Raw genomic sequence first — 68493 nt, 5'->3', positions numbered from 1 at the left:
ACCCCGGCCTCCGGCCCAGCCATCAGGGGCACCCGGGGCCTCATTGGCTTCAGCCCCCTCCCTGCCCTCTGGAGCCGCCCCGCCCCCCGGGCCCATCTACCCCGGTGACCCGCCCCCTCCCTGCCCTCTGGAGCCGCCCCGCCCCCCGGGCCCATCTACCCCGGTGACCCGCCCCTCCCTGCCCTCCCTGGGCCCATCTACCCCGGTATCCCGCCCATCTAGCCCCACATCCTGCCCCCCCCCATCCCTTTGAGGATCGGGACGCTGAGTTTTCCCACATCTCAGCAGCTCAGTGTAAACCCTAGTGGGCCCCTGTGGGGTTACGGCCAATACACAGGACCCCCCCCCTCCGCCCCCAATGGCCACAGGAGAGATGGAAACTCTTTGCTAAGCCCTCCCCCCCTCCCCCCGCTTCAGCAAACGCTGGGTCGCCAAATCCCCCCCCCCCTCCCCCGGGCCCCTTTTCCTAGCGTCTCTTGGCCTTTGGCTGTGGGGGTCACCCCCTCTCCCCGGTTGGATCCTGCCCCCCCCGTGTTATTCTCTCCGCACAGTGATTTGCGGGGGGGGGCTCCTAAGGTGGCTGGGTCTGGAGCCGTTGGCTTGTGGGCTGCGTGGGGCCGTTGTGGGGTGTTTTGGCCCCCGGGGCGGGCGCTGGCTGGGTGAGGACGCGGGGGGTTCTGTTTGCTTTTCGTTTTACCCCCCGGTTTGTGTCTTCTATTAAAGTTCATCTCGGATTCCCCGCGCGTGGCTGCCTGGTGGGGCCGGACGGGCGGGCGAGACGCACACAGGAGATGCGAAGAGACGGGGGTGGTTTATTGACACCCCCAGCTTGGAGCGTGGGGGGGGGGGGGATTAAAAGCTGGGGCCTGCCCCTCACGGCGTTTCCAGGGGAGCTGAGTTTGGCCGGGACCCCGGCACCCGGCCTAGGCCCCATCGCAGTCACCGGAGGCAGAGACCAAAGCTACAATCTTAGTGCAGGGGAGGAGCCGGGGAGAGAACCCAGGAGTCCTGGCTCCTGGCCCCCGCTGCTCTAAGCACTAGACCCCGCTCCCCTCCCAGGGCCAGGGAGAGGACCTGGAGTCCTGGCTCCCGGCCTCTGCTGCTCTAACCACTAGAAACAACTCCCCTGGAGAGAACCCAGGAGTCCTGGCTCCCGGCCCCCGCTGCTCTAACCACTAGACCCCACTCCCCTCTCAGGGCCAGGGAGAGAACCTGGAGTCCTGGCTCCCGGCCCCTGCTGCTCTAACCACAAGACACAACTCCCCCGGAGAGAACCCAGGAGTCCTGGCTCCCGGCCCCCTTCCGTTCCCAGAGCCAGGGAAAGAACCCAGGAGTCCTAGCTCAACCCCCCGCCCGCCCCTGCTCTAACCACTAGATCCCACTCCCCTCCCAGGAGAGAACCCAGGAGTCCTGGCTCCCAGCCCCCCGCCCCCCATCCTGCTGGCCCCTGTCACTGTAGCCCTGCCCCCCTGCCAACCCTTGCTCCGGTGCCTGGCTTTTGCTCGCCAGCCGCTGCCCGTCGCCCGGCAGAGCAGGTGCTTTCTTCCCCGGGGATTAGCCTGGCAAGGCCGAGGGAGAAGCTGCTGGAGCCCCTCGTGCCCAGGGTGGGGCCGGCACAGCTGGGGGAGGGACCCGGGGGGGGGCTCTCTCTTTGCTGACCCCAAGGGCAGACACGGTACCGGCTTGTGCCACCTCCCTCGTGGGCAGCGCGTCACGAGCTGGGCACAGGGGGCATGCCCCCCCCACTGTGGTAGTGCCTGGGGGGCTCTAGTTACCTCCCCCCGGCGTAGAAACCCAGCCCCCCCCACATGTCCATTTCATATAGGGGTCCCCAAAGGTACCGCAGGAGGTACAACACCTCCCAGAGCCGGGGAGAGAACCCAGGAGTCCTGCCCCCCACCTTCCCTCCCAGCGCAGCCGGCTGCGGAGAACCCAGGAGTCCTGGCGCCTTGTTTCTCGCTGGGGCTGTTCCTTTTGCATCTGGTCCCGGCTGTGCAGGGTTGAGGGGTCGCTGGGGGCTGATGCATCGTCCTCACGGGGGGCTGGCGAGGGGGGGGGGCGTGTCCAGGGCCCGGCTGCAGGGGGCGCCGCTCCTAGGGGTGCAGAGAGAAGGGGGCTCAGGGCCAGCCGCATGTGTGAGGGTACTGGGGTGTGTCCCCCCCCATGCCGGCGGCTGCCCCCCCGCCCCGAGAGCCAGGGTCCAGCTCCAACAGTGCGGGGGAGACATATGGCTGGTAAGGGGGGCTGGTGCCCCCTAGAGGGGAAACCCCGGTGCCCTGTTCCCTGTCACCTGGACCAGCCCGTCCCCACGGGTCAGGGCTGGACAAGAGCTGGGGATTCCACAGCTGCGAGCTTCCCCCAGCAGTGCCCTGTGGCACCTCCCAGAAATGCTGCGATCTTCCCCCAGCAGGGCCCTGCAGCACCTCTCCCCAGCACTGCGATCTTCCCCCAGCAGTGCCCTGTGGCACCTCCCAGAAATGCTGCGATCTTCCCCCAGCAGGGCCCTGCAGCACCTCTCCCCAGCACTGCGATCTTCCCCCAGCAGTGACCTGTGGCACCTCTCCCCAGCGCTGCAAGCTTCCCCCAGCAGTGCCCCGCGGCACCTCTCCCCAGCGCTGCGATCTTCCCTCAGCAGTGCCCCACAGCACCTCTCCCCAGCACTGCAATCTTCCCCCAGCAGTGACCTGTGGCACCTCTCCCCAGCGCTGCGAGCTTCCCCCAGCAGTGCCCCACAGCACCTCTCCCCAGCACTGCGATCTTCCCCCAGCAGTGACCTGTGGCACCTCTCCCCAGCGCTGCAATCTTCCCCTACCAGTGCCCTGTGGCACCTCTCCCCAGCGCTGTGATCTTCTCCCAGCAGTGCCCCACGGCACCTCTCCCCAGCGCTGTGATCTTCCCCCAGCAGTGCCCTGTGGCACCTCCCAGAAATGCGATCTTTCCCCAGCAGTGCCCCACAGCACCTCTCCCCAGCACTGCGATCTTCCCCCAGCAGTGACCTGTGGCACCTCTCCCCAGCGCTGCGAGCTTCCCCCAGCAGTGCCCCGCGGCACCTCTCCCCAGCGCTGCGATCTTCCCTCAGCAGTGCCCCACAGCACCTCTCCCCAGCACTGCGATCTTCCCCCAGCAGTGACCTGTGGCACCTCTCCCCAGCGCTGCGAGCTTCCCCCAGCAGTGCCCCGCGGCACCTCTCCCCAGCACTGCGATCTTCCCTCAGCAGTGCCCCTGGCACCTCTCCCCAGCGCTGCGAGCTTCCCCCAGCAGTGCCCCGCGGCACCTCTCCCCAGCGCTGCGATCTTCCCTCAGCAGTGCCCCCGGCACCTCTCCCCAGCGCTGCGATCTTCCCCCCAGCAGTTCCCCGCGGCACCTCTCCAGTGCTGCGATCTTCCCTCAGCAGTGCCCCCGGCACCTCTCCCCAGTGCTGTGATCTTCCCCCCAGCAGTTCCCCGCGGCACCTCTCCAGCGCTGCGATCTTCCCCCCAGCTGTGCCCTGTGGCACCTCACAGAAACACTGTGATCTTCCCCCAGCAGGGCCCTGCGGCATCTCTCCCCAGCGCTGCAATCTTTCCCTAGCAGTGACCTGCGGCACCTATCCCCAGCGCTGCGATCTTCCCCCAGCAGTGCCCCACGGCACCTCTCCCCAGCACTGCGATCTTCCCTCAGCAGTGCCCCTGGCACCTCTCCCCAGCGCTGCGAGCTTCCCCCAGCAGTGCCCCGCGGCACCTCTCCCCAGCGCTGCGATCTTCCCTCAGCAGTGCCCCCGGCACCTCTCCCCAGCGCTGCGATCTTCCCCCCAGCAGTTCCCCGCGGCACCTCTCCAGTGCTGCGATCTTCCCTCAGCAGTGCCCCCGGCACCTCTCCCCAGTGCTGTGATCTTCCCCCCAGCAGTTCCCCGCGGCACCTCTCCAGCGCTGCGATCTTCCCCCCAGCTGTGCCCTGTGGCACCTCACAGAAACACTGTGATCTTCCCCCAGCAGGGCCCTGCGGCATCTCTCCCCAGCGCTGCAATCTTTCCCTAGCAGTGCCCTGCGGCACCTATCCCCAGCGCTGCGATCTTCCCCCAGCAGTGCCCCACGGCACCTCTCCCCAGCACTGCGATCTTCCCTCAGCAGTGCCCCTGGCACCTCTCCCCAGCGTTGCGATCTTCCCCCAGCAGTGCCCTGTGGCACCTCCCAGAAACGCTGCGATCTTCCCCCAGCAGTGCCCCACGGCACCTCACCCCAGCGCTGCGATCTTCCCCCAGCAGTGCCCCGCGGCACCTCTCCCCAGCACTGCGATCTTCCCTCAGTAGAGCCCCGCGGCTCCTCTCCCCAGCGCTGCGATCTTCCCCCCAGCAGTTCCCCGCGGCACCTCTCCAGCGCTGCGATCTTCCCTCAGCAGTTCCCCGCGGCACCTCTCCAGCGCTGCGATCTTCCCTCAGTAGTGCCCCGCGGCTCCTCTCCCCAGCGCTGCGCTATTCCCCCAGCAGTGCCCCTGTCCCACACTGCCCCACTCCCCCCTACCTGTGGAGGTCTGTTGGCTGCTCAGCGCCCCGCATCCCGTGCCCGCGGCACTGCCCTGCGCCCGGCCCGTCGCGCCCGGCGGTAGTTGCGGTAGCTGTGGGTCAGCAGCGTGTAGAGGAAGGGGTTGATGCAGCTGTTGCTGTAGGTCAGGCAGGTGACCAGGTGGTTGATGTAGATCTCGGTGGCCACGGGCAGGCGGGCGGCCGTGCCTGGGCTGTAGAGAGGTACCAGCTGCCAGACCCAGAAGGGCAGGAAGCAGGCCCAGAAGGCCATGACGATGAGGAAAACGAGGAGGAAGACCCGCTGCTTCGGCCCCCGCCGGGGGCCCAGCACCCCCCGGGTCTGCGAGAGCCAGTAGGCCCGGGCCAGCCGCCCGTAGAGGTACCCGAGCGCCAGCCCGGGCCCCACCATGCTGGTGCCGAAGAGCACGGTCAGGTAGGTTTTGTACTGGGCCTCGTGCCAGGTGGGCACGCACAGCCGCCGCACCCGGCCGTCGCCCGCCGCCCGCTCCTCCTGCCGCACCATCAGCATCATGGGCAGCGCCAGGACGAAGGCGGCGGCCCAGGCGGCCCCGGCCAGGGCCCGGCGGCGGGCGGGGGAGCAGCGGGCGGCCCGGAAGGGGCGCCGCACGGCCCGGCACCGCTCGGTGCTCAGCAGGGTGAGCAGGAAGATACTGGCGTGCATAGTGAGCAGGTCCAGGCTGAGCAGGGCCCGGCAGCCGGCCTCGCCGAAGTGCCAGTCCCGCGCCAGCCCATTGTGCACGACGAAGGGCACCCCGGCCAGGTACAGCAGGTCGGCCAGCGCCAGGTGGATGATGTGGACGTGGAGCGGGGAGGGGACGGCCCCGGCCCGTGCCACCGCCAGCGTGTACAGGTTCCCTGCCGCCCCGGCCGCCCCCAGCAGGCTCAGCCCCACCGCCTCCGGCAGCCCACCCACCAGCGAGCCGTTGGAGGGGGATGACAGGTTGGAGGGGGGGTCCATGGCTGGGGGGCTGGATCCAGGGGCTTCCACCGACGGCAGGAGTGGAGATGTTACTCGGCCGGCAGAGTCTGTGTGGCTAGCCGTCCGTCCCCCAGAGCCCCCTGTCTGTCTGTCTGTCCCCAGAGTCCCCCTGTCTGTCTGTCCCCAGAGCCCCCGTCTGTCCCCAGAGCCCCCTGTCTGTCTCTGTCCCCAGAGTCCCCCTGTTTGTCCCCAGAGCCCCCGTCTGTCCCCAGAGCTCCCTGTTTGTCTATCTATCCCCATCCACCACATCTATCTATCTATCTATCTATCTATCTATCTATCTATCTATCTATCTATCTATCTATCTATCTATCTGTCCCGTCTCTCTCTCAGTCCATGGCTTTGTCCGGTGCGCTCTCGTCCGACACTCCAAGTCCCAAGCTGTGCCGGAAGGGCCGGGGGGGGTCTGATTGCCCCGTCGCTGGCCTTGTGCCCCCTGCTGCCCGGGGTCCGGCGGGGTCGGCGTCTGGCGGCGCCCTGGCTGGCGCGGGTGCGTGCGCGGCTGGCGGGCGGGTGTGTGTGTGTCTGGCCTGCGCTGTCTGCTCTGTCCGCATTCCACGCACCCTGCTAGGTCGGTATGTGGGGCTGAGCCGGGCCGGCCCCTGGCAGGGGGCGCATGCTCCTGGTTTCTGTCTGAGCTGCAGAGAGCAACCTGGTTCTTCCAGCCACGGGGCGGGCGGGATGGGCGGCTTGACAGAGGGGCTGGGAAAGAAAGAAAGAAAGAAAGAAAGAAAGAAAGAAAGAAGGGGCTGCCCTGAAACATGAGAGAGGGAGGAAGAAGGAATGAATGAACTAGGAAAAAAGACCCCAAGAAGAAAGGCAAGAAAGCAAGGCAGTGTAAGGCGGCCCTGCTGGGGCGGGCGTACCCCTGCTGGGTTCAGCGGGCCCATCGCCAGCCACGGGCGCGAGAAATAAACAGTGCCAGAGACGCAGACGAAGGAAGGAAAACGAGGGACCAGCTGAAAAATGGCCATTGCTGGGCCAGGGAAAATGTCTCTTTGCACCCAGGGAACGTTGGCACCAGGAAATCTCCGCTTGGCTCGGAAAATTGCCACCGGGGGTTGGCACTGACTGCTGGGGGAGAGCGCCCCCTGCTGGCCCCCCCCGCAGCACAGTGCCCCCTATTGGACCCCTGCCCCGCTCCCTGCAGCACAGCGCCCCCTGCTGAGACCCCAGCCCCGCTCGCTGCAGCATGGTACCCCTTAGTGCCGCCCCGGGGCAGCCGTCTGGCCGCGGGGACCTGGCCAGGCCCGGATCCAGGGCGTTTGCCTTTGAAAAACTTCCTGCCGAAATGTCCGTGACTCGCCCGCAGAGACAAACCAAACCGCAGGGAGAGGAAGAAGCCAGAGCCCCCCCCCCGCCCCCGGGCTGGTCTCAGGGAAAATGCCCCTGGCCCTGCTGCCCTCCCCCGGGCCCATCGCCCCTCCCCACAGTGCTTCGTTTGTGCTGGGGCTCACGCTGGGCGAGCAGCGGCTGCTGGCCGGTCGCCCAGCTCCAAGGGCCGCCTGTGGGTATGTGAGTAAATCCCTCCCTTCAGCAAAGGCGATGGGCTTTCCCCAGGAAACAGCCCCCCCCCCCCCCCGCCCCGCAGAGTGAGTCGCCTGCATAAAGCAACCGCTCCGGTTTAACGGCGCGTCTACACTGCAAAATGAAGTGGAGCCTACTCACAGCGGTGCGCGGCGGAGCCGGCTGTGCACGTCAGGAGCGGTGGCCGGGCGCTAAAAGTGGGGGGGGGGGCCCTGTGCCCTGCCACCCCCCCGAGACTCCCTCCACTCACTCCTCTCCACCCTCTCCCCCCGTCACTTGCCCTTGTGGCAGTAAAAAGTGGGGGGCCCCCGGTGCGCGCCCACACTGCCCTCCCCGTGGGGAGTGACCTGGCCGGGCGACTCGCCGCTGGTGGGTGCAGGGCATTTTGGGAAGCGCTTGTGGTGCTCCGGGGGGGACAGGGACTCCCGCGGGGGGTAACTGGGGACCGGGCACGAACGTCCCCTGAGGCAGTTTGCCCCATGCTGTCATTTTGGCTTTAGCAGGCAGCGGGCCTGTTCCTCCTGGGTTTGTCTAGCCCCTGACCTGCCCCCTGCCCCAGCAGGTAGATTTAAAGCAAGGTGGGGGGGGGGGGGGGAATGGAGCAATAGACAGGAGGGGAGGAGAATGAACAACAGAAATATCAGCCCAACCCGGACTCCTGGGTTCTCTCCCCAGCTCTGGGAGGGGAGGGGGTCTAGTGGTTAGAGCGGGGGGGCTGGGAGCCAGGACTCCTGGGTTCTCTCCCCAGCTCTGGGAGGGGAGGGGGTCTAGTGGTTAGAGCGGGGGGGCTGGGAGCCAGGACTCCTGGGTTCTCTCCCCAGCTCTGGGAGGGGAGGGGGTCTAGTGGTTAGAGCGGGGGGGGGCTGGGAGCCAGGACTCCTGGGTTCTCTCCCCAGCTCTGGGAGGGGAGGGGGTCTAGTGGTTAGAGCGGGGGGGCTGGGAGCCAGGACTCCTGGGTTCTCTCCCCAGCTCTGGGAGGGGAGGGGGTCTAGTGGTTAGAGCGGGGGGGGGCTGGGAGCCAGGACTCCTGGGTTCTCTCCCCAGCTCTGGGAGGGGAGGGGGTCTAGTGGTTAGAGCAGGGGGGCTGGGAGCCAGGACTCCTGGGTTCTCTCCCCATCTCTGGGAGGGGAGGGGGGTTCAGTGGGTGGAGCCGGTTGGCTCGGAGACCCTGGCACGGCTCAGCCAGCAGGTTCTGAGCCTGGCTGGGGATTCTGCCTCCGGCTCCTCCCGACCATGGGGCTGGCTGGGCCTCACCTGGGCACAGTCGCCTGCTCCAGCCAGCCGCCTGCCCTGCCCCATGGCACCCCCCCCTTTCCTCTCCCTCCCCCTTTCTCTGGGTCTCTTTTGACTTCAGCTCTTTCTTGTTCCCCGCATCTGGCCGCCCATCGCTCGGCTGTTCCTGTCGCCCCCCCCCAGTTCATTCCCCCCACCCACCCTTAGGGCTGCGGCTCCCTCCCCTTCTCCGCCCGCCCTGCCAGCCCTGGCGCGCCGTTTGCCCTGCTGCCGAGGCGTGACGGCCACGGGCCGCGCAATTCCTGGGCACAGCTCATGTCCGCCTTGGCTGCGGTCTGGGCCAGGGGGACAGCGGGGTTCCCTCCCGGTGCCAGCCCCAGCCCCAGCGCTCCCCCCGTCAGCGGCGGCTTGGCTCCGGCCTGGTGGAAAAATAAACCACCAAAGACCAGCGAGGGGCCAGACAGACAGAGACACCCTCCCCCTCCTCGCAGCCCCTCCCCCCGCTCTAACCACTAGATTCCACTCTCCTCCCAGGGCCAGGAGAGAACCCAGACGTCCTGGCTCCCAGCCCCCCTGCTCTAACCACTAGCCCCCACTCCCCTCCCAGAGCCAGGAGAGAACCCAGGCGTCCTGGCCTCCTCGCTCAGAGGATTTTCGCTGGGCCCTGGTTGCTGCCCCCCTGACCTCCCTCCCGTGCACACACCCCGCAAGGCCCTGCTAACATGAGAGGCGACATTGTTCCCAGCCTGAGTTTATTTTGCTGCCTGCTTGCGAAGGGCAGGGGAGCCAGGGAGGGGGGCGGGTGAGCTTTGATCTCCCCCAGCCAGGAAGGGGGGGCAGTGTTTGCCAAGGTGTGTGTGTGTGGGGGGGTTGGCTTAGCCAACTGCGGGGAAGCAGATGTGTGTCTGTGTCTGTGTGTAGGGGGGAGGGTGTCTGCCACCCTCTGCTGGAGGCAAGAGGGGCCTACGGGTCCGATCACTGGGGTAGATGGGCCGTGGGTCCGATCCGGGGGGCAGGGAAGGGGCTGGATGCCGGGATAGATGGGCCGTGGGTCCGATCTGGGGGGGCAGGGAAGGGGCTGGGCCCAGGCGCTGATGGGGGGGCAGGGAAGGGGCTGGACACCAGAGTAGATGGGCCCGTGGGTCCGATCTGGGGGGGCAGGGAAGGGGCTGGGCCCAGGAGCTGATGCGAGGGGCAGGACGCCGGGGTAGATGGGTCCAGACGCTGATGCGGGCAGGGGTGCGGGGGGGTTGGACACACTTTGACCTCACACTTAAGTCTCCAATTCCCAGCAATTGCTCTAACCGCTCCGCGTGGCCGGGCAGGGGAGCCGGGGGGGCCCCTTTGTGCAGCCGGATTCCTGCCCCCGCGAGCCCCATTGAGCCCGTCTCCACGGAGCTGCCGGCACGTGGCTCCCCCGGCCCCCGGACGCCCCTAATTGCTGCTAAGTGCCAGGGCCGCATCCCAGGGGAAAGAATGTCCTAATTGGGCAGCTGGCGTGGGGGGGGGGGCAGCGGGGGGGGGCGAAGGGGGGGCAGGAGATGATGGGGAGGGTGGGGGAGGCGGGGAGGGTTCGGCAGGGGTCGATGGGGGTCCAGGGAGGGGAAGAGATGGATAAGGGGGGGCCCCATCAAGCCCCCCCTGTTATTAGAGTCAAAGGGGGTCCCCCTCAGCCCCTCAACTATCACAGCGAGGGATTTTGGCTGGAGGGGGAAGGCCCCGTGACATACCCCCCCCCCCAAGCCAGCTGCCCCCCCGCCCTGGGGCAGCTCGCAGACAGTGCCCCCTGGGGGCTAAGGCCCCATGCCCCATTCCCGCAGGAGTTGGAGGGCAGAGGGGGGGGTGAGCAGGAGGGAGGGGCTCAGAGGGTTGGGGGGAGCAGGAGGGGGCTCAGCCAGTGACTCTCTGAGCATCTTCTTGCTTCTCTCAGTGGCGCTCGGCCCCACCAGAGACCGGAGCCGGCGCCGGGGCTGGCTGGGAGAGTCGGGGCTGGGGGGGCAGAAGGCGAGAAGGGGGCAGCCCCCAGGGAGAACCGAACGGCCCCCTCCGCCCCCGCAGCACTGGGGGTGCGACCGCGGCCGATTCTTCACACACCTGGACCCCGAACCAAGTAAGTGTCCTGGGGGGCCCAGCCGGAGGCGCTGTCCACTCGCGGCCAGGGCTGACCACTATCCGGAGACAGAGACCCCCCCAGCCCAACCCTGGGGTCCCCCCACAGCTCTGCCGGTGCCCCTCACTCCCAACCCACAGCCCCCTGCTAGCCCAGTCCTGGGCTCCCCCCACAGCTCTGCCGGTGCCCCTCACTCCTGATCCGCAGCCCCCTGCTAGCCCAACCCTGGGGTCCCCCCACAGCTCTGCCGGTGCCCCTCACTCCCAACCCACAGCCCCCTGCTAGCCCAGTCCTGGGCTCCCCCCACAGCTCTGCCGGTGCCCCTCACTCCTGATCCGCAGCCCCCTGCTAGCCCAGCCCTGGGCTCCCCCCACCCCTGCCGGTGCCCCTCACTCCCAACCCGCAGCCCCTGCCTTCGGGGGTCTGTGGGGTCTCAGGCTTGCTGGCCTGAGAACTCCTGTCATTTATTCCTGCAGGGCTCTGTTGGGGGCCGGCCTCGCCCAGCCTGGGGGCTCTGCCTGGCAGCCCCCCCCCCCCAGGAGCTGGGATGCAGCGGGGCGGGCGCCTATCCCTGAGCTTCCTGCCCCCCCAGCAGGTGGCACTCTACGGGCGCGGCCGGGATCTCTTCACCTTCGTCACCATGGCCTCGTCCCACATGATGCGGACGCTGCAGAGACCCCGCAAAAGCCGCCCTGGCAAGCGGCGGGTGAACCACCGCCGGTTCCTGCACAACCAGATCAGCAGGTGGGAGCCCTCGGGAGCTTGCAGCCCCTTGGGCACTGCTGGGGGAAAGCTCACAGCCCCTTGGGCACTGCTGGGGAGAAGCTCGCACCCCCTCAGGGCACTGCTGGGGGGGAGCTCACAGCCCCTTGGGCATGGCTGGGGGAAGCTCACAGCCCCTCAGGTCACTGCTGGGGGGGGGAGCTCACAGCCCCTTGGGGTACTGCTACAGGGAAGCTCGCAGCCCCTTGGGGCACTGCTACAGGGAAGCTTGCAGCTCCTTGGGGCACTTCTGGGGGAAGCTCACAGCTCCTTGGGGTACTGCTGTGGGGAAGCTCGCAGCCCCTCAGGGCCCTGCTGGGGGAAGCTCACAGCCCTTCTCTTCTCTCCCCAGGCAATTTGCTGACATCGAAGCCTCCACGCACCGCCTGGCCTCCTCCATCCTGGCCCAGGAGTCCCCAAAGGACCCTGCGCCCCCCGCAGAACCCCGGCGTCCTGGCCCAGAGCCTCCCGCCCCAGCTGCCAGCTCCTTCCTGGGCGTGGCCGAGGCCTTCGTGGCCCCAGAACCGGGGCCTGGCTGGGGCCTGAGCGTGGCCTCCCTGACCCCTGACCCCGGCGACTTCTTTGACCCCATCACCGGCCCGGAAGATCCGGGGCTGCCCCCCAGCTGGGCCCCAATTACCCACAACCTCCTGGAGCCTAGCCAGTGTCCCCTCTCCTGGGACCCCCTGCCCACCCTGGGCACGGACGGTGCCCCCCTCTGGGCCCCAGATCCCCCGGGCTACCTGCCCCCCATCTCCCCGGGGTACCCTGTTGGAGTGGCGCCAGGGGGGTGGTAACCATGGCAACCCTGTTCCTCCAGCCGCAAGCTCCTCCCTCATCCCCACCCCTCCCCCTCTGCGGGAAGTGGGGGACCCCACCTGGTGGGCACCCCACAAGTGGATGCAGTGACGAGCCCCGGATGGGGCACGCCGGGCGCTGAGCTGACAGATGGTGGGGGGTATTTGGAGACTGCCAGGATACCCTGATCTGGGGAGGTCCCCTTGAATTTGGGACTACGCCTAAAATTCAGGGGTGCCACGTTGATCTGGGGGAAATCCTCTTGAATTTCAGTGTGTTGCCTTAAATTTGGGGGTGTCACCCTGATCTGGGGTATCCCCTTGGATTTTGAGGGTGTCTCCTTACATGTTGAGGTGTCTCCCGGATTTGGGATTCCCACCATGCACTTGGGGGGGGTTTCTGAGGTGGGCACATCTCAGGGTGCAGTCTGGTTTTGGGGTGTCACGCCCTGTGGGGGGGGGCATTGTAGCGCTCTGCAGGTTTGGGGGGATCTCTGACGTGGCAGAGTGGAGGGGGGCCCCCATGTCACCCCCATAGTTGCAAGGTGAGGGAGGGGCCCCTCTTTTTGACCCGCCCCCACCCCCCCGAAGCTGAGCCCCCCTGGTTAGCAGCAGGCGGGAGGGGGAGCCCCCCCCAGTCCCGTCTGTGTCTAATAAACACGAAGCCGATCCCTGCCAATCGGGGCTTGTTGTGCTTGAATTTCCGTCCCGCTCCCGCCCTAGGGGGCGGCGTGGGGGAGGGAGGGGGCTGGCAGAGAACCCCCCCCCGGTGAGTGAGTGCCCCCCCCCGGGCCCCAGGTCTGACTGCGCAGGCGCCTCCCCCTACCTCTGAGCGCGAGGCCCCCGCGCACCCAGCCCCCGCCCCGGGGCGGACGCGGGGGGGCACCTCAGGCGGGGGGGGGGCTGATGGGCGGTGTCCAGAGTTACAGCGGGGGCGGGGCTTCGGGAACGCTTTACGGGAAGGGGCGGGGCCCTACGCAGTTGCCCTCAGCGCCTGGGCCGGGTGGGAGGGGGGTGAGCGCGGGCCGCCCCGGGGCCGGCAGGATGCGGCGGACCCTCGCTTCTCGGGCGGTAGGTGGAGCCGCCCGCGCTCGCTGTGCGCCACGGGCGGGCGAAGGTGGGCGGGGCCACCCTAGGAGCGTCGGGGAACGGGGGGCGGGGCTTCGGGGAACGGGGCGGGGCCTCTGGGAACGGGGGGGGGAAGGGGCGGGGCTTCGGGGAACGGGGGGCGGGGTCTGGCTGCAAGGCCGCGGGGCGGGGGGCGGAGTGAGAGGCGCAATAAACGCGTGTGACGTCACAGAGCCTAGTTCTGGCGCCGGCACGAGGCAGCGGACAGCGCGGGCCTCTGTGCTGCTGGTCTTATGTCTGTGCGCGGGCTTGTGGGGGGGCTAAAGACACCCATGTAAATGTTGGGGCTCAGGCAGGAGCTCGGGCTCTGAGACCCTCCCCGTTGGCGGGAGCACAAATCTACTCGGCACGGGCCTGCGTCTGGTTGCCGTGTAGACCCACCCTGCGCTTCGGTTGCGGCAGGGCTCATTTGGCTGTGTAGACGGCAGTAAGGCTGCAGCGAGCGGAGGGTGACTTGCACGAGCGATGCCTGCGGTGCAAGGCTTGCTTGAGCATTTGCGAGGTCCGTGCCTTATATTTGAAGCGCCCCCCATAACGTATCCCCTACCCCTCCGCCGGTTCTGGGTCTGACTTCTTCCAGGCTTCACCAAAGCCGATCTGAAATGTTGGTTTCTTCTCCCAGGCCCCACCCAGGGTCAACAAGAAATCACTATGTCCGTGCCTGAGGGTAGTGACACGCACCACCCCCTTAACCTCTCGGAGCGCTTTGCCAAGCTGTCCTGGTCCCCCACTTTGGGTGGGACATGGGTGCAGATAGCCATCATCAAGAAAGGGAAATCAAACCTGGTCGACAGCTCCTTTGCTGGGCACATCTCTGTGTCCAACAGATGGTTCATCGTGACGAACGCCAGCAAAGCCATTGCAGGGAATTTGAAGATTGTGAATGAGATGAATGATAGCAAGTGTCTGGCTTCCATCCATCTGAATGTAACAGGTAAGTGCCATGGGTCGCAATTTCAGGGGTAACCGCACCTTGGATTTCCCCTGGGCCTCCTGGAGGGCACGGATGTCAAGTTTCCAGCTTCCCAGCCGTCCCCTCTCACAGGTGGAGGCCTGCGTCTGTCTGCCTCCAGCCTGGGGGGTTGGGTTTGCAAGGCCTCTGAACGTCGCTGTGAGTTCCCAGCACATCGGATCGGGGTCCAGCCCCCGTGGTTTGCTTTTCTCACGGTGCTGTGACAATGTACACCAGGTACCATCCCGCTGCAAAGCAAAGCACATTTAGTCCTAGTGTTATGCTTATAAGCAGCACACAGGATCTTTTTCAGGGGACAAGGCAATATGCCATGTTTATTGAAAATACAACAGTTCAATCACACACACACACACACGTCCTGCAGATGGCCTTATATTTACTGTTAGAGAAGGAAAGAAGGAGCAGGAGGATTGAGGCGGATTGAGTAAATGGATACCTTTACTGCAAAAACAATGAGGAGTCCTTGTGGCACCTTAGAAACTAACACATTTATTTGGGCATAAGCTTTCGTGGGTTAAAACCCACTTCATCAGATGCATGGAGTGGAAAATACAGTAGGAAGATGTATATAACAGTACATGAAAAGGGAGTTGCCTTACCCAGTGGGGGGGTCAGTTCTAACGAGACAATTCAATTAAAGTGGAACTGAGCTATTATCAACAGGACGAAAAATCACTTTTCTAGTGGTAATTGGGATGGCTCATTTCAAATAGTTGACAAGAAGGTGTGAGTTACAGTAGTAGGAAATTAGCATAGGGAAATTAGTTTTTAGTTTTTGTAGTGCCCCATCCACTCTTGTCTTTATTCAGGCCTAATTTGATGGTGTCCAGATTGCAAATTAATTCCAGTTCTGCAGTTTCTCATTGGAGTCTGTTTTTGAAGTTTTTTGTTGTTGAAGAATGGCCACTTTAAAGTCTGTTATTGAGTATCCAGGGAGATTGAAGTGTTCTCCGACTGGTTTTTGAATGTTATAATTCTTGACATCTGATTTGTGTTCATTTATCCTTTTACATAGAGTGTGTCTGTTTTGGCCAATGTACATGGCAAAGGGGCATTGCTGGCACATGATGGCATCTATCACATTGGTAGATGTGCAGGTGAATGAGCCCCGGATGGCGTGGCTGATGTGCTTAGGTCCTATGATGGTGTCCCTTGTATAGATATGTGGACAGAGTTGGCATTGGGGTTTGTTGCAGGGTTTGGTTCCTGGGTTAGTGTTTTTGTTGTGTGGTGTGTAGTTGCTGGTGAGTATTTGCTTCAGGTTGGGGGGCTGTCTGTAAGCGAGGACTGGCCTGCCTCCCAAGGTCTGTGAGAGTGAGGGATCGTCCTTCAGGAGAGGTGGTAGATCCTTGATGATGCGCTGGAGAGGTTTTAGTGGGGGGCTGAAGGTGACGGCTAGTGGCGTTCTGTAGTTGCAGTACTTGTTCCCCTCGACCCAACCCATCAAGTAAGCACCGGGTTAATCACATTACACTCTTTTTATCCAAGTTAATATGCAAATACATATTATAGATCTACTATAACACCCCAACACCCTTATTTAGTAGTATGAACACCCATATAATGAATATTAATAACTATATAGAGAATAGTTATACCCGCTCCTGTTTACTGTTAATAACATCTATATCGCGCTGGCGCTGTTACAATCCTTATAGTTACAGATTTCCTTAATCAGCAGCTTATGGGGGCCACGACCCTGAACACATTTGATGTAGCTGGGAGAAAGAAGGGAGAGGCGAGAGAACACCAATTCCCACAGAGGGGATTCTTTAGACAGCCACATTTCTTATGTGGCTACAATGCTTATCTATCTGTAACAAGCAAAAAGGAAGGGGCAGGATGGCCACTTTATCTATCAAGCAAAAGAAATCGTGCTCACCTGTGCCCTACGCCCCATTACCATGGTAGCCGTCACCCAGGTCTTTACTTAACCCTTACATACCGCAACAGTTACCAGTTTGTCGTAGCTCCAGTCAATCTAATTGCGAATCCGATACTCCGAGGCTTTGCAGGACTGAACCCAGAGTCCCATAGCAAAGCACCCCAGCTCTATACTTGTACGTTCCCATTCGAGTCTATGGATTTTGCAATAGTCCTTAGCATTTGATGATTATTGTTGGCTTTTTCCCATCGTGATCTTTTATTTGTTGTCTGTCCTTCGGGGATGTTTGTCTCATCTCTAGGGTTGTCAAATCTGCTAACTCGGTTAGCATCGGATACAATGGATGTTTTCTGATGTTTCCAAGTCTCTCACTTCTTGACCAGCTGGCCATTTGTGATGGTTTTGACACTCATCCTTAACCATGCACACAGCCTTCACTCACACCAAACAATTTTACAGAGAATTTCAGACAGGATTACATTTTAGAAAGGATTATACGGTTACTAAAGTATCAGAGGGGTAGCCGTGTTAGTCTGAATCTGTAAAAAGCAACAGAGGGTCCTGTGGCACCTTTAAGACTAACAGAAGTCTTCACTTGCATCTGAAGAAGTGAGGTTCTTACCCACGAAAGCTTATGCTCCCAATACTTCTGTTAGTCTTAAAGGTGCCACAGGACCCTCTGTTGCTTTTTACGGTTACTAAAGAGGTTACAAAAGAACCTTACACAACTTAGTTTGCAATGCAGACAAGAAGCACAACTTCGCTTGCAGTGCATACAAGAAGCAAGGCCTTATAGCAGACACTGTAATAAAATCCTTGTCCTAAGGTAAAAGAAATGATCAGAATAAGTTATGGTCTGTTCCTGCCTTACCATCGGAGTATGACCGTCTCAGCTTACCCAATGCGTATTTCCCAGTGGTGCCAGGCCGTTCCTTTCTGCTAGCCAGAGAGGGTGGCTGGCAGGGTACAGCAAAGAAAAGAGAAGAAGTAACAATATCCACATCATCAATATAACCCAGATACATTCTACTCAATACTCTAATCACGTAATCCACCTTAACCTTTCTATTTATCACTAATATTATATTTTATGTAAAACAAGTCTAATAGGCTACATTAGCAGCACAGAGAAAACCTATAGAAAATAACAAACGGCCCAACACGCCCGCTGAAAGCTTAACAGAGATCAGCCCCAGCTCCGACCTCAGGCTCTGGTGGAGGTTGGACTTTCAAACCACTCAAGTACCTGGCAGGTCCTGGGGACAGATGAGCCATTTCTTTAAGTGATCCCCACACTGCTGGGCGCTGCCCAGACACAGAGTCACCGAGATCGGGGCCCTGTCAGGCCGGGCTCTGCCCAGACACAGAGTCACTGAGATTGGGTATGAATAATCGGAATGGGGTGAGGGGTAATAGGAACCTATATAAGAAAAAGACCCAAAAATCGGGACTGTCCCTATAAAATCGGGACATCTGGTCACCCTAACACGGTCGCTGAGATTGGGGCCCCGTCGGGCCAAGCGCTGCCCAGACACAGAGTTGCTGAGATCGGGGCCCCGTCGGGCCGAGCGCTGCCCAGACACAGAGTCGCCGAGATCGGGGCCCTGTCAGGCCAGACACAGAGTCGCCGAGATCGGGGCCCTGTTGGGCCGGGCACTGCACAGATGTGGGCTTCCAAGGGAGGTTGGGGAATCCCTGTCATGGGAGGTTTTTAATAACAGGTTGGACAAACCCCCTGCCAGGGCTGGGGTCTAGGGTAACTGGTCCGGGCTCAGCGCAGGGGGCTGGCCCAGACGCTCTATCGCAGTCCCTCTCGGCCCAAGCCTGCTCTCACTCTGCAAAGCGGCATTTGGGGGGCAGATTTTAAGGAGTTGGAGGGGATGGGACTCCTCTCCCCTGACCTCCTGGGACTCTGCATCCGCTCGCTGCAACCGCCTCTGCATTGTCTCATTCCAGAGCCTGCGCCAACCTCAGCTCTGGTCTCCCAGGTGGCCCTGCTCAGCAACGGGATGGCAGCAGGGGGTGAGTGACGGGGCTGGGAACGGGCTGCTGAGCTGCTGGGATCTTCAACTAATTCTGGCTGCTGCCCGGCTCCCCGGCAGATTGCCCTGCCTGGCTCCTGTCAGGCATGGACAGGCCAGACAGCAAGGAACAGTGCGGTGTCAGCTAGAGGCCAACAAGCAGCCAGGAGGGAGGGTCTCTGTGTTCCCTGGTCCCAGCAGGGCTGGGAGTAGCAGGGTCAGATCTCCGTCTCCCGCTGAGAGAGCCGTCCATGGCTTTACATCCCTTCTCCTTGCCCTACTGGCCGATGGAGTAGAGTGGGTGGAGCAGAACCTCCAGGTACTGACCGCTTGGCTCCCAACCCCACGTCCATGCCCATCTATGACTTGATTTCTTGGGTGACACTTTATATTGAGGTTCCACATAGAAGTAATTTAGAAAGGGTTGAATGGTGGCTGCCGGGTTTGCCTACATAGGGCCACTCAGAAAAATTAATCCGAATCATGTCAAAGTGCAGGCTCTGGTCTACACTACAGAGTTAGGGTGACGTAAGCTGCCTTATATCTACCTAACTGTCAGTGTCTACACTGAAAGGCAGCTCCCACTCATGGAATTCGCCCGCCGAACTGTCAGAATAACTTCAGCTGCGCGCGAGGCCTAGTGCTTGGGTGGATGCAGTTAGATCGATACAGGGGCGCTAACGATATTGCCTGTTGCTGCCTTTCAGACGCCGTCCCACAATGCCCCACGCTGGCACAGTGAGGATGCGCGCTGCCGACACAAGGGGCGCAGTGTGGACATGCTAAAGGGTTTTAATTACTGTCCTGTCTGTACGTCGATATTACTTAGGTCGACTTAATTTTGTAGTAGAGACTTGCCCTGAATTTAAAGTGGATTCACTAAACCGCATTGATCCACCTCCCCATCTTCCTCCCCCTCCCCCCCGCCCGTTTGGACACTCTTATTTAGAATTGAAGTGGCCTGAATTCAATTCACTTTGGAAGTGAATTAAGCTAAATAGAATTCAGGCTGCCTTAATTTTGAAGGAGAGTGTCCACACAGGGGTTTAGTTTGGTTTAACTAATACATTTTAAAAGCCAATTCTGATTAGTTTTCTTGAGTGGCCCTGTGTAGACAAGCACACTCTTTACCTGTGTGTTTAGCATGCTGAGACCGCATATTCACCATGTACAAATGCTTTATAAACCAGCTATCAAGTGAACCTTAATCTAAAGTGTATGGTGCCTAGCACCCCAGTCTCGGCCCAGCACCCCACAGCGGTAGACACTGTACAATATCTATTAGCTGTGTTACGGTAGCGCCTCGGAGCCCCAGGAAAATCGGCAAACCCATGATTAGCTGGGGACTGTGGAGCGTCTTGAACCAAAAAATCCCTTTTGCATGCCGGGGTGGAACACTGAGCATGGTAGAGAGGCTGGAAATTTTCGCCTGCTTTGTCCAACTCTCCCGCTAACGCTGCTCTCCTGTCGTTGGTTGCAGAGCCCGGATCTCAGTCCAGCCATATTGTAGCGGTGGTGGTGGGGACAGTGGTGGCCTTTCTGGTGTTGGTGTTGGCACTGAGGCCATGGCAGAGAAATAAGAAAGCTTGCTGCAGAGACTGGTTCCGCAGCTGTCTTGGCTTCCGTGCCAGAGCCGCCCCGTCCCAGCAGGCCGGCGACGCAAACCCCATGCAGGAGCTGGCAGAGATGACGCAGCCGGAGGATGCCAGCAGTGGGGACCGGTCAGCCGTGATGAGTGGGAAACTTCTCGGCAGCGCTGAAATGCTAAACACTGCGGGACTGGAGAGTGGGGAGGAATGAACCCCGTCCCTCAACATCCACTCAATGTGCAGCGGCAGTCAAAAAAGAGCCAATCTTCATATATTCAATGTACTTGTTTGATTCTAAGTAGCTTCAATGAAGCATTTGGTCAGTTTCTAGAGAAATGACTATTTTCATGTGAAAGTAGAATGAATTATGTTGTAAAAATAGAATGGATTAAAGAAATGCTGTATGTACCTTTAAGCAGAAATAAGGAATGTTGAAATACAGGTGTCAGGAAAAGAAACATTAAGGCATAAACAATGAGTCCACTTAAGCTAATGGTGGAACATTAACTGGAGATCTGTAAAAGTTAGTAAGGAAATTGAATATGTATGTCTAGCCTCAGGTAAACTTGTCAGTTCTGCTTTCTTTGTCCTCTTGTTAAGTTTGCGCTCTTTTTATCTGTATAAAATAAGGTAGTGTGGGTCTTGCATGGTGCTCACATTATCTGAGTGTATTAGCAGAGCGCTGTGCTAATAAACAGAGTGGTCTAACAAATTGTGAGTCCTGAATCTAACTTTGACAATTTGGAGGTCCCACCGAGATGGCAACCGTCTTCACTGGGGCCGTGTGATTCCTGACCGTTTTTATAGGACGACCGTGGCAGCCGGCACCTGGGCATTTGGCCCGAGCGGTCCTCCTCCTGAATGGAAGAGCGCACGACCACAGTGAAGTCTACGCCATCGAACCTGTTGGTTCCCACTCTGTTCTGGTAGGGATCCCGGGATCTGACATCAGGAATCTGGTCAGGTAATTATTTCTGTGTTTTGTCCGGACTGAGGACTGTCCTGTCTCTGTGTTTATCCGTCCTCCTGTGGAGTGTTTGAGTCTGGGTGCCGTCTCCGTCCGGGGATCGGCCGACCAAGGGGTTCCTGTCCCCACGGTCTGAGTGAGTGAAATCTGCACAATCGCAGCCGCACCGCACCTTGGGTAAAACCCTTGGTGTGAAAGCAAGGGCGATTGAGGCAGTAGCCTGTGGGCTCCTTTTGTGTGTTGCACCGGGCATCGCTCTGACGAACCCGAATTTCCTTCTTGTGTGATTGGTGTGTGTGTAAAGTCCTCCTGTATGGGTAACCAGACGTCTAAGTCGGGACAGTTCCCTAAAGGAACGCCGGCTCATTTTATGTATTTTAGGAAGGGTCCGGACTCCTGTAAATTTCTGGAAAAATGGTCTAGATTAACTCAGGGGGATCCCAAAACTCAGTGGCCACTGTTAGGATCTTGGGACAAAGACCGAGTGGACGTCTTAAAAGTCAAACTCGGCCAACCTAAAACAAAATTGGCCAGAGGAGAGGTTGATTGTTTCATGCAGTGGTGGGAAGAGGCAAATCGTAGGTGGACAGAATCGAAACTCGCCTCTCTCAAAGATTCAAATGATAAGTTAAAAGCTTTATTGGAAGCCTCCTCTCCCACCACCAGCCCGAGCGCTCCCCTTTACCCCGTTCTCCGAGCAGGCTCAGATCGATCCCAACCCCCTTCATACTCCCATCTCCTTGTGGAAGAGGACGAAGAAAACCCCTTGTTAAATTCTGGGGACGACGATGAGGAAGACGCATTAATTGGCTTGGCAGCCTTGCGTCGGATCAATAGACAATCACCAGCCTCCCCAGTTCAGGAACAATTCTCAGAGGTCACCAGTTCAGACCAGTCCGGACTGTCCAATGCCACCCAGGCCCATTCCTCCGGTACCGCTCAGGCCTGTAAAGAACCCTCCAGCCTGCCTGACTCCTCTGCTTTTTCTTATACATGCAAAGATAGCCTGAATAAGGATTGGGCCCATTGCTTGCGCTCTAGCTCTAAAACTGTCCAGGCTCCCCTCCGAATCCTGCATACTGGGGGCCAAGAAGGGGGTCCCACTTGGAACTATAAACCCTGGACTCCCTCAGAGCTCCTTTCAATTGTAAAAGGCTTTCCAAAGCCCCTGGAAAATCCTACCAAATTCGCAGAGGAATTTTTGTTAGTATGCGACACCTATGAACCCTCTGAGGCAGACCTCCTGCAGCTGTGCAAGCTACTTGTAACCCCAGCGAACATGGAAAAATGGCTCACAGCAGCAAACTGGCCCGTCAGTGAGCGCCACTCTAATTTGCCAGACACCGGTCCTGACGCTGAATACCGGAACAAGTGTAAGGACCGAGCTAAAAATCTGCTTGAAGCCATCCCTCGAGTATGGACTCCTAAAACCAACTGGACAGCCATACACTGCTGTAAACAGCGACAGGGAGAAAACCCGGGCGACTATCGCACCCGGCTGACTGATGTTTTTCTGCAACATTCTGGTATACAGCAACCGGATGAAAATGGCTCATGCGTTTGTTAATGGCCTCCTACCTGCTAGTGGCAGTATGCTAAAGCGAGTAAGTGTTGGGTGGGAGACCAAAACCATGGACAAATTGCAAACAGTGGCAGAGCACTGCCAACACACTCTGAAAGGAAAGGAGGAACAGTCCTCTCAAAAATTAATGGTCCTGCAAATACATTATTGGGCAGGGCAAACGGTACCGGAGACGGGGAAGGTTCCAGGGACGGGGACGTGGTCACGGGAGGGGTCGTGGAACTGGATTTTTGGGTTTTGGGGATGTTTTGTAATTACTGCAAGCAGCCCGGACATTGGAAGAACGAGTGTCTGAACCAGCCTGATAGCCCTCTAAATAACCAGTTACACCCCCTGCCAGCACAGCCCGGCAGTCCCCAGCCTTACTTTGTCCCACAGCAATGACGGGACGCCGGGGAACCACAGGAAATTTTAGCTCCTTTACTACCTCTCACTCCCACGGGTGAGTGTGTTTTGACTATTAATGATCTTTCTCTCCCTTTCCTTGTTGATACGGGAGCTTTGCTCTCTGCAATTTGTACTACCGATGTGCCTGCGGTTCCCTGCTCCGGAAAAACCGTGTCCGCTGTGAGTCCCAACCCCTTATCCCCTTTCAAAAGTCTACCGGTCCAGGTTGGTCCCCTTTCTGCGGATCATGCATTCCTCCTCTCTGATTCCACTCCGGTAAACCTTTTGGGTTGGGATCTGTTATGTAAACCTGGCTGTACCATCTATTGTTCCCCAGCTGGTGTCTACTTACAAATCCCCCAGTCCTCTCTCAGTGATTCTATGGCCTCCCTGCTGTCTGAAACTCCCCTTTCCACTCCAGTTCCCTGTTACCCATTGATCCCGTCCCTTGAACACCTAATTTCGCAGGTCCCATCCTCTCTGTGGCAAACCCACCCATCTGAAGTGGGCTGCTTAAATACTGACCCTGTCTGCATTACTGTTGACTCCTCTCAACCCCTGCCTTGCCTGTCTCAATACCCTTTAAACCCCGAAGCAGAGGCTGGCATTGGTCCGGTCATGACCGCCCTGCGGGAACAAGGCATTATTGTCCCCTACTCCAGCCCTTGTAACACCCCATTCTCCCAGTTCGAAAAGCTGATGGTGAATCGTGGCGGTTTGTTCAGATCTTCGAGCCATTAACCGCATTGTCATACCCACCTTTCTTGTTGTCCCTAACCCAGCAACGATTTTGGCTTCTATCCCACCAGGTGCAACTCATTTTACTGTTGTTGATTTGCGCTCTGCTTTCTTTTCTGTCCCAGTTCACCCTGACTCCCAGTAACTTCTTGCCTTTTCTTACAAGGGGCAGCAGTACACATGGACCATGCTCCCCCAGGGGTATACTGAAAGCCCATCTTACTTTTCCCAAGCATTAGCCCGAGACCTTGCTGACCTTGTTTTTCCGTCCAGGTCCACACTAGTCCAATATGTAGATGATCTACTCCTCTGTTCCCCTTCGTTGTCTTCCTCAGAAACTGATTATTTAGTGCTTCTTACTGTCCTAGCAAAGAAGGGTCACAAGGCTTCTCACTCTGCTACAGCTCTGTCAAGCCTCTGTCACATACCTTGGCTTTCTCCTCTCCCAGGGTTCCTGTACACTTTCTCCCGCCCGCGTCCAAGCTATCCTCAGCTTTCCCTGACCCCGCTCCCTACGCCAGGTCCGAAAGTTTTTGGGCATGGCTGGATTTTGCAGGCAATGGATGCCCCAATATGCCTCCCTTGCAAAACCTCTCCAGGAACTCACTCGAGTCTCTGTGCCTGACCCCAGGCCATGGCCTCCTGAGGCCGACTCTGCCTTTGTTTCCCTCAAACAGGGTTTGGCTTCTGCCCCCGCTCTAGGGCTGCCTGACTATTCTAAGCCTTTTACCCTTTTCTGCCACGAACAATCTGAGTGTGCACTGGGAGTCCTCACTCAGATGCACGGAGACAAAAACCGCCCAGTGGCTTATTTCTCTGCCACTTTGGACCCTGTTGCCCAAGGCTTACCCCCCTGCCTGCGTGCTGTGGCTGCCGCAGCGCCCCTAGTCAAAATGTCCGAATCCCTTGTCCTCCGCTCTTCTCTTACCCTCATGGTACCTCACTCTGTGGAAACTCTCCTGCTACAACGTAACACAGGCCACCTCTCCTCCGCCCGCCTTACTTTTACTGCTGTCGGCTTTGTATATCACCATTGTGACGAACTGGGATTGTTCTTACTGTGGTCTTTGAATGCTGACAGGGGAGTGTGGCTAGGATGGTCTGCAATGGGGAATGGGAGACTGGCCGAGGGAGAATACCTGAGCATGTAACAGGAGAACCCAGGAAGGGGTTAGAGGCCAGGTGACACCTTTGCCCAGGAAACTGAACAAAGGGTGGGGAGAGAGTTCAGAGCTGGCTGGTGACATGGCTGGGAGGCAGACAGGGCTCTGACCTCCCAAGGGGGCTGGGGTGCCCTGGGACCCCAAGATGGACCTAACTGAGGGGGTCCTGTTGTCTGTGCCTGCAAGACCTGTCTTGGACTGTATTCCTGTCGTCTAAATAAACCTTCTGCTTTACTGGCTGGCTGAGAGTCATAGTGAATGGCAGGAAACCGGGGGTGCAGGGCCTTGTGTCCCCCCACACTCCGTGACAACCATAAAGCGTTGCTCTCAGTTAAACCCTGCCACTCTCCTTCCTTTGTCTGATGACGGTGATCCCCACAACTGCCTTGCAACTGTCTCTGCTGTTACCGTCCCGCGCTCTGACCTTTCTGATGTCCCTCTCCCTAACTTTCACCTTGTTTTGTTTACTGATGGTTCCTGTTTTCGAGACAACCAAGGACGTCTCCTTGCAGGATACACTGTAGTGTCACTCTCTGAAACTCTAGAAGCTGCTCCTTTATCTTCTGTAACCTCAGCGCAAGTCGCCGAATTAGTTGCCCTCACCCGTGCCTGCTTTTTGGCAGAGGGACGCTCCGCCACCATTTACACTGACTCCCGCTACGCTTTTGGGGTTGTACATGACTTTGGCACCCTCTGGCAAGCTCGGGGTTTCCTTACCTCTGCCGGTACCCCTATCAAAAATGGCCCCTACGTTGCTGCTCTCCTGTATGCAGTTTTACTTCCGTCTGCCCTAGCTATTGTTAAGTGCCCTGGCCACTCGATGGCGGATACTGATGTTGCTAAGGGTAACGCATTTGCTGACGCCTCTGCTAAACATGCTGCTGCCATAGAACCTTCCCCAGATGCGTTTCTAGGTTCCCTTTCTGTTTCTATACCACCACCGTCCCTCACTGACCTCACCCTGCTTCAAGCCTCTGCCCCAGAAGCCGAAAAAGACTCCTGGGTTTCTCTCTACATCCTGATTCCCTTTGGCGTTTGCCTACTGGTGCCTTTGTGGCCCCCTTTTCACTCTACCTGTCTCTAGCCGCCCTGCTACACGGTGTTTTGCATGTCGGAAAGGAGGGGATGGTCTCTGCTGCAACTAAGGCAGGATGGTGGGCCCCCCCCCCATTTCAGCACTTTTGCAGCGTGCCACTGTGCCGCCTATACCACTTGCCAAAGCCACAATATTGGTAAACCTGTAAAAGTGGCTCAGGGGTTCCGGGGCCTGCCCCAAGCACCATTCTTGCATTGGCAACTTGATTTTGTACAAATGCCTAAGTGTCAACGATTTGAATTTATTTTGGTTATGGTATGTTTGTTTTCTGGTTGGATCGAAGCCTTTCCTTGTCGCAAGGCTGACTCACTGTCTGTTGCCAAATGTTTGTTAAATCATATGATGCCTGCCAAGGGAATTCCTGCCACTCCAGTGATCGGGGTACACATTTTACCGGACAACTTGTTCAACACCTGGATTGTGTATTACATATCACACACCTGTTGCACTGTCCCTACCACCCACAGAGCGCAGGTGCAGTTGAAAGACGAAATGGTGTACTCAAGAATAAGCTTGCTAAAATTTGTGACTCTACAGGGTTAAGCTGGCCAGCGGCTTTACCACTGGCCCTTATGGAAATGCTATCCACTCCATCCCAAAGGCATAAATTGAGTCCCTTTGAAATTGTTATGGGACGCCCTATGCGAGCTATGGCTACCATTACTCCAGTCCCAGACTTGAACTTGACTCACAGTACGCTCCTTCAATATTGCAAGGGATTAAGGCAAGCCGTAAGTCACTTCCATTCACAAGTTCAAGCCACCTGGCCAACGGAACCCACCTCTGACGCTTGCCATGACCTCGAGCCAGGTGACTGGGTCTACGTACGGCACCATCATCGAAAACACACCTTGGAGCCCCGGTGGAAGGGTCCTCATCAGGTACTGCTTACTACCCAGATGGCTGTTAAACTATCTGGCATTGCAGCGTGGATACATGCTTCGCAGTGTAAGAAGGCACCATCCCCAGCGAACCGAACATCACCTCAGAACCACGCAGAGTCCATTTTGACTCCAGAAGACGACGTAGAGGAACAGCTGCAATACCTTACCATCTACGCTCTCGTAAGGGTTGCCGGAAGCAGACGACGACCTAAAGCAAGGCCCGAGAAGGAGCAGTAGCGAGCCTAGCGCCTGCTGCCTGGTGGACGTAAAGCCGTGACTGCGGTTCCCTCAGTTAAGGTTGTCAAAACCAGCAGGGCCTTGCCTCCAACATGCGCCTCTGGTGGCGCCTGTTCCTCGGCTGCTGGTGTCTTAAGGTCTGGGGAGTCCACAATGACAATTCTTTTATCCAGCAGCAAGTGTGGATAGCTCAGACCCTTAATATTTCTAATTGCTGGGTCTGCAGCCACATCCCAGCCCACTCTCAAGCTGGTGTTCCTGTCCTGGCAATCCCACTCAATTCCCCAGACCTCACTGGAGGACCTCGTCCGTTTAACAAAACATGGAACAGCAATGACCTGATGAGGTTCAACAAGGACAAATGCAGAGTCCTGCACTTAGGACGGAAGAATCCTATGCACTGCTACAGACTAGGGACCGAATGGCTGGGTAGCAGTTCTGCAGAAAAGGACCTAGGGGTCACAGTGGACGAGAAGCTGGATATGAGTCAACAGTGTGCCCTTGTTGCCAAGAAGGCTAACGGCATTTTGGGCTGTATAAGTAGGGGCATTGCCAGCAGATCGAGGAACGTGATCATTCCCCTTTATTCAACATTGGTGAGGCCTCATCTGGAGTACTGTGTCCAGTTTTGGGCCCCACACTACAAGAAGGATGTGGAAATATTGGGAAGAGTCCAGCGGAGGGCAGCAAAAATGATTAGGGGTCTGGAGCACATGACTTATGAGGAGAGGCTGAGGGAACTGGGATTGTTTAGTCTCCAGAAGAGAAGAATGAGGGGGAATTTGATAGCTGCTTTCAACGAAGGGAGGTTCCAAAGAGGATGGAGCTCGGCTGTTCTCAGGGGTGGCAGATGACAGAACAAGGAGTAATGGTCTCAAGTTGCAGTGGGGGAGGTCTAGGTTGGGTATTAGGAAACACTATTTCTCTAGGAGGGTGGTGAAGCACTGGATTGCGTTACCTAGGGCGGTGGTGGAATCTCCTTCCTTGGAGGTTTTTAAGGCCCGGCTTGACAAAGCCCTGGCTGGGATGATTTAGTTGGGAATTGGTCCTGCTTTGAGCAGGGGGTTGGACTAGATGACCTCCTGAGGTCCCTTCCAACCCTGATATTCTATGATTCTATGACACTTAGGAAGCAGTGGGAATAAATGTATCTAAATGGATAAGTGTGGTGGAGGGAAAAGGTCATTGGTGTTTGGTGTGTAATGGGACAGGGCTGGATCTGGGGAAAAGCCGTTGCCTTCAGCATATTGTGGCCAATGGTGTATGGGATTATTCGAACAAAACTAAAGAGTGGCAGGCCGGGTATGGGGATATGAATTTTTTCTCGACCTGGGATCAAACAGAAAAATCAATCTCATGTTCCCCCTACAGTAATCTTAGTGAAAACAATACAATCTTTCAATGCCATGCAAATAACACCACTCCTCGTAAGGAGAATTACCCTGTGCCCTTTGGAGGATATTACTCCTCCTTTGCAGGCACCTATGTGACAAATGGGTGCAACCAACCCTTCCTGGCCTTAATAGGCCATCATTGGGTTTGTGGGACCAAAGCTTATACTGCATTACCAGCTAACTGGTCAAGTATCTGTTATCCCACCCGACTCTTCCCACAATTCCGAGTGCTAGGGTCCTTCCCACAAGAACGCCTCCGTAATTTCAGGCGAAGAAGAAGGGATTTACCAGATGCCCAATGGTATGTAAATAACATAAGCCCCTTAACCTGGGAAGAGGCCATTGGTGGTTCCCTTATCCCACTTGGGGGAGTAATACACCATGCAAAAAGGCTCCTGAGGTTACAAGCAGTAGTTGAAATAATGGCAAATGAAACCGGAGAGAGTTTAAGAGCCCTGGCCAAAGAAACAGGGGCGATCCGACAGATGGCCCTCCAAAACCATCAGGCATTGGACATAGTGCTGGCGGCCAAAGGAGGGACCTGTGCTCTCATTGGAAAAGAATGTTGTGTGTTCATACCTGACAACACCAATGAGGTAATAGATCGCGCTAGCCACTTAGAACAAATCGCATATCTTCCCCATGAAGAGCCGAGTTCTTTATGGAAGTGACTAAGTAACCTGTTCAATTTCTCTGGCGTAGGAAACTGGTTGTTTCAGGGAGCCCTGACTATCCTGTTTGGAATCCTAATGATTTTTGTATGTTTTCAGTTAATCTCCTGTTGTATCCAAAATTGTGTAAGGTATGCCACCCAGGTGACTGCCCCAAAACAGAGTGCTAATATGATGATTTTGAATATCGCTGATGAACAAAGAGATAAAGAACGGTGTGGAATCCAGTAATTGTTGGTCATTTGCATAGCTTGACCAAAAGGAGGGATTGTGAAAGTAGAATGAATTCTATTGTAAAAATAGAATGGATTAAAGAAATGCTGTATGTACCTTTAAGCAGAAATAAGGAATGTTGAAATACAGGTGTCAGGAAAAGAAACATTTAGGCATAAACAATGAATCCACTTAAGCTAATGGTGGAACATTAACTGGAGTTCTGTAAAAGTTAGTAAGGAAATTGAATATGTATGTCTAGCCTCAGGCAAACGTTGTCAGTTCTGCTTTCTTTGTCCTCTTGTTAAGTTCGCACCCTTTTTATCTGTATAAAATAAGGTAGTGTGGGTCTTGCATGGTGCTCACATTATCTGAGTGTATTAGCAGAGCGCTGTGCTAATAAACAGAGTGGTCTAACAAATTGTGAGTCCTGAATCAACTTTGACACTCAGTAAGTGCCCAATCAAGAAACACGTAACTGACAGTGGACTTTGGGAGACACCAATCCACATCTGAGCTTTCCTGGGAATGTTCAAACTAACATGTAAACATTGGCGTCGGCCTTCAAAAAGCTGAATCATTCATAGACAGGTGAATTACTCGGATGGCTGTATCGTGTGGCTATGTTCTTGCACAGGAGAACAAAGGGGTTTCCTCCCACGAGAGAGAGAATATTAAAGGCCCTGGAAACCCCTCCATTTGGTCTTCAGCTGGCTCAAAAGATAGCCTCTCCACCCCAAAGAGATGCCTGAAAGAAACTGGAACAAAGGACAGTAACTACGGGGAGTGTGAGTGATTGCTGGACCCAGACTAGGACGGAGTCTAGTCTGTGAAGAAGCTTATTGGAACATCTCTGAGGGTGAGATTTACCTGCATTTAGTTTCCTACTGTATTAGGCTTAGACTCGTGTGTTTTATTTTGCTTGGTAACTTACTTTGTTCTGTCTGTTATTACTTGAAACCACTTAAATCCTACTTTTTATATTTAATAAAGTCACTTTTTACTTATTAATTAACCCAGAGCAAGTATTAATACCTGGGGGTGCAAACAGCTGTGTGCATATCTCTCTATCAGTGTTATAGAGAGTGAAGAGTTTGAGTTTACCCTGTATAAGCTTTATACAGAGTAAAAAGGATTTATTTGGGGGTTGGACCCCTTTGGGAACTGGGTATCTGAGTGCTGGAGACAGGAGCACGTCTTAAGCTGTTTTCAGTTAAGCCTGCAGCTTTTGGGGGACGTGATTCAGACCTGGGTCTGTGTTTGCAGCAGGCACGCGTGTCTGGCTCAACAAGGCAAGGTACTGAAGTCCCAAGCTGCCAGGGAAAATGGGCTCAGAGTTAGTCTCAGTGCATCAGGGGGCAGTCCCAAGGCGGTTTCTGTGACCCAACCCGTCACAAATAAGACTTGGACTTTTCAGCTTGGAAAAGAGATGACTAAGGGGGGATATGATAGAGGCCTATAAAATCATGGCTAATGTGGAGAAAGTAGATAAGTTGTTTACTCCTTCTCATAACACAAGAACTAGGAGTCACCAAATGAAATTAACAGGTAGCAGGTTAAAAACAAATAAAAGGAACAGAGTCCTGTGGCACCTTTTAGACTAACAGATGTATTGGAGCGTAAGCTTTTGTGGGTGAATACCCACTTAGATCATAGAATATCAGAGTTGGAAGGGACCTCAGGAGGTCATCTAGTCCAACCCCCTGCTCAAAGCAGGACCAATCCCCAGACAGATTGTTACCCAAGTTCCCTAAATGGCCCCCTCAAGGACTGAACTCCCAACCCTGGGTTTAGCAGGCCAATGCTCAAACCACTGAGCTATCCCTCCCCCTTCATCAGACGCATGTGGGTATTCACCCACGAAAGCTTATGCTCCAATACATCTGTTAGTCTTAAAGGTGCCACAGGACTCTCTGCTTTTTACAGATCCAGACTAACATAGCTACCCCTCTGATAAATAAAAGGAAATATTTCTTCACACAATGCACAGCCAACCTGTGGAACTCCTTGCCAGAGGATGTTGTGAAAGCTAAAATTATAACAGGATTCAAAATAGAATTAGGTAAGTTCCTATTAGCCAGGATGGTCAGGGACGCAACCCCATGCTCTGGGTGCCCCTATACCTCTGACTGCCAGGACCCAGGACTGGACAATAGGGGTTGGATCATTGGATGTTTGCCCTGTTCTGTTCATTCTCTTTGAAGCACCTGGCATTGGCCACTGTCAGAAGATAGGGTACTGGGCTACATGGACCATTGGTGTCCAGGGTGGCCGTTCTTTCTTATATTCTTATGAACTCACAAGGCCCCTTCCTGCCTGAAATCTCTATGACTCTCATGAAATAACATGACTCTGGGAGGTGGGGATTTTAGTAAAGCACCAAATTGCAAGAGACTTGTGATAAAGTCACAAGAGTTCCAAATCCTGTAACACTTCTACTGACTACATATATGAGTCCAAAGACACCTGCCAGCAACCTTTGGTAAGATCCATGGTAGTGAGGTACCGGGCGCCCCACAACTTGTCTAGGATCTCATTGGTCCTAGGCATGGGGTAGGCATCGGACACAGTGAGCTTCTGATAGTCCACACAGAACCGGATCGACCCATCCTTCTTCGGGATCAGCACCACAGGTGAGGCCCAGGGGCTGGAGGACGGCTGGATCACCCCCTAAAGTCAGCATGTCTCCGACCTCTCTCTCCAGGCTCTGGGCTGTTTTCCCAGTGACCCTGAATGGGGAACACCTGATGGGACAGTTGGTTCCTGTCTCCACCCAGTGGACAGCCAGGTTAGTGAGCCCAGGCCGGTTGGAGAACAGCTGCCGGTATGAATGCATCACCTCTCTGATCTCTGCCTCCTGGGTAGGGGTTAGCTGGTCTGAGAGGGGAATTGATTCCAGCGAGGGGTCAGCCCCAGCCTCAGGGAGGAGTCCCACCAGGGGATCCTCTCCCACTGCCCACACACAGCCAGCACCAACTTCTCCCTGTCCCAGTATGACTTCATCATGTTGACATGATACAGCCGGTGGCTGTGAGCCTGGTTGGACAGTTCCACTACATAGTTCACCTCGTTTACCTGTCTGATGACCTTGAAGGGGCCATCCCAGGCAGCTTGCTGCTTGTTCTTCCTCACGGGGATGAGGAGCATCACCTGGTCCCCGGTAGCATAGGAGTGGACACGTGCTGAGCGGTCGTACCAGACCTTCTGCTTCCTCTGTGCCCTGGCTAGGTTTCCCCTGGCCGAGCCCATGAGCTCCACGAGCTTTTCCCAGAAAGTCAGTACATACTCCACCACTGATTCCTCATTGGGAGAGGCCTTTCCCTCCTACTCGGCCCTCATCAAGTTCAGGGGCCTCCTCACTCTCCTCCCGTACAGCAACTTGAAAGGGGAAAACCCTGTGGATTCCTGGGGCACTTCCCTGTATGCGAACAGCAGGTGGGGTAAATACTTGTTCCAGTCCTGCGGGTGCTGGTCTATAAAGGTTTTCAGCATCATCTTTGAACCACTCCACCAGCCCATTGGACTGAGGGTGATATGCCGAGGCCCAGGTGTGTCGGACCCCACACTTCTCCCATAAGCACTGGAGCAGGGTTGACATGAAGTTAGACCCCTGGTCTGTAAGGACCTCCTTGGGGAACCCCACTCTGCTGAAAATGGTCAGCAGCACGTCTGCCATGGTGTCTGCCTCGATAGAGGACAAGGCCACCGCCTCGGGGTAGCGCATAGCGAAATCTACCACCACCAGGATGTATTTCTTCCCTGACCGGGTCACCCTGCTGAGGGGCCCCACTATGTCCACGGCCACCTTCTGGAAAGGCTCCTCTATGATGGGCAAAGGTCTCAGCGGGGCTTTACACTTATCCCGGGCCTTCCCCACCCTCTGGCAGGAGTCACAGGACCTGCAATACTGTTGGACAGCAGCAAAGGCCCCGGCCCAGTATAAGTTCTGCAGCAGCCTCTGCCTGGTGCGCCGGATGCCCTGATGCCCCGAAAGGGGGATATCATGGGCCAAGTACAACAGTTTGTGGCGGTACCTCTGGGGAACCACCAACTGCCTCCTGGCTTTCCAAGGTTCAGTTTGCCTCCAGTCAGCCCATTCCCGGTACAGGAATCCCTTCTCCCACAGGAATCTCTCCTGGTGGTCCTCCCCCTGGGACCCTGAACCACTGTGGCCAGCCAGGGCCCTCAGCTTCTCCAAGTAGGGATCCTCCTGCAGCTCCATCTGGAATTCAGCTGCTGGGTTTGAGGATACAGCCCTGGTTGGCGGTGCCTCAGTTTCCCCACCTTGGGATGGAGGCTCCGGCCCAGCCCTGTCGAGTCCTACCCTGGGTGCTTCGTTTCCCCCCCTTCTGGAGGTCCCGCGTCCCTCGCTGGCTCTGGCTCCAGGTAAGGACCAGGTCTCTCTGAGTGCCATCCGGCCAGTTCTCCAAGTCATTACCCATTAGCACCTCGGTAGGCAGGTGATCGTGCACCCCGACCTCTTTGGGTCCCTCCTTAGCCCCCCATTTCAGGTGTATCCTCGCTACAGGCACCTTGAGGGGCAGCCCAAACACTCCCCTCAGGGTCATGTAGGCATCGGGCACTAGCTGGTCTGGGTCCACCACCTCAGACCACGCCAGCGTCACCTCTGCGCCGGTGTCCCAGAACCCCTGGACGCGTCTTCCCTCCACCTCAATGGGGATAATGTGGTGATTGTCCCCCGGGGCCTGTCCCACACTCACCTCGCAGATTGAGTACGGGCGCTCTGGACCTGGAACCCCCCCTTCCCCTGCTGGCCTGGCCTGGCGGTCCCCTCCACCTGGCCCAGCCCTCTCGACTGCGGGTCCCTGACCGGCGATGCCCCCTCTCGGTGGGCTTCCACCCAGTTGACACCCCGCGGGTTCTGCTTGGCCGCCATTTCCTTCATCTTCAGGCATTGCACCACCTTGTGTCCTTTTTGGCCACAGTAATTACATTTCAGGTTCCTCAAGTCCCACGAAGGGGGTCAGCCCGCCCCGGCATTCACGGGCACCCCTGAGTTGGGCTTCCTGGAGTCCCACTTTTGAGAGGTCTCTGGGTGACTCCCCTTCTGAGTCCCTGATGTGGGTCTCCCTCCTGCCCCCGATCTACTGTCCACGAACTCATCCACCAGCGCCCCTGCACTGCGCAGATCTTTGGGCTTCCGGTCCACTAGCCACATCTTAAGGTCCGGAGGGCAGATGTCATACAGCTGCTCCAACCCCACCAGGTTATACACGTCCTCGAGGTAGTGGCCTCTGCGCCCTTCCCCCACTTGCGGAGATATTCCCCCAGCAGGCTGGCGACTTCCTTGTAAGTGACACCTGAGGCCTTGCGCACACCCCGGAATCGTTTCCTGTACGCCTCGGGGGTCAGTTCAAACTTCAGCAGCAAAGCCTGTTTGAACAGGTCGTAGTCCCCCGTCTCAACACCATCCATTTGGCTGAACGCCTCTACGGCCTTGGGACCCAGCAGGGGGTCAGGCAGCGGAGCCTGTCTGCGGGGTCAATCTGGTTCAGATCACAAGCTTTCTGAAAGGCTGTGAGGTAGGCATCAATATCCCCCCCTCCTTGAACTGGGGCTGCAGTTTGGTGTCTAGATTCTCCACAAAACTAGCGTCTCAGGGCCCTTCCCCACTTACCCTCTGGCCGGCCCTCTTGGCCCACCGCTCCTCCAACCAACTCGTGCTTCCGCTGTTCTGCATGGTCCACCAGCCTCTGCTCCTCCAGCTCCAGCTCCTTTGCTTTCAGCTGCAGCTCCAGTCTCCGCAGCTCCTCTAGGGAGGAACCTGACTGGGGTCTCCCTGTGCTGACTGAGGAGTCGTGTCTGATAGACTCACGGCTGTTACATGGACTGCCCCCACGGCTACTTCCCAGCTCTCCGGGCACCCCGGGAGCCCCCCTGGGGTCTGGAGCCTGTTCCTCAGACTGGTCATTCTCTACAAGCTGAGCAATCAGCCGCTCCTTAGTGAGCCTCCCCACGCTCAGCCCCCTCTCCCTGCACAGATGTGCCAGGTCACTCTTACGGAGCTGGTTCTAGGCCATTTCCAGGCTGGTTCCTTTCAGTTCCCTCATTTTATCACTGGCAGCCACTCACTGCAAAGCGCCTGCGCTCGCAGCCAACCATCTACAGGGTGCATCCGCCAACCATCCTCTGCTACCACATTGTCACTGACTCATAGATCGTGCCCACTCTTGGCCCCATGCGGTCCCTGGGGGGAACCCCCTTCAGTGTGACAGTGTGACCTCCTTCTCAGGGGTCCACTCTCTCTCAGGGGTTAAGCCCCTCCGCCTCCTGGAGCCGCACCTCTCTGAGCCTTAGCACATCTGTCTCTCACCGTGGGCCCCCTCAGGGAGTCCACTTACTCTGGACCCCCAGGGCCTCCACTCCCAGAGGGAATAATGCCACCCTGATCTCTAGACTGGAGTGACTCTCAGCCAGCGTAAAACAGGAGGGTTTATTGAGTGTCTGAACACAGCACAGGAAACTCTCTGGGCCCTCAGGCCTGGCCTCCCTCAGCACAGCACAACCCAGTCTCCCCTGCATCCAGGTGGGCTCTGCCTGCTCTGTCTCTCCAGTCCCGAGCCCCCCTGCTTCCCAGCTGGGTAGCTGATATCACCGGCCCCACGTCCCACCTCTGTCCATTGTCTTCTATCCAGGTAAACAGGGTCGCCTGGGCCTCATCTCCTCTCTTCTATCCTCTGGCCCCCTCTGGATGGAACCGGCTGGTCAGGTCACTGGGGTCCTCTCTTCACAGCCCATTATCCTCCCACTGGCCAGAACCAGCTGTGACTCCCGAGCTGGGCCTCCCGGTCACCAGGTCACCAGTCGCTGGGGTATCCATTCTCCAGACCATTGGCCAGGGTCCCAAGTTCTCACAACAAACTCCCTCTCCCATCACCTCGTTAAACCAGTAACACCCAGGGAAACTGAGTCCCACCCCCTCTGCATGCAAACCATTGAAAAAAACAAGGAAAAACTAAGAATATCCCCTACTTCGTCACACCCACTAACCCCCCCAGGCCGCCCTGGACCCCGCCTCCCCCTGAAGTGTGAGCCCCCCCCAAAGTGTGGTGCGGTTGCCCTGGTCCGTTCTATGTATGGGACAGCTCTGATTAAATATAAACCCAAACATTGGTGGAGCTGGGCCCACGTTCTTGAATATTGGTGGAGCAGGGGCACCATGGGCCCATATAACTTGCCACCTATGCTAGACGGATAGGATTTGAATGCACAATCTCTCACCCTGACGGATGGCACAAGCAGGCTGCAGATTCTTAAGGCACAAGCTACGCTGGCTTTGCAGCTTGGAATCCCCAGGGTTTTCACACACAGGCTAAAAATCCCTTTAGCACTGGGGTCCCCCAATTCAGTGGTGTTTTCAGGAGTCCTCTTGTGTGGGGAGTCATTGGTGAAGACCCCGAGATGATGTCACTCCCTGCCTTATACAGCTTTGGCATAAGGCAGGAACCCTTTGTTTGAAAACTTGGTTCCCAGACCAGTCTGTGGAAAAACACTGACATCCCAAGATGGAGTCCAGAGACATGCGGCCTGGTCACATGACCTTGCATACCTTGCATGAGACATAGCATCTGTGACGGTGCTGCCCGTGGGAGCCAGCTGAGGTCACTCAATCAGGGTGAACTGCAAACAAAACGGGGCAGACCAACCCCAAACGCTGGTGGTTATTCCAATACTTAGATTTACCAAGCCAGCACAAAACAGCTTCTATAGTACCTCACTGGTTACTTAGAAGTCCAAACAACGCAGTTTCCCTTAAAGTGCCCAGCCTCAGGCCTCCGTCCAGACACTGAAAATCTTATCTCATCATATAAAAGAAAAGGTTCTTCCAATCCCAAAGGATCAACCACACACCCAGGTTCAATTATAACTTAGATCTTACCCAAAATACACACTATAGTCAATTCTTATTAACTAAGCTAAGATTTATTAAAAAAGAAAAGAGAGAGTGTGTTGGTTAAAAGATCAATATACATACAGACTTGAATTCAATTCTTGAGGTTCAGATGCATAGCAGAGGTGAGACTGTAGTTGCCAAAAGTCCTTTTAGATATAGTCCATAGGTTATAGTCCAATGTCCATATTCAGGGTGACTCCAGCCAATGACTGGGGATCTCAATCCTTGTGGCTTAAGGTTTCCCCGTCTTGAAACCCAAAGCAGATCTGAGATGCAGAAGGATCGTGTCCCAGGGTTCTTATACATCTCCAGTAGCCTTTCGGCCTGAGAAAACAATAGGCTTAATTCTCCTTCCAAACATCCTGGCAATTAGCACAGGGTAATTTATCCATTAAACAGTTCAGATCCCGGTTACCACAACCTTCAAAGAGACATATAGACAATAATACTATTTCACTCAAGTATCATCATAAATGTTAATATTCCCTTTTTGATCTTTGAATTAAAGTTATAGCAATAGACAAGATTTGTTTGCTTACATCACTAGACCTGAGCAAACATCTACCCTTTTACCTCTAACAATGCAGATTTGCATTTCAAAGCTCTATTCATTTACATATCTTCCTAACCAGTCCTTAAGGTTCACCCATGGGTCAGGTCAGTGTGAGAGTTAATTAACTCTTTCTGGCCCTGTCACCTTCCAACGAAATATTATATTAAACTCCTAACGTCACAGCAGCCATAACTTACAGATGGTCTGGAAGGTCCACAGGAAGGTTAAGTTCTTTCAGGGTCCATTGTCTTTGCTGATGGGCCATCAGCACTGTCTGGCTTCATTGTTGTACCTGAAGGGCTAGTTGGGGTGTCACCCAGAGTAAGCCCCTTTGAAATACAGGCACATCGCCAATATTCCTAACTCCAGATACAAACATATTCAGTAAACCATAACCTTTCCAGTGCCACCTCGCATGACCTGTCTTGTACAAAATGCATCATAATTATCCTATCATAATAATATAACTGTGAAGATAATGGGGTGCAGTGTGTGTGTATGTCCTTGGTGCCCCTTGCTGGAGGGGCTGGGCCCTGCTGTTTGTGTGTGTGTGTGTATGTCCCTGACACCCCCGCCAGAGGGGCTGGGCCCTGCTGTGTGTTTGAGTGTGTGTGTGTTTGTGTGTGTAAATCCTGCTGCCCCCTGCTCTGTGTGTGTGTCCCCGTTGGAGCAGCTGAGCGCTGCAAGGTGCTGGCACACACTAGCCAGCAAGGGGCTGGGTCGGGGGCACAGCTGCCTTTTCCCTGGGGCTGAGCATGGAGGAATGGGGTGGGGAGTTCGCCCCTAAGCCAAATGGGAGCAACGTGAGGCCTGGCACGTCAATTTCCCATTGCCGGAGCACCGGGAGCCATGGCCTCCAGCTGGTTTGCTAGCATAAGCTATTTTATTATTGGCCCCAGGCCTGGAACAGGGGTGGTCACAAACAGCGCCCAGGAATCTCTGCTCGGACGCCAGCGACTGGTTCCAGGGAGCGAGACTAGGGCAGCCGACGCCACCTGCCTGCAGTGAGCTCACGGCTCCTGCGCTCAGACCAAGAACTTGCACTGCCCAGCGTGGAGGGGAGCCGCCTGTTGCTGCCGCCCGCAGCGCTAGCCTGGGCCAATTCCCTCCCGTCACCCCCTCTTGTCTGATCATTTTGGCTCCAACTCGCTGGCCTCAGTCCGATGGGAGGAGAGAGGAGACGGCTCCAGTTCCCACCCCCCAGCTGCTTTCTAGGAATAACGGCTCCCCCTCCCCAAGGCTGGGCCGCTGCTGCAGACGCGCGTGGCTGGGGAATGAGCCGATAACCCTGGTTTTTGGCCGCCCCACCCGGTGGGGATGTGTGTGTGTGTGTGTGTGCGAGAGAGAGACATGGCTTGGTGACAGCTGTGTGTTGCTTGTTAAGTTTCACATCCCCCCAATCCCCAATTCCGCTGATTCCCCATGCCCCCCATCCCCACATTGCCCCTGGTCCCTGCTGCTGCCCCGGCCCCCCACTGCCCCTCACCCCTGGCCCCTGCTGCCTCCCCGCCTCCCCCCCCCCATTGCCCCTGGGCCCCACTGCCTCCCTCCCATTTCCCCGAGCTCCCGTTCACGGCCTCACACCCCAGGCCTGCCCCGCTCCTTGCCTCTTGACCACGGAGCCGGGGTTCAAGGAAGTTCCATCGAAAACAAAATATTGAAGCTCCTGGCCCTCAGGGCAGGGAACAGGCCACACGGCTCAAAGTCCCGAAGGCAAAGACAGAGCCCCTGGCGTTTCCCGTTCAGCTCCCGATTTCTAAGCCAACCTGGCGATTTTGGCAGGGGAACCTCCTGAGACGCGAATCCTCGGGGGAGGGGCTTTTAATTATTTTTTTTTGCACCGGTGACAAACGCCAGGCCCAAGGCTGCAGCTGTTGTGCCGTAAAACTGAAGTGAAACTTGGCCGTGCGGGGCCGGAGGGGTGGCGTGGGAAAAGCTGCGCCTACTCTCTCTATCTCTGACATCGTCACAAGGATGTGGCCACCTCCGGTCTGCTTTTCCTGCCTGCTCAATTTTTGCTCTATCGGTGGGCCTCTCTAACAGGGGGAATCGCCAGCAGCCCTGGGGAAGGAAAGATGTGGAGGAAACTTGCTTTTCAGGAGGTAAGATGCCCACACTTGCTGTTTGACACTGGAGGACTTAGTGGGGGGGTGGGGGGGGAAGGTGTCACCCTTATTTGGGCTGAAATAGGTTTCAAATGCATAACAAGCCACTCAAAGGGCACAGGCGGGTTTAAAACACCGAGCCCCAGAAGAATGATATACAGCATGTGTAGGAAGGACATTTTGTGGCTTTCCTGCTAGGCACCTAGGAGAAAACAACTGATCTCTTGGACAGTCGCTGTTAGACACGCGGAGGTGCTGAGACGCCATAACTGTCGCAGGGCGGGTCTAAAAATATGCAGCGGCCATATTCAGTCTCCCCTGGAGAATCACAGAAAAACAAGACCTCTCGTGTTTCATGGGGTCCCTGCTTCCAGGGGACGATTGAGATGCTTAAAACAAAGCACCCGCTAACGTGCTTTGCCGGCCTGGTGCCTGCGTGAGGCAGAGAGGCGCACAGTGACTGACGCAGAGCGCTGGAGGAATGGGGGATAAAAACTATTTCTTCAAAATAACACAGCGACGAAGATTGCCCTCTTTTAAACGTGTTTGAGGGCGTTCACTGGCATAGGACGTACAAATGCTGACACGTGTAACGGATCGATTTCTTGCCATCCCACTTGCGGTGCGATATGGCCGTCTGGATTTTTTGGAAGGCTTTTTTTTTCTTTGGGGGGCCCTGCAGGAATTTTGCGGCATGGCCAGCGTCCGGGTTGATACGCTTTGCGCAGGAGGAGGCAGGGTCAAGGGCGGGCCTGCTTAGGATGACCATGTGGTGCCCGGATGACCATGTGGGCGTTAGTCTCAGAAGTGCAGCATGGCGTACAGCTCGGGTGCCACGAGGTGTAAAAACCAAACCCATCCCTTTGCCTTTGCAAGCATCGCCTTTAAAGTCGTCGTCTTACTCCGGCGCACTGGGCAAGCGGTACCGGACACCCGTAAGTGCCGCCCGGGAAGCTCTGTGCCGGGCTGGGTTCCCCGAAAGTGAGAGGCCAGAAGGGAAACGGGGGGGAGGGGATGCACCGGGAGGCCATTTGGAGAGGGAAGAGGGGTGTGTGGAACACAGCACATCGTGGGATGTGTGTGTGGAGACCCAGGCCCCCATTGTGCCGGGCACTGCACAGACCCTGCCCAGGATCTTGGTGCGGTTTCGTGATTTTGACTCTGATTCCGCACACACTCAGGGGTGTCTACACTACCAAGCCCCCCTTCCCTCCCCCGCAGCACCGAGGCCGGCTCAGCTGACTCGGGCTTGCGGGGGGGGAGGGGCACTAAAGACAGACGTGTAAACGTTGGGGGCTCAGGCTGGAGCCTGGGCTCTGAGACCCTCCCCATTTGTGGGAGCGGAATCTATCCAGTAATTTTACAGCCCCGCAGCCCGAGCCCCACGAGCCGGAGTTGGCTGGCATGGGGCACACGGGGGTGTCCGGTTGCTGTGTAGACCCACCCTGCGATTCGGCGCGGCAGGGCTCGTATTGCCGTGTAGACGCTCCCTCGAGCAGAGAGCTGAGGGTGATGCTACGCCCGCGGCGCAAGGCTTGCTTGAGCATTTACAGGGTCTACGCCTTATATCTGAAGTGCTCCCCGTAACTTATCCCTCCCTCCCCTGCTGGATCTGGGTCTGACTTCTTCCAGGCTTCACCAAAGCTGGCCTGAAATGTTGATTTCTTCTCCCAGGCCCCAGCCAATGTCAACAGGACATCCCTCTGTCTGTGCCCGAGGGTGGCGACGTGCAACAGCCCCTTAACCTCACGGAGCGCTTTGCCCAGCTGTCCTGGTACGATGCCTTGGCTGGGACATGGGTGCCGATAGCCGTCATCCGTCCAGGGAAATCAAACCCACTCGACAGCTCCTTCGCTGGGCGCATCTCCGTGTCCAACAGATGGCTCACCATGACGAACGCCAGCAAAGCCATTGCAGGGCTGTATAAGATTGAATCTGAGATGAACAAAAGCAAGTGTCTGGTTTTCATCCGTCTGATTGTAACAGGTAAGTGCCGTGGGTCACAATTTCAGGGGTAACCGCACCGTGGATTTCCCCTTGGCCTCTGGAGGGCCCGGATGTCAGGTTTCCAGCTTCCCAGCCACCCCCTCTCACAGGTGGAGGCCTGCATCTGTCTCCCTCCAGCCGGGGGGTTGGGTTTGGGTTTGAACGTCACTGTGAGTTTCCCAGCACATCTGAGTGTGGTCCAGCACCCGTGGGGTGACCAGATGTCCTGATTTGACTTTGTCTTATATAGGTGCCTATTACCCCCCACTCCCTGTTCCGATTTTGCACACTTGCTATCTGGTCACCCTAAGCACCTGTGCTTTCCTTTTCTCTGGGGCTGCGACAATGTACACCAGGTACCAACCAGCCACCGCAAAGCACATTTAGTCCTAGCAGCACAGAGAAAACATGGAAAATAAGAAACTGCCCAACACGCCCGCTGACAGCTAAACAGAGATCAGCCCCAGCTCCGACCTCAGGGTCTGGTAGGGGTCGGACTTTCAAATCCCTCAACTAGGTTTGCTCTCTCGGTTACAAGTTCCTGGGGACAGTTCAGCCATTTCTTTCATTTGTCTACGTTTTACTGGGCGCGGCCCAGACAGTCACTGAAATCGGGGCCCCGTCGGGCCGGGCGCTGCCCAGACACAAAGTCGCCGAGATTGGGGCCCTGTTGCGCTGGGTGTTGCCCAGACCCATAGTCACTGAGATCAGGGCCCCGTCGGGCCGGGCGCTGCCCAGACACAGAATGAATCAGTCCCTGCCCCTAAGAAATTACCATCTAAATAGACAAAATGTCTGAGGGGGGAAACTGAGGCACGGGGCAAGGAAGTGACTTACCAAAGGTTACACAGCAGGTCAGTGAATCAAACCCAGGCCCCCTGAGGCCCAGGCTGCTGCTCCTTCTCACAGGCTGTGCTGCCGCTCTGCCAGAGAGAGGCTGACACATTTGTTCTCTGTGAACACATGAACCACCTGAGCCTAGTTTCCTCCACCCCTTTGAGGTGTAACATGGAGTGTCAGCTGCCTGCTTGGCACAGCGGGATCCCAGTCTGCAGCCAGTGGTGCCCCTTGGCTGATGTCTTTGGGTTCCTGCCCTCCCGTGCCTGTATCACAGCCCCGAGAAATGCCCCTGACAGCGCAGAGTAGAGCGGAAGAATTACTTCCCGTGTCTTGCTTACAACACTCCTGCTAATACACCCCAGAAGGATGTTTGCTTTTTTTGCAACAGCGTTACACTGTTGACTCATATTTAGCTTGTGATCCACTATGACCCCCCGATCCCTTTCCGCAGTACTCCTTCCTAGGCTGTCATTTCCCATGTGTGCAACTGATTGTTCCTTCCCAAGTGGAGCACTTTGCATTTGTCCTTATTGAATTTCATCCTATTTACGTCAGACCATTTCTCCAGTTTGTCCAGATCGTTTTGAATTTTAATCCTTTTGGGCAGATACACCCCAAAACTGGAGGTTATTCTCCCATGAGATACACCAAACCAGCAACCAAAGCAAACTTCTGTTTCACCCCATTGGCTAACAGGAAGTCAGAACAGCAGTTTCCTTAGTCGTTCCAGTCCTTGTATCACCACCAAAAACACTCGACTTTGAGACGAGTGGTTCTTTAAAACCAATTTCATTAAATAAAAGTATCAGGAGGTAGCCGTGTTAGTCTGTATCCACAATAGGGTGACCAGATGAGAGGAAGAAAATATTGGAACACATGGTGGGGAGGGTCACCGTCGGAGCTAAAAAAACCCAAAAAACAAAAAAACACAGAGTACCGCGAAATATTGGGACAAATTGCGTCCCGACCAAACATCAGTCGGGACACGGGACAAATGCCTACATATCGGGACATCCCGATTTTATCGGGAGGCCTGGTCACCCTAATCCACAAAAACAACAAGGAGTCTGGTGACACCTAAAAGGTTCTTCTGATCCCAAAGGACCAGCCACACACCCAGGTCAATATACAACTCAGATCTTACCCCAAAATCACACTGATGCCAATCCTTTATGCATAAAAAGAAAGTAAAAAGGTGAGAGTTAAAATTGGTTAAAGGAATCACATACATACAACAATTGCAAAGTTCTTGGTTCAGGCTTGTAGCAGTGATGGAATATACTGCTGGCTTAAGTCAAGTCTCTGGCTGCTTCAAAATCATTGGAAGGTCCTCAGGCCCTTGGTTAGAATGCTCCCATTAGATGTTTCCAGGGCCTTTTAGCTTCTACAATGTGGAGGGAAACCCGTTGTTTTAAACAAAACCCTCAGATGGTGTTTGAAGTCACATGGGCAAGTCACATGTCCATGCATGATTCTGCTTAGTCACAGTAGAAGCCATTAGCTATACCTCAGACAGCATGTTCAGAGGAAAATCCCTTCAGGATAAGTGGGCGTCTTCCATTGTGAGTTAAATGTTCTTTCGATGGGCCACACAATTTGAATACCCGCCTCCAAGATGTGCTGGCTAACTACCTTGTGAGAGTTATCGCAGGAGCAAACACTTGAAATCCAGGTACAGAGCCTATGCTCATAATGTCAAATACAAAAATGATACATGCATACAGATAGCATAATCATATTCAGCAAATCATAACCTTTCCATAGATGCCTCACTTGGCACCCTTTGTGCAAGATTTGTTGCAAATATATAACAGTGGTTGCAACAATGATCAACGTGGTCATATTTTAATCAGATAACGTCACCGCGGGGTCCCGGCTGGGGCTGCGTGGGGAGTTCCAGCTGCGGGATAGAGGAAGACTCCACTTTCCACAGAGAGAGGGGGGAGAATTCAAGCTACCTGGACAAATTGGAGAACTGGGCTGAGTTCAGGCAGATGAAATGTAGTAGAGACAAGTGCAAAGTGCGTTACTTAGGAAGGGAAAATCCAATGCCCAGCTCCAAACTGGGGAATAACCGGCCAGGGGCGTGCACGGCTGGAAAGGAGCTGGGGGTTAGGGCAGGTCACAAATTGAATAGCAGCCCCCGGTGTGATGCAGTTGCTAAAAAGGCTGATATTATTCTGGGCTGTATTACCAGGAGTGTTGTATGTAAGACATGGGAGGTCATTGTCCTGCTCTCCTGGTGAAGGACATAAATCCACACCGGGTAGAGGTCAAAGCATAGGGGTTTATTACACACAGCGCTGGCGGAGTGTCACCTGGTTTATCAGGCTCAGAGACACTGTCAATCAATTGATTACAATGAAATATATAGATTTTCCATGGGCGGGGGAAAGTGACGGGGTAGGCAGTTCCACACCCCGGGATAGGTTTTGCAGCAAGACAAGATAGCACAGTAGCCAATGGTTAAAAGGTTACATAATGTCTCCGCTCATGGTCTCAAGTTAGCAAGTTAACATTTAAAGAATATTTTGATAAAATGTTATTAGTATAAAATATATATGTTGCATTCTGCTTTGGGGTCCATAGGAATGGAGCAACTCCTTTGATTGTCCAACAGATACATTCCTAGGGGGCTTGTGCTCGCATCAAAAAAAAATATTGTTTCTATGTTAATCATTCTGGCTTAATTAAGCAAAATTTACAAGCCATTAAAAATGCTGCTGTTGTTTTCCATGCTGTATCTCTTAATCACACCTTTAGTTTTAAAAACCTCCTTCCAAACCTTGGGTCATGGTTTACAGGGCTCTTTCAAACAATTATTCAATAAATTCTTTTTTTTTCTTTCTATATGTTATTTAAACAATAATACAAGGTGTCAAAATGCCTATATAATGCTATAATCAAAACCTCTGCTGTCCATAAAAAACCCAGTATCTGTCCCTCCAGCTTGATCGCAAATTGCGTAACGGGCCTGACAATTTTTAAATTTGTCAGGCCCAAACGGGGGGGACTGTAAAAGTTACTAGTAACCCCCCCCCTTAACAAAGCAGCCTTTATGTCAACCAGTGACCATTAGGGGAAAGCAAACACTTCAAGTACACAGTAGCCTGAACTTTTCAACTGTCTTCCCTTTCAAGGCCTTAAGGTAGTTAGAGCTGGTCCCAAGCCGGTATTCACTGACCAGATAGCAAAAGCACGGGTCTGACAACCACCAATCAAGTGTTAACACGGCAAAAACCTTTGTCTAAATGTATATAAAAAATCTGTAAAATATATGTAAAACAAAGTCTTTGTACCAAGGTGCAAAGCTCTCCTTTCTTCTGCAGAATAAAGCAACTCTTCCTTATCCCTGTCTGGCTGTTATTGGCTCTCAGCTAGGTGGACCCGATATTTCGGTAACAGTTCTATGATAATCTGCAGCAAGGGAGGTTTCGGTTCTGCAGGAGGAAAAGGTTTTTCACTCTAGGGCTGGTGAAGCTCTGGAACAGGCTTCCAAGGGAGGTTGGCGAATCCCTGTCATTGGAGGTTTTTAAGAACAGGTCGGACAAAGCCCCTGCCAGGGCTGATCTACGGTCACTGGCCCGGGCTCAGCAAAGGAGGTTGCTGCGTGGGGAGTTCTAGGGGGGCAGATTTTAACGGATTGGAGGGGATGGGACCCCTTGTCTCTGATCTCCTGGGACTCTGCATCCGCTCGCTGCCACCGCCTCTGCATTGTCTCATTCCAGAGCCTGCGCCAACCTCAGCTCTGGCCTCCCAGGGGGCCCTGGTCAGCGGCGGGACGGCAGCAGCAGGTGAGTGACGGGGCTGGGAGCGGGCTGCTTATGCTGCTGGGATCGCCTGCTAATTCTGGCAGCTGCCCGGCTCCCCGGCAGATTGCCCCGCTCGGCTCCTGTCGGGCACGGACAGGCCAGCCAGCAAGGAACAGCGCGGTGTCAGCTAGAGGCCAAGAAGCAGCCAGGAGGGAGGGTCTCTGCTCCCTGGTCCCAGCAGGGCTGGGAGTAGCAAGGTCAGATCTCCATCTCCCGCTGAGAGAGCCATCCATGGCTTTACATCCCTTCTCCTTGCCCTACTGGCCGATGGAGCAGAGTGGGTGGGGCAGAACCTCCGGGTACTGACCGCTTGGCTCCCAACCCCATGTCCGTGCCCATCTATGACTTGATTTCTTGGGTGACACTTTATATTGAGGTTCCACGTAGAAGTAATTTAGAAAGGGTTGAATGGTGGTTGCAGGGTTTGTCTACACAGGGCCACTCAGGAAAATTAATCCAAATCAAGTCAAAGTGCAGGCTCTGGTCTGCACTACAGCGTTAGGTCGACATAAGGCAGCTTACTTCGCCCCAACTCTGTCAGTGTCTACACTAAAAGGCAGCTACCATCCGTGGAACTCGCCTGTTGAAACAACTTAATAACTCCACATCCAGGAGAGGCATAGCGCTTGGGTGGATGTATTTAGATAGATGTAGTGTAAGTGTAGACACTGTACTCTGTTGCTGCCTTCAGAAGCTGTCCCACAATGCCCCATGCTGACAGTTAAATTGGTACCAGCGCTCCCGGTGAGGACGCGCGCCGCCGACACAAGGGGCGTAGTATGGACGTGCAAAAGCGATTTAATTACTGCCCTGGCTGTATGTTGACGTAATTTAGGTTGACTTAATTTTGTAGTATAGACTTGCTCGAAATTTAAAGTGGATTCACTAAACTGCATTGACCCTCCCCCTATGTGGACACTCTTATTTAGAATTGAAGTGGCCTGAATTGGATTCACTTTTAAAGTGAATTAAGCTAAATCGAATTCAGGCTGTTTTAATTTTCAAGGAGAGCGTCCATACAGGGGTTTAATGTGGTTTAACTAATCCACTTTAAAAGTCAATTTGGATTAGTTTTCCTGAGTGGCCCTGTGTAGACAAGCACACTCGTTACTTGTGTCTTTAGCATGCCGAGAGTGTATATCCACCACGTACGAACGCCTTATAAACCATCTATCAAGTGAACCTTAATTTAAAGTGTATGGTGCCTAGCAATCCTAGTCATGGTGCAGCACCCCCACAGTGCTAGGCGCTGTACATTATTGATTAGTTGTGTTATGGTAGCACGTAGGAGCCTCAGGAAAATTGGCAAACCCACGATTAGCCTGGGACAGTGGAGCATCTCGAACCGGAAAATCCCTTTTGCGCACGCCAGGGTGGAACGCTGAGCACAGTAGAGAGGCTGGAAGTTTTCGCCTGGTTTCACCAACTATCCCGCTAATGCCGCAATTCCTGTCATTGGTTGCAGAGTCCGGATCTCAGTCCAGCCGTATTGCAGAGGTGGTGGTGCCAGTGGTGGGGTCAGTGGTGGTGTTGCTGGCGGTGGCACTGCTGATATGGCAGAAAAATAATATTGCTCGCTACGTGCCCTCGTTCTGCAGCCGTCTTGGCTTCCTTGCCAGTGCTGCCCCATCCCAGCAGGCCGGCGACGCAGGCCCCATGCAGGAAATGTGAAGCTGGCAGAGCTGAGGCAGATGGAGGACGCCAGCGGTGGGGACCGGCCTGCCGCGCTGAATATGGAAACTTCTCGGCAGTGCTGAAATGCTAAATGCTGGGGGACTGGAACGGGGGAGGGATGAGCCCCGTGTCATGGAGTGTGGGGGAGTCAGGGGTGGCACTGTGAATGGGGGACAAGTATGCCCAAGGAGTACAAGGCTTTGCCCCAGATATCCCCTTCAGAAGACTTCCCCAGACTGCATTAGGGATACTGGTGTGACCTCACCTTGCAGCAGCCCCCAAAGAAGGAATTGGGTGGACTAAATGGACAGTGCCCCTCTCTATCTGAAGCCTAGCAAGGGAGGTACGTGGATCCCACTAGAATTTAAAATGAAAAGTAAGGGGACTTTGCTAGGGGACTTCCGCAGCTTTAGATACAGTACCAGGCACGTAGGAGGATTTCCACTTCTGAGCCATGGAAGCAGAAATTGACTTTTCCTTTCCAGACATAGCTAATATTCAGAAGGGGAATCTAGCACCTGCCTTCCAGATTTGATCACCTCAAAATTCAGGAGTGCTCAAGCTCAGTTTGGGCAGCTGTTACTTCATGTCTCCCAAATTAAATATACTGATCCACTGTAACTTGCTGTAGAAAAAGTAGGATAAAATTGAGCAAGAAATGCTTCCCAGTGGTTATTAGGACTGGAATTGCTATTTTCAATAGCCATTGCCGTTTTGTTTGTTTGTTTTAGTTTTATTTGTTTAAAAGGAAGACAGTGATATTGCATTGGCAAATTCCCCATAGACACAAAGAGTGGAACAAAAGAATAATAAAGGCACCTCAAGGTTTCCTCATTTATGTAGGACAGTCTTATAATATGCATCCAGATATCCTCCAATCACACAAGCTGAAAATTGTTCCACTTTACTGCAGTTCTGTGACCATATGGGAACCAAACCTGTCTGTGTTCTGTGTGCATCCAAAATTCCTGCTGAATGACCCGCCCTGGGAGCGAGTTACCAGTGACCCAGGGCTGGGGCAGCAGGAGGGTGCAGGTTGGGGGGAGAGCCTAGGGCTGGGGCGGCAGGGGGGTGGGGGTAGGGCACTAGTGGGGGGGGAAAGGAGATATCCCAGTGCTGGGACGGCAGGGGGTGTGGGAGGGTGGGGGGAGAACCCAGAGCTGGGGCAGCAGGGAGGTGCGGGGGGGGGGGGGGAGCCCAGGTCTGGGGTGGGGGGGCAGCCAAAAATTTTTTTGCTTGGGGCAGCAAAAAACCTAGAGCCGGCCCTGCCTGCCAGAAGGTGTCACCTGGCTCCATCCCCCTCCTGGGCTCAGGTTACGAAGGGCAGCTGCCATCCTTTACGTGCTGGCCATCCAGCATCATGCCTCAGTGAAGTCATACCCTTATTTTCCATCCCCATCTAATATTAATGCAGACAGTAAACTACTAAAACTCCCACGCAACATTATCTCGATTTAAAGGGCCCGGGGATTTAAAGGCCCCGCCTCTTCTGGTTGAGGCCACACCCCTTTCAGTTGAGGCCATGCCCCCTGCTCAGGACTCTGGCATCCCGGTAAGTCCTTTAAGTTACTTTCACCCCTGCCTAAGCCCTAGGAACAGGGTAAGGTTGGGTGCCCTAGAGTGTAAGGTTACGCCTGAGCCCACAGAAGGATGAGAGTGGGTGCCTAAATTAAGAGGGTTACACCTTGAGCCCTAGGAACTGAGTAAAGGTGGGTGCCCCTAGAGTGTGCAAGTAACAGAGAATATTGTGCGGGTAACCGGGGGGCACGTTAACACCCCCCCCACCGAGGCCCACATGTTGCCCCTGCCCACCTGAGTGTCCATGGACCATCCTGACAGAGTTCTGAACACAGGGATCCGCCTTCGCCCAGCAGCCAGGCATGTCTTGCTGCACAGGCTGGCTCAGAGCTCTCTACTCCAGGCGCAGAGCCAGCTCAGGCTTTTGATGCCAGAAGCTGAGGGGTCTGGCTTGCAGGCCCTGCATTTGACAGGTCCCCCCCCGAGCGCGATCTCGCTTGGCTGTTGCTCCAGCTCCTCCACGGAGGAGGTGAGCTCCATGCTGACCCCATCATCCGCGTCTCTGGCTTTGATTTGGGAACTGTGGTGGGGTGGGGGTGGGGAGCTTGCTGGACACCCCTGTCTCCACATCCCCCTTTGGTGAGCACGGGATGGGTGAGGACCGGGGCGGATGCCTGCAGTAATAGCATTGTGATGAAGGTGCCCGTGGGAGCTAGCTGAGGTCTGTTCAGTTTGGCAAAGAGACGACTGAGGGGGGATCTGATCACATAACACAAGAACCAGGGGGCAACCAATTAAATTAACAGGCAGCAGGTTTCAAACGAAGGAAAAGAAGTATTTCTTCACCCAACGCACAGTCAACCTGTGGAACTCCTTGCCAGGATGTTGTGTAGCCAAAACTGTAACGGGATTCAAAAGAGAATGAGAGAAGTTCCTGGCTATCAGCCAGGAGGGTCAGGGATACAACCCCAATGCTCTGCGTGTCCCTAGCCCCCGACTGCCAGGAGCTGGGAGTGGGCAACGGGATGGATCACTCAATAATTGCCCTGCACCCGACCTCACAGCAGCTCACCGATTGGGCGTCTCCTGTGCTCGCTGCCCGACTGCTCGGTAGTTTCACCCCTTCATAACGTTTGCCTTTCAGCGTCGAAAGGCGGTCTGTTGCGATGCGCCTTTTGTCTACTTCCGATCGCAAGTGCTTCGGGGCCCGGACTGCTGTCATGGAGGTTTTAACAGCGCTCACCCTACAGAGACGGGCGTTATTATCCACAGCGGTGCATGAACTCACGGCTACAGTTCAGCAGCACCTGGCCTTGTTTTCCAGCTCTGGACTCGCTCCTAATTGCACCCAGCCAGGAGTGAGGTGGGGGCAGGGGGAACTGGTCTGGTTCTTCCCAGCAGGGGGCAGTAAATAAACCAATATGTGGATAAAATCAAAGGGGTGAAACTACTGAGCAGTCGGGCAGCGAGCACAGGAGACGCCCAATCGGTGAGCTGTTGTGAGGCCGGGTGCAGGCAGGTCCCACCTCTGGGGGCTGGCCAGGAATTTATTCAGAGCAGGAGAAGGAAGAATTTGTTAGGCCGAGGGGCATGGGTGTGAGCCCGCTGCCTCCTGCTGGCTGCAATCGGACAGGCGTGGAATATTTCTGGGGGTCAGGGTGTCTTCAGCCGCTCGATACGTCCGCTCAGACCGCCGGGCATCGGGTTCCCCCCAACTCCGATCCCCTCTCCGGTGCCCACCCCCTCCGCTCTGCCCCTCCTCTGGGCACGGCTCGGTCCGCCCCACCCCCTCTGCTTTACCCCTCCTCTGGGCACGGCTCGGTCCGCTCCACCCCTCCGTGCTGCCCCCTCTGCCCCGCCTCCAGCCCCGGTGGGAGCAGGGCGCGGGGTCTGAGGGCGTCACTCCCACCTGCCCTGGCTCAGGCTGTGCTGGAGGACAGTGTACACCACGGGCTGCTGGGATCTGCCCCACACGTGGGCGTTCACACGCCGTGCGCCCCCGGGACCCACCAGGACGTCCGTGGACTGGGCCCTAGACCACAGTGACAGCATCTTCCTCTCGCTGAGCCCCCTGTGGCCTTGGGGGACAGCCCGGGGCTGGATCAGCCGAGGCCACGCCAGGCAGCGCGGCAGACCCGGGATGCCCCCTGCCACTGGGCCACGGATCAGAGCCGCCCGAGTGCTCCAAGGGGAAACCACTGGCCACGGCTGCCACAGGCTCTCCCCCACCCCCCGTCACGGATCCACAGATCCGGTGCTCTGGCCCGGCTCTGGAGCAGTCCCTGGGAGGAGTCCTGTGGTACGTCAGCCCCCTGTGGGTCACACTCACTGGGGTCAGCCCCTCGGCTTCACACCACCTCCGGGGACCGGCCCTTGGAGCCTGCCGTCCCCCTGGGGTATGCCAGGTGCTCCCCGCAGCGAGTCCGCTGGGATCGGACCCTGGAGGTAGACTCACACACCAAATGGGAGCCAGGTTTCTCCCTCCCCCAACGTTCCCTTGATCTGGAGTGACTCAGCCAGCAGTGTGGATGCAGGAGGGGTCAGGACACAGTGTAGACAGTCCTTGGTTAAAGTTACAGCAAAGTCTATGTGGGTCGGGCCAGAGCCCCGAGCTCTGCTCGGCCCCCCGCCGAGTCCCAGTCCCAAAGAGCGTCCTGTTCCCAGCGCCCCACATGGAGTGACCCCCCAGCCCCTCCTCCAGCCTTCGGCCTGGGTTCGGGACACCTGGTCCCCCTCCTTTGTCCTCCAGCTGCTCACACCCGTCTCACTTCCTGAGGAGGGGGGCCATATAGCCGGGCCATTTTCTTCTGGGACCCTCCATGGGCCAGGGGCCCGGCCCCGGACAGCTGGCGTCAGTCAAACCTGGGACTCTGCGAAGAGTAAACAGCCTTTTCCCACCACCTAGTTAACCAGGCACTGCATAGGGGAAACTGAGGCACACACAGGATTAATACAAATTATTATGAAAAATTCCCACTCTGCCACAGCTGGGCTCCCTGACACAGGGGTAATAGACACTCGCCATTCCCACCCCCTCCCCCCGAATTTAATCTCTGCCCAGCTGGATTTCCTTCCTCTGTCCCCCTGACAGAGCTGGAAACTGGACAGGGCTGCAGGTGCCCCGCAGCGAGGGGGTGTATTATAATAATGGGCCCTTCTGCCTCATAGACCTCAAAGCCTGGCCAGGATCGGTAGCCCCAGTCTCCAGAGGGGGAAACTGAGGCAGCGAGAGGGGAGGGAGCTTGTGGAGGTGTAACAAAGTGCGCAGGCGTGGTGCTCTGGGACCGCGCCGAATGAAGTCAGACAGGTTCCTCGTCGCAATGTGACATCCCCCAGGGCCCACTCTGCGTAGGGCAACCCTCCTTGGCTTCAGCACCCCTGTTCACACTGTGAGCTCCCCGCAGCTAGTCCACCTGGCTGGGACCCCTGGGGAAGCCTCACACGCTCCCCCAAAGGGGCCCTGCAGCCCACCTCTGCACTCAGCAGGGACTCTGGGCCAGCGTGGAAAACAGAAGGGTTATTAGTCATCAGGAGCACAGTGTAGAACAGAGCTCATTAGCACCGAAATCAGGAGCAGTCAGCAAAGTCCATCTCGGGGAGGAATCCAGAACCGCCCCCCCCCGGGCTCCTCCCACCCAAGTCCCAAACCAGGAGACTGACCCGCTTCCAGCTTTACGCCCAGTTGCCCCTCCTCCGCCCTTTGTCTCTTTCCCGGGCAAGCAGGTCCCTGGCTGCCACCTCTCGCTTTGTTCTCCAACACCTCCGGCTGGCTCACGCAGAGGGTGGGCCCTGGCCATCAGTTACCTGGACACGGAGTGTCAGCCATTGTCTGAGCCCAGGCAGCCCGTCGGCATCACACCTGCCCTCTAGGGGCTCTGCAATAATCACACACCCTTGTCCCACCACCTAGATACTTGAGTAACACACAGGGGAAACTGAGGCACACACAGCATATTCATACAAAACATTAAGAACATTGCCACTTCATCACAGGAGGAGAGAACCCAGGAGTCCTAGCCCCCCCTGCTCTAACCACTAGACCTCACTCCCCTCCCAGAGGTGGGGAAAGACTCTTCCCATTATAAGCCCCTGTTTTCCAAATGCTGATAACTTTGCCAGATGTTCGTCATTGGGGATGGAATTGCCCCAGCCCAGGCGGCCGCCGTGGGATGAATTTTGGGGGGAGAATTTTAGCCAAATTGGTTCCGCTGGTTCTGGAAACCAGGCCACTGGTTTGTCGGTCGTCAGCTCCAGGACACCACCAGCCCCCCGAGCAATTGCCTCTGGGCTAGGTCGGCCTGTGCTTTGCTTTGCAGGGTATCAGCGGTGGCACCCCAAGCCCCTTCTGCAGGCGTTGCCCAGCGGCGTGCAGCCCCTGACACGGACGCGCATGGTAACGAGCAGTATGGCCGGATACCCACAGCTGGTCCCAGCTCAGGGTCAGGCCTTCAGGACACCACAACGGAAACAACCAGAAAGTTATTACCACCGCTGACGACAGCCGAGCTGCCGAGGCAGGAGGGTGGAAACAGAGCGGGCTACCGGGAAACCCAACGCAGAAGACCACTGTTTGAGTCGAAATGTCACTTTCACAGGCTCAGATCCTGGGCTAAAGGACTTTCTCCCCTAAAGCAACTTCCCAGGGGCACCGGCCACGTGGCTGGGATCATAACAGGTAAGAACAGCCGCACTGGGTCAGAGCAATGAACTGTGTAGCCCAGTATCCTGTCGTCTGAGAGTGGCTGGGGCCAGGTGCTTCAGAGGAGATGAACAGAACAGGGCAATGTGACGGGTTTGGTCACAGAGACCCCCTTGGGACAGTCACCTGATGTGCTGAGATTACCTCTGAGCCCGTTTTCTTTGCCAGCTTGGGACTTTAGAACCCTGCCTTGTTGAGCCAGACACGATAGTCTGCTGCAACACAGACCAAGGGTCTGAAGCACGCCCCCAAAGCTGCAGGTTTTTACTGAAAACCACTCAGCAGGTATTCCTGCTTCCAGCACCCAGACACCCAGCTCCCAGTGGGATCCAAACCCCAAATAAATCCGTTTTACTCTGTATAAAACTTATACAGGATAAACTCATAAATTGTCCGCCCTCTATAACACTGATAGAGAGATATGCACAGCTGTTTGCTCCCCCAGGTATTAATCACTTACTCTGGGTTTATCAATAAACAAAAGTGATTTTATTAAGTATAAAAAGTAGGATGTAAGTGGTTCCAAGTAATAACAGACAGAACAAAGCAAGTTACCAAGCAAAATAAAACAAAATATGCAAGTCTAAGCCTAATACAGTAAGAAACTGATTACCGAGATGTTCCAATAAGCTTCTTTCTCAGACTAGACTCCTTCCTAATCTGGGCCCAATCCTTTCCCCTGGTACAGTCCTTGTTAGTTCCAGCAGGCATCTTAGGTGGAAACTAGGGGCTTTTTCATGACTGGGACCCACTTTGTTCTGTTCCACCCCCTTTTATCGCTTTGGCACAATGTGGGAATCTTTTGTCTCTCTGGGTTCCCACCTCTCCTGCTAAATGGAAAAGCACCAGGTTTAATATGGATTCCAGTATCATGTGACATGGTCACATGTCCTGTGAGACCCCTGTGAGAGTCTTCATTCTTCCTGGGCTGGCCTACACATACAGAGGAAGGTTTGCAAGTAAACAGAACCATTTACAACCAATTGCCCTAGTCAATGGGAGCCATCAGGATTCTAAGCCACCATTAATGGCCCACACTTTGCATAACTACAGTAGGACCTCAGAGTTATACTTCATATTCCTAGTTTAAGATACAAGAATGATACATTCATACAAATTGGATGACCACACTCAGTAGATTATAAGCTTTGTAATGATACCTTACAAGAGACCTTTTGCATAAAGCATATTCTAGTTACACCATATTCACACTCATTAGCATATTTCCATAAAATATTATGGAGTGCAACGGCACAGACAATGATCCACTGATCCATTTCCGGTCGTCCAGTCCCAGCTTCTGGCTCCAGAGATTTAGGGACACCCAGAGCATGGGTTTGCGTCCCTGACCAGTTTGGCTAATGGGGTCCTCCAGACCCCATTATACGTTTGGCCTCTACAACATCCTCTGGCAAGGAGTTCCACAGGTTGACCATGTGTTATGTGAAGAAGTATTTCCTTTTGTTTGTTTTAAACCTGCTGCCTGTCAATTTCATTGGGTGACCCTAGTTCTTGTGTTATGAGAAGGAGTAAATAACACTTCCTTAATGACTTTCTCCACACCAGTCAGGATTTCATAGACCTCCATCATATCCCCCGACCGGTTTGCTGGCCCAGGTTCAATGCTGACCGCTGTGTTGTTGAGACCCTCTAGCACAGTGGTCCCCAAACTGGGGTTCGCAAAATGTTACAAGGGGTTCTCAGGAAAAAATTCCCTAATGGCGGACAGAGCTGTCCCTAGGGACCCCGGGCAGCACGGGGCCAGCAGCCCAAAGCCCCTGGACTTCCAAGAGCTAAGCAGATGAAAGCAAACCTATCTATCACACTGAGGAGATTTAAACTTCAAGACACCTTATAAGAAATGGAAAGGGAGGTGGATATCTTTGGCTGTTTTTAGAATGAAATAGGCAGCTAGTATTGTTTTTAAAATGATTATGAAAAACAAGTTTAAGCTTTGTTGTAATGTGCGTTGTTTGCCTGGACTGCTCAAGACCTGAATGCTTGTGTAGGAGGAACTCTTTGAGTTGGCTTCTTAAATACCTTCCTTCTGTTTCACATCTGACACTCCTTGATGAAACATAGGAGGCTTGTCTTATAACAGGCTTATTCAAAGCGATACAAGCTACGAAAGCGAGATCTTGGATGAGTGTTGCCGTTTTCATAATGTAATAAAAATACTGTCATAATAAATAATAATTGATAATAAATAGTGTGTAATACGCATGTCATAAAAACAAATTTTATATTTCCGAGATCACTGCTTGCTCAGGTAAAGGAGACAATCCCTGGAAATATTCATGTTTAGGAGGGGGTTTGCGAGACTTGACATTTTAGTGAAAGGGGTTCACAGGTTGTTAAAGTTTGGGAACCACTGCTCTAGCAAAGGGGTTCTCAAACTGGGGGTCGTGACCCCTCAGGGAGTCACAAGGTGGTTACATGGGGGTCCATGGGGCTGCCAGCCCTAGGCCCCCATTAAATTACCCTCCCTTTTGAATTTATAAGGGGGGGGTCACACTCAGAGGCTTGCTGTGTGAAAGGGGTCACTGGCACCCCCGTACTGCAGAGCACGGATGGTGAAATTCGGGGGGGGGGGGGGAAGAGGGTTGGCCTAAACTGTTCCAAGCTGAACAGTCCCAGTCTGATTAATCTCTCCTCGTACGGCTGCCGTTCCAGCCCCCTGATCATTTTTGTTGCCCTTTTCTGAACGTTTTCCAATTCCAATGTATCTTTTTTGAGCTGGGTCGACCGAATCTGCACCCAGTAGTCAAGGTGTGGGCGTCCCATGGATTTATATAGAGGCAACATGATATTTTCTGTCTTATTATTTATCCCTTTCCTACTGGTTCCTAACATTCCGTTGGCTTTTTTGACTGCCGCTGCGCATTGAGCGGATGTTGTCAGAGAACTCTCCACACTGACGCTGAGATCTCTTTCCTGAGTGATAACAGCATTTAGACCCTGTCTGTTAGTTGGGATGATGGTTTCCAATGTGCAGTGCCCGTTTTGCGAGATCCCTTCGTAACTCTTCGCAGACGGCTTTGGACTTCATGGGGCTGCGGGTCGGGAATGAGGAGCAGCCTCCCCAGCGGGGGAGGTCGTGGTCGAGGGGCACAAGACGCCCTGGTGGGGGGACCCCTCCCCTGCGTCTGGCAGCTCTCTTGGTCCAGGGTCTTCGTCTCTCCCAGCTGTGGCAGGACTCAGCCAGGATCAGCCCCAGGGCCAGCAGGACGCCGGCGCCCAGGCCCAGACGAACGATGTTGCCCTGGGTGAAATCCAGGTGCCAGGGTGGGGCCGGAGCTGCTAAAGAGGGGAGGGGTCAATCTGCAGCCACGTCCTGGGGGTGGGGGGGTGTGTTAAGATCAGACCTCACCCAGCTCCCAGTGCAATCGGGGGTGACTCCGGATTGACCCTGGGGGGCTGAGATCCAAACTCAGCCCTGGGCCTCTGTTTCCCACGTCACTTACCTGGCGGAGGGCTGTGGCTGTGCCCCAGGGAGGTGGGGCTGGGGTCTCTGGGGGAGGTGGCAGGGCTGGAATCTCGGCTGGCACCTGTATAAAGGGGTGGGGGTGTTAAACGCGGCACCAGAAATCTCCCAGCTCAGTTTATCTGGCCACTACCCCTGCCGCTGTCTCGGGCGCCATCCCCCGGCCCTGCCAGCGCCTGGGCAGTACAGATCCCTTGGCATGTCTCCCCAGATGGGGGGTGGGAACCCTGGCATCCTGGCCAAACCCCAGCGGGGGTGGGGGGGGGGGGGAGAGGATTCTGTTCATCCTCCCTAAATACCCTCTTTGCTTTCAACTGGATTATCTGTCACTTCCTGTCCCAAACTCTTGGGGTGTTTCTTTGTGCTGTTAAACAGCCTCTGTGCTTCACCCCAGAGGGGCCGCATCTCAGCACCAGGCGAGGGGTCCCTGTATGACCCCACAGCAGTCAGGAGTGACTCTGGATTGACCCTGGAGGGCTGAGATCCGAACCCAGCCCTGGGCCTCTGTTTCCCATGTCACTTACCCGGCGGAGGGCTGTGGCTGTGCGACAGGGGTGCCAGGGTGGTGGGGCTGGGGTCTTTGGCGGGGGTGGCAGGGCTGGAATCCGGGCTGGCGCCTGTACAAAGAGCAGTGCGGGGGGGGGGGGAGCGGTGTTTAAGCCCAGCACCAGAAACCTCCCAGCCTGGTCTGTCTGGCTGCTACCCCTGCCGCTGTCTCGGGCACCATCCCCCGGCCCTGCCAGCGCCTGGGCAGTACAGATCCCTTGGCATGTCCCCCCAGATGGGGGGCAGGAACCCCGGCATCCTGGCCAAACCCCAGTGTGTGGGTGGGGAGTTCTCATTTTTCCCCCCCTATTAACTTTTGATTCTGATTTTAAAAATAGTTGTATAGGAAAAACCCACACAAACCGGGCTTCGGTTTCTCAGCCCATGGGCCCCATTGGCCGCCCCGCTGCAGCGAGACGCCCAACAGTTAATTCTCCCCAGTTCGATGGGGCGCAACCGGACCCAGTGACTTGTGTCGTACAAAGCCCCACGCCGCACGCGCAGAAAAATCCAGCGCGCTGGAGAAAAAGGATGAAAGCAAAGTGAAGAGAAACAGCGTTCGCTGGCGGGAGCTGGGAAGGGGGTACAGAAGAAAGGCAGTGAAGGGGAGGCCTTTCATTCAGCTCCTTCCAGGAGGGCATCTCTGGATCCCTGCGAATTTTTCGTGCATAATGGGTGTGTGTATGTGTGTGTGTGTATGTGTGTGGGAGGGGTCTTCCACACGACTGCCCTAAATACCCTCTGCGCTTTCCACTGGATTCTCCCTCACTTCCTGCCCAAATGCTTGGGGTGTTGCTTTGTGCTGTTAAGCAGCTCCTGCGCCCCGCCCCAGAGGTGGCTGCATCTCCACTCTGGGTGAGAGTTCCCGTATATCCAGCCCCCATGCCCCACCCCAGAGATGGCTGCATCTCTGCTCCGGATGAGGTGTTCCCGTATAACCAGCCCCTGCACCCCACCCCAGAGGGGCTGTGTCCCAGCGGCAGGTGAGGGGTCCCCGTATAATTAGCCTCTGCGCCTCACCCCAGAGGTGGCTGCATCTGAGCTCTGGGTGAGGGGTCCCCGTATAACCAGCACCCGCACCCCACCCCAGAGTCAGCCGCATGTTCGGGGACTCACCTCCCACGACGAGCCGGACGGGGTCGCTGCTCTCTGACCACCGGGGCTGCCCATATAGGCTCAGGTACCTGCAGCGGTAGGTGCCGGTGTCGCCTGGGCCGGCGTGGACGATGGGGAACTCGGCCGCCTGGCCCCGCACCTCGGTGTGCTGCACTGGGACGGGGCCCGTGCCCCTGTAGAGGAAGAGCCGGGCACAGGGCACCTGGCAGAGGCAGCGCAGGGAAACCCGCCCCCCCGGCAGGGACCACGCCCCCCGCCGGGGGTCACCTGGAGTGAGGCCTTGTCTGGGGTGACAGCGGGAGGGGCAATGAGACACAGAACTCTCACACCCTGCACCCCGGGGGGCAGAGACCTCTCCCCTTCCCCACCCCCCATCGGGTAGAGACCTATCTCTTCCCCCACCCCCCAGGGGGCAGAATCCTTTCCCCTCCCCTCCTCCACTCCACAATCCCCATACCCCAGGGGGCAGAGATCTCTGCCCTCCCCTTCCCCCACTCCCTGGGGCAGAGACCTATCCCCTCTCCCCCATCTTCCAACCCCCAGGGGGAAGAGACCTCTCTCCCCCCCCACCCCCCACCCCCCCCAGAGTCAGAGACTTGTCCCCTCCCCCACCCACATCCCCTGCGGGGCAGAGACCTCTCCCCTCCCCCATCCTCTACGGGGGCAGAGTCCTCTCCCCTCCCCCTAGGGGGTAGGGTTTGCCAGGTGTCCAGTTTTTGACTGGAACACCCAGTCAAAAAGGGACCCTGGTGGCTCCGATCAGCACCGCTGACCGGGCCATGAAAAGTCCGGTTGGCAGCGTAGCAGGGCTAAGGCAGGCTCCCTGCCTGCCCTGGCTCCACATGGCTCCCGGAAGCAGTGGCATGTCCCCCCTCTGGCTCCTACATGTAGGGGCAGCCAGGGGGCTCCACATGCTGCCCCCGCCCCAAGTGCCGCCCCTGCAGCTCCCATTGGCCGGGAACCGTGGCCAATGGGAGCTGTGGGGGTGGTACCTGCGTACGGGGCAGCGTGCAGAGCCGCCTGGCTGCGCCTCTGTGTAGGAGCTGGAGGAGGGACATGCCGCTGCTTCTGGGAGCTGCCTGAGGTAAGCGCTACCCAGAGCCTGCACCCCGATCCCCCTCCCACCCTTTGAACCCCTTGGCCCAAGCCCAGAGCATTGTCCTGCACCCCAAATCCCACATCCCCAGCCCCACCCCAAAGTGTGCACCCCCAGCCAGAGCCCTCACCGCCTCCTGCACCCCAACCCCCTGCCCCAGCCCAGAGCCCCCTTCTGCACCCCAAATCCCTCAGCCCCGACTCCACCTCGGAGCCCACACCCCCAGCCGGAGCCCTCACCCCCTCCCACATCCCCGTCCCCTGAGCCAGCCTGGTGAAAGTGAGCGAGTGAGTGAGGGTGGGGAGAGCGAGTGACGGGGGGGGGGGGTAATGGAGTGAGTGGGGGCAGGGAGGGTCTCAGAGCGGGGGCAAGACCTTGGAGGAGGGGCGGGGTAGTGGGCAGGGCAAGGGCGTTCGGTTTTGTGCGAGTAGAAAGTTGGCAACCCTACTGGGGGGGATTCAGAGATCTCTCCCCCATGGCCCAGCCCCTCCCTGAAGCGGGAAGGCCTGGCTCACTGGGATTCCCAGAGGGTTGCATGGGATGCGGGGAGGGGTCAGGCCCCCAGACTGACCCACGATCCTCCATCCCAACCTCTCTATCCCCCATCCCAGGGTCACTCACGTGCTGCAGCAGCCGGGGGGCGGCCAATCCTCAGAGCACCTGTAACGAGGAGGGGGATTGTCAATCTGGGGGCAGGGTGGGTCCCTGGTGGGAGGGGCCCTGGGGGGCAAATGGGGGTCCCTGGGGGTAGGGGCTCTAGGGGGTCCGGGGGAAGGGTCAGGCACCCCGTGGGGCTTCCAGCTCTCTTGGCACTGAGACTTCCCCACACCGATGGCTCCTGTCCAACAGGCAGACTGGGCCAGAGACACGGCCCCGGGCAGAGCGGGTGTGGGTGTGGGTGGAGGGGGGCAGTGGAGGGGCTTGGGAGGTGGGAGGGGAGGTAGAGGGTAGGGGGCTGTGGGGGCAGTGGAGGGGAGCCCTGTGTGGGGGAGTGGAGGGGACAGTGCAGGAGGTCTGTGGGGGATGGCAGAGGGGGGCGGTGGAGGGGGTCTGTGGGGTGGTCTGTGGGGGGTGGCAGAGGGGTCTGTGGAGGGGTCTGTGGAGGTAGCAGAGGGGGGCTGTGGAGGAGTGGAGGGGGCAGTGGAGGGGGGCCCCGTGTGGGGGAATGGAGGGGGCAGTGAAGGAGGTCTGAGGGGGATGGCAGAGGGGGGCAGTGGAGGGGGGCCCTGTGTGGGGGAGTGGAGGGGGCAGTGCAGGAGGTCTGAGGGGGATGGCAGAGGGGGGCAGTGGAGGGGCAGTGGAAGGGGTCTGTGGGGGTGGTCTGTGGGGGGTGGCAGAGGGGGGCAGTGGAGGGGCAGTGGAAGGGGTTTGTGGGGTGGTCTGTGGGGGGTGGCGCAGAGGGGGGCAAGTGGAGGAGTGTGTTCCCTATCAGCTCTGTGTTCTTGGGGAACCAGGGCGCAGTACCCAGCCTGTCTGACCTCACGAAAGACCCCACCCCCGCAGCCTCTGCTTGCACCAAAAGCCGATCAGACGACAGACTTACAAACAACCAATGGAAAGGCCGTGGGAGACCCACCGAAACCCCTGGGACAAGGGTGACAGGATAAGGAAACTGCCCTGTCCTCATTTGCATGGGAGATGGGACAAGGAGGCATCTCCATCAGCTACAGACTGGAGACCAGAGATTCCAAGGCAAGAACCGCAGGGAACTCTGGGGCCAGGGAAGCAGGGAAGCACGGCATCATGGGGGATCTCTGCTCCAGCTGTTAATGAGCCCACGCCTGCACACCCCCAGCTCAGCAGTTATCAGACCAATTCTAGTAACGAATCCTCCATTGGTATCCGAAATAGTGAAGCTCCCTAATTGCACTGTGAGCTCCCTCCAAGGAACACCGTCCATAGCCAGGAATGACCAGCTCCCACTGTCTAGCCTGAACAAAACAACTTTTGTATCCTCCCTTGTTTACACATAAACACATCTAGTGTTCTCCCTCGAACCATTGTTCTTGCCCTACAAAAACCCCTACCCACGCTCAAGTAAGTGTTCTGATGCCTGGATCCAAAATCTGCATCAGTTCCATTCGGACGTCATCTTCTCCTGACTGATCGTGCTGGGGGCTCTGCCTGTCTCCAGCACTCCAGACCCTCAGCTACCACCACCACCTGGGACCCTGATCGATTCAAGCTTCACAGAGTGGTGAGAACCCAGCTCTCTCTCTCTCTCTAGGTGTAGCCTTCTGACCCTGAACTTGTGTGATCAATTATAGTTTTGTAAACCTGACTTTTATAATCAATTTAAGTTAGATTTCATATTATAACTGTTTTGTTCATTTGGCTCCCCTTGTATGGTTATTACCTGGTGTGACCGAGTAGGTGTGACGGAGTAGGGAGTATTGACCTGGGAATGTTGCGTGGTTTACTGTCTGCATTGGTGCTGGATGGTGGTGGGATATCAGGGTGTGACTTCGCTTGAGGGATGATACCTGAGCCCGTAACCTGAGCCCAGGAGGGGGTTGGGGCCAGGTGACACCTTCTGCCCGGGGAATTGGACAAAGGCTGGAGGAGGAGCCGGGGGTGTGGCTGTGGGAGGCGGCTGGAGGGGGTTTCAGTTTGGAGCTGGCTGGGGAGATGGGGGGGAGGCCCAGAACCGGCATCTGGGCTCCCCACCCTGAAAGATGGACCTGACTGAGAGGTCCTGTTCTCTGTACCAACAAGCTCTGTCTTGGACTGTGTTCCTGTCGTCTAATAAACCTTCTGTTTTACTGGCTGGCTGCGAGTCACGGTGAATCGCAGGAAGTGGTGGGTTCAGGGCCCTGACTCCCCCACACTCTGTGACACCTGGCAATAAATAACTTTCATAGTTAAGCTGGTTGCTTCTCTCTCTCTCCCTCCCCCCCTTGTGGGTGTTTTTTGGTTTCCTCATTTGCTCTGCAGCAACGCATCTCGTACCTGAGCTAAAAGTTCCTTGCAGCGCCCAAAAATCCTGTGGGGTTTGCTCATCAAGTGGGTTACTATGAGAACAATTGTAACGTGAAAGTGGGGCTGGAGACGTGCTGAACCTGGGACATATGAGGGTGGCAGCTTGGAAGTGCTGCTCGACCCAGTCTGCTGAGTCCTGGGACATATAAGGGGTCAGCATGGGAGTGCTGATTAACCCAGTCCTCTCAGACGCTCTCTGTTAATGTGTGTGTTCATCTGATTCTGGGGCTGGAGGAACCCAGCCCTGGGGAACCGAGGTCCTGCAGGGTCGCGCCATTGGGAGGGAACTTGCAGCAGGGAGAAGTAGAGCTCCGTATGAGAACACAAGTGATACCAGCTATACATTGATAGAAGTACAGAACCCCCCACCCCCCAGAACAGTAACCCTAATAAATGAGCGAACCCCGAAGTAACGGGCAAATCTGGTAACAAGTGGAGGGGGCAGTGGAGGGGGTCGGAGGGGGTGGTGGAGATGGGGCTACCCCTGGCACTGTCCCTCCTCTAAGGATACACCAAACAGCTGGACTCCAGAGTCCCTAAGCCAGCACATCCCAGCCTCTGAGTGAGGTGGGGGGCTGGATTGGGCACTCCAGCTATGGGGTGGGGTGGGGTGGGGGGGCTGGATGTGTGTGGGACACTCCAGCCACAGAGTGGAGGGCTGGGGGGGGCACTCCAGCCACGGGGTGGGGGTCACTCTGGCCATGGGGTGGGGGGGCTAGGTTTGTGGAGGTCACTCCGGCCACAGGGTGGGGGCTGGGTAGGGAGGCACTCTGGCCATGGGGTGGGGGAGCTGGGCGGGGGGGGCACTCCAGCCATGGGGTGGGGGCTGGGTGGGGGAACACTCTGGCCATGGGATGGGTGGGGGGGCACTCTGGCCACGGGGTGGGGACTGGGCGGAGAGACACTCTGGCCATGGGGTGGGGGCTGGGTGGGGGGACACTCTGGCCATAGGGTGGGCATAGGGGGTGGGCAGGGGAATCTACTCACAGCAGATGAGGAAGAGGACGAACGCCTGGCCCATGGCGTCGGGGCCCATGGCAGCAACTGGGCAGTGACGCTGCAGCCAGCGCTGGGCAGGAAATGTCGGTAGAACAGGAAACCAGAGACTCGCTCAGCACGGCCCATGTGTCCACTTGTGCTGGGCGCTGCTCAGACACAGAGTCACTGAGATGGGGGCCCCGTCGGGCCAGGCGCTGCCCAGACACAGAGTCACTGAGATCAGGGCCCCGTCGCGCCGGGCGCTGCCCAGACAGAGTCACCGAGATGGGGGCCGCATTGCATCAAACGCTGTATTACCACAGTCCATTCACCTCATTCAGCTTGACCTCACAGCCAATGAGCCTCTGCTCTGAGTGCCCCAAAGATTTGTGCTCACAGGGACAGGAAAGCAAACCTCTAGAAGGGGAACCCACAAAATAGCCCTGCCCTACCCTCTCCAAATCTCTATCCTCTCCCTCATTTCCAGACCTCCCATCCCCCTGCCCTACCCATTTCATTACCCAACCAAACGACATTGCTTGTACACTCGGGGTGACCTCTCAGCCAGGTGGCTTCATGCCCCAGCCCCCTGCCCCATCTTGAGTCCAGCGAGGATAATAATCTATTGTCACATTTACACACTGACGCATGAGCACTTGCCAAGTAGATCAGCCAAACTCAGCAGGTGGGACTATGGGTAAACAGCATGTAAATCAGGCTGGACAGAGCAGGCTTTGCCTCTTCTCCCCTCTAGAGGGAGCAGAGAGCCCCAGCCCCTGCCTAGATGATAATTGGTCATTGTTTATGGACCACAATCTTGGTGATTTTGTGTCTGGGCCGCGCCCGGCGTGAGGGTGCCCTGATCACAAAGAGGCGAAAGCCATTGGAAGCCGGAAGGAAGCTAAAGGAAAAAGCTGGGAGGAAATTTTCCGCTCCCATTTTGGATCTTCCCAAATGTTTTTCTGCTGGAGCTTGCGTGGACGTCGACGCCTTGCGGGCGAAATGTTTCTCAGGGCCTGGGGCCTGGACTGGCCCCTTTTGTCCCCTGCCCCAGCTCCTGCTGGGTCACTTGCTCAGGTCACAGAGCCCCCAAAGGGGGCAGGGAAACTCAGACCCACACCCTCACCAGCCCCACGCTTGGCCTGTGGCCTCGCGGTGCCCTACCCGTGGGGCTGCGTTCTGCTGCGAAAGAGCTAGAGAATGGGGGAGGGGGCAGAGGGGCTTGAGCGCCTCAGTGGGGTCTCTAGCAAAGGGATGGGGCAGGGGATGGGTCCTTGTCTCTAGGGCTGGGACCCCCCCCCCATATTGACTTCTCTGGGAGGGATGGGGCTCGGGGGGACGGTCTCACTCTCCAGCCAGGGCCTCGGGGCTCCTAATGGCTCTAGCACTGGACTGGGATGCAGGACACCTGGGTTTTATCCCTGGCTCTGCCATTGGGTGACCATGGGCGAGTCACTACCCTGCTCCGTGCCTCAGTTTTCCCTGTTCGAGGGGAAGGGGTAGAGTGGGGGCAGGGCTTGGGATGGAGGGGTCGGTCGAGCACCCCTCAGGAAATCAGAAAGTCGGCACCTCTGTGCACGGCTGGCACAGTTCACGGTCGCCCAACGTCTGCCCCCCTGTGTCAAGGATCCAGGCCCAGCTCCTCTTCCAGCTCCACCAGAAGATCCGGCAGCCCTTTCTCCTACATTTCCACGCTCCCCTCCTGTAACCCAATAGATCCAAGAGACCGTCCCAGGGGAGGATTCTCAGCAAATGTGGGTGTGGGCTCATTCCCTCGTTGTCCCACTCTTCTGGGCAGAGCGCCTGGTGGAGGCGCCTGCTGACTCCTTCGTGGCGCGCCAGGTGCTGGCTGGGGTAGCCCCTTGATTTGGTTCTTCCACCCACACTCCCGTCCCTGTGTTTCCCGGCCCGCTGCTTTTCCCAGGTGCCTGGTGTGACGAAGTGGGAATTTTCTGTCATATTTGCCTGAAGGATACGAAGGAGAGTGATAGCTCAATGGTTTGAGTGTTGGCCTGCTAAACCCAGGGTTGTGAGTTTAATCCTTGAGGTGGCCATTTAGGGATCTGGGGCAAAAAATCTGTCAGGGACGGTACTTGGTCCTGCTGTGAAGGCAGGGGACTGGACTCGATGACCTTTCAAGGTCCCTTCCAGCTCTATGAGATAGGTATATCTCCATATATTAAAATCCAAGGTGTGCCTCAGTTTCTCTCTGTACATGGCATCCAGCCGGTGCAAAAGGGTTAACACTGATCCTGGAATGGCACAGGTGGGGTGGGGGTGTCACCTTGCTGTCTGGGGTGGGGGGCAATGACCGGAGTCATTGAAGAACTTGCTCTGGCCGACCCAAATCAACCGAGGGTTCAGCGAGATGAAGAGAGGCCCCCAAGTACTGGACAATCAGCAGGAAACCCCGACTGGCGGGAGCTGGGAGCGGAGTTGGAGAACATGGGGTCAGGGGACTGGGAGAAGGGGCTATTTGGAGGGACTCAGGAGCCCGGCCTGGGCGAGAGAGCTGGAGCCCATCAATGGTTCTGCAGAGGCTTCCAGTGTCGCTGCAAATCCCCCTGGGCACTGCACCCTGGAGAGGCTGGTCCAAGCCCCCCGCAGGGGTTTGGCTGGGCTGCATTCGCTGTAGGGAGCCATACAGAGAGACGGGGCCTCCGGTGCTAAAGGGCTGGTCTTGGGGCAGCAGCTGGGAGCCCTGGCTTTTGCAGACCCAACCCGAGCCCAGCGACAGACCCGGGGAGAACAGGGAACATGGCTGGAAGTGACTGGGCCACATGGACCGAGCGGTGCGCGGGGTTGAATCAGTTGCCACTCAGCTCCGCGCTCTGTGAGTGAAACATGGGCTCCTCTTTACGGAGCAGCCGGCCTGTCAGAGCCCGGATCCCGGGCCAGCTGAGGGGCTGATCCGATGGGAGTTGGCCCTGTCTGTGCCGGGCCGTTTGGCGGGATCCAGAGGCGAACCTCTCCCAGAGTTGCCATCTCACCCTGTGGCGCCTCCTGCGTAGAGTCCATTACAGAGCAGCTGTGACTCCCTTCCTGGGAGTTCGGGCTGCGTCAATTTCAAACCTGGCTTGTTCCTTAGATCTCCGAGTGCCAGCGAATGGGCCTGGGCCGATGTTCCTGGCTGTTAGCCACCCGGAGCACTGCCAAGATTGTCCTCCTAGCCCCTTGCTTCGACCAGGCCCTCCTCTCCTGGTAGCCCTCCGCCATGTCCCCGGTCTCTAGCGCATCCAACATCAGCTGCTTGGCTTCATTTTCAGGGTTCCTCGCAGCCAACCCCTGGCAGACGGATTGTCTCTCATTCACTCCCAGCGCTACCGTAATACACCTAATAGATAATGTACAGCGCCTAGCACAGTGGGGCCCTGATCAATGCCTGGGACTCCTACCACTACCATATTACACTTAATACATAATAATAATTAACAACATTCTGGGCTGGGTTTGCACCAATCTCGAGCTGCACAAATCCAGTGGAGTCCAATGGGATCTGGGTGCTTAACTTCCTTTGGCTCCTTTGTAAACCTCAGTCTCGAGCAGCGGTTATGGCTTGGCCAGAATTTATGAGTGAAGCTCATGTGGAAGGCAGCATGTGTGTGTGTCCCTCCTGCCCCCTGCTGGAGGGGGTGCCCTGTGTGTGTGTCCTGATGCCCCCTGCTGGAGGGGCTGGGCCCTGCTCTCAGTGTATTTCCTTCACACTCTCTCAATTCCCAAACTTCACATCTGATTTTTGCCCAAACATCAACAGAAAATTCACCTGCTGGGGGAATTTCTCTCCTGTGCCTCCCCTCCCCCCCCATCAAACTGGCTAGAAACAAACCTTCATTGTCACTTGTGGCGACTCACAACCCGATCTCCGGGGTCTGGCAGCATTTCGGGGGCGCCCCTTTTCTAACCTGGCTCCCGGCCAGGCCCAGAGTGGGGACAGAACCAGGAACCTACAAGGAGAACCTGAAATGAACAGCTGGGAACTTGGGCCAACTCCCCACCCTCTTCTGCGGAGCGGCCACTAGAGGGAGATGAAACCGCACGTTTCACTAGTGAGCTTTCCACTCACAAGGCCAATTCTCCCCACACAGACAGGCTGGCACCAGCACCCACCTCAGCCCCAGTGACACCCAACTTGGGAGTGGCGGTGATGCCCGGGGCTGGCTCCTACCCCTCTGCCCTGGGGCGGATGCCACACAGACCCTGGGTCTGGGATTCTCAGATCCTGGCGAGTTTCAGTTAGAACTGGGTGAAATTATGCGGCCTAAGCTTGTTTTGGGTGAAATGTTCAGATGTGACGACATGGAGATGGTTAGTAAATCTGGGTCAATGTGGCCGAA

The 68493-nt window shown here is 56.3% G+C and overlaps 4 protein-coding genes across 5 annotated transcripts; 3 read left to right on the top strand and 1 right to left on the bottom strand.

Moving 5' to 3' along the window:
• Positions 1–4520: 4520 nt before the first annotated feature.
• LOC135893025 (urotensin-2 receptor-like) lies at positions 4521–5480 on the bottom strand. The gene has a single exon (XM_065420811.1). The coding sequence runs from the start codon at positions 5478–5480 to the stop codon at positions 4521–4523; it is 960 nt and encodes a 319-aa protein (XP_065276883.1).
• Positions 5481–10918: 5438 nt separating this feature from the next.
• C21H19orf85 (chromosome 21 C19orf85 homolog) lies at positions 10919–11930 on the top strand. Its single transcript, XM_065420816.1, has 2 exons — positions 10919–11115; positions 11486–11930. Exons 1-2 carry the CDS (start codon positions 10919–10921, stop codon positions 11928–11930), a joined length of 642 nt encoding a protein of 213 aa, XP_065276888.1.
• Positions 11931–13686: 1756 nt separating this feature from the next.
• On the top strand, positions 13687–20238 carry LOC135893028 (uncharacterized). Its single transcript, XM_065420815.1, has 3 exons — positions 13687–13992; positions 17873–17938; positions 19418–20238. The coding sequence occupies exons 1-3, from the start codon at positions 13710–13712 to the stop codon at positions 19735–19737; spliced, it is 669 nt and encodes a 222-aa protein (XP_065276887.1). The 5' UTR covers positions 13687–13709; the 3' UTR covers positions 19738–20238.
• Positions 20239–38959: 18721 nt separating this feature from the next.
• Positions 38960–48577, top strand: LOC135893027 (uncharacterized). Of its 2 annotated transcripts, XM_065420813.1 has the most exons (4): positions 39755–40366; positions 41106–41417; positions 45986–46051; positions 47535–48577. In XM_065420813.1, exons 1-4 carry the CDS (start codon positions 40246–40248, stop codon positions 47738–47740), a joined length of 705 nt encoding a protein of 234 aa, XP_065276885.1. In that variant the 5' UTR covers positions 39755–40245; the 3' UTR covers positions 47741–48577. The 2 variants fall into 2 exon arrangements, 1 of the variants encoding a protein (XP_065276885.1); XR_010562322.1 differs by lacking the exons at positions 39755–40366; positions 45986–46051; positions 47535–48577 and adding an exon at positions 38960–39428 and having other exon boundaries at positions 41106–41192.
• The last annotated feature ends 19916 nt before the right edge of the window (positions 48578–68493 follow it).

Source organism: Emys orbicularis, chromosome 21 (genome assembly GCF_028017835.1).
Source record: "Emys orbicularis isolate rEmyOrb1 chromosome 21, rEmyOrb1.hap1, whole genome shotgun sequence".
Lineage (NCBI taxonomy): Eukaryota > Metazoa > Chordata > Testudines > Emydidae > Emys > Emys orbicularis.
Note: the sequence above shows the minus strand (reverse complement) of the source record. Positions and strands in the feature narration are given on the sequence as shown.

Bases quoted from the DNA above. Each gene is read 5' to 3' on its own strand.
- LOC135893025 (XM_065420811.1), bottom strand. From the start codon at position 5,480: ATGGACCCCCCCTCCAACCTGTCATCCCCCTCCAACGGCTCGCTGGTG.
- LOC135893027 (XM_065420813.1), top strand. From the start codon at position 40,246: ATGGCGTACAGCTCGGGTGCCACGAGGTGTAAAAACCAAACCCATCCC. The intron at 40,367-41,105 runs GTAAGTGCCGCC...TTCTTCTCCCAG, and splicing joins GCAAGCGGTACCGGACACCC to GCCCCAGCCAATGTCAACAG. The intron at 41,418-45,985 runs GTAAGTGCCGTG...GTCTCATTCCAG, and splicing joins CATCCGTCTGATTGTAACAG to AGCCTGCGCCAACCTCAGCT.
- C21H19orf85 (XM_065420816.1), top strand. From the start codon at position 10,919: ATGCAGCGGGGCGGGCGCCTATCCCTGAGCTTCCTGCCCCCCCAGCAG. The intron at 11,116-11,485 runs GTGGGAGCCCTC...TTCTCTCCCCAG, and splicing joins CTGCACAACCAGATCAGCAG to GCAATTTGCTGACATCGAAG.
- LOC135893028 (XM_065420815.1), top strand. From the start codon at position 13,710: ATGTCCGTGCCTGAGGGTAGTGACACGCACCACCCCCTTAACCTCTCG. The intron at 13,993-17,872 runs GTAAGTGCCATG...GTCTCATTCCAG, and splicing joins CATCCATCTGAATGTAACAG to AGCCTGCGCCAACCTCAGCT. The intron at 17,939-19,417 runs GTGAGTGACGGG...CGTTGGTTGCAG, and splicing joins CAACGGGATGGCAGCAGGGG to AGCCCGGATCTCAGTCCAGC.